This window comes from Magnolia sinica, chromosome 4 (assembly GCF_029962835.1).
Source record: "Magnolia sinica isolate HGM2019 chromosome 4, MsV1, whole genome shotgun sequence".
In the NCBI taxonomy this organism is placed as follows: domain Eukaryota; kingdom Viridiplantae; phylum Streptophyta; class Magnoliopsida; order Magnoliales; family Magnoliaceae; genus Magnolia; species Magnolia sinica.
The window spans coordinates 105,190,216-105,262,304 of NC_080576.1; the positions used below are offsets into that span (position 1 = coordinate 105,190,216).

Below are 72,089 nucleotides of genomic sequence, written 5' to 3' on the forward strand. Positions count from 1 at the left end.
ATTCGAACATCACCTCAGATATATTGTCTACTTCAGGAGTGAAACATCAATGGATTTTAAGACATCATAACTAGAAACTCTGAACCACCCAAACATCACAGGGATGAAGTTGGATCCCTGGTTTGTTAAAATAGTTCTCATACTAAAGGAAACCAGGGATACTGTGAAAAATGCACCCCCATTATTGAACAAATTACATCATAATTTATGTCCCACGTCTTGATCACCTTTTCACTAGACGAGTATGGAATAGCCACTTCAGAATTTTTTAAATGTCTTGTTCCTTGGGTTATGCCCGAATCGGTGTGGTACGTGTTCTTGATTTGGCATGGAGTGGGGCTAGGATGGATCACTTCATTATTATGGAGATTGAATCTTCTAGCTTCCTTGTGGGCTATTTGGGGAGAAAGAAATGGTAGATGCTTCTGAATGAAGCTTCCAAGGTGGAGGAGGTCTTTTTGAAGGCTCATCTTTTTGTGCTAGAATGGGCGTGTTATATTAAATCTATCAATGATTGTAATCTTTCATTTTTTTTCTTTGCTTGTAATCTTTGCACTTTCTCGGTGCTCCTTTAATAAAATTTTATGTCAATCTTTTAAAAAAAAAAGAAAAGAAGAAGGACTAAGATGGTCATCAACCAAATTTTCATTCAAAATACTAAGTATCTTAATTTGGATTCATCTAGATAAGTACCGCTACTTGACTGTCCCAAGAAGAAATATACCAGCAAATGTTCTGAAAGTTCAGTTAAAAGTTTTCAGATTGGACCTCTACTATTTCATAATGTAATCAAACTATTTTCTTAATGACCATAATGAATGCTTATTCTAATTATTCTGCACCTTAATCAATGCATTGGGATGGAAATTGGTCAGATGATGATGATTAAAGATTGTTTGCATCCCGAGAGCCACAAATTATAAACATCCGAATATAATCACCCAAATCTTCAGAAACAAAGTCATATACCAACAGTCACTAATAATCATATGGCTTCTCAAGGAGCTGATCAACAGAGAACAAAAATGAGTGATGCTCTCATCACTCCACAAAAGCTTCACTCTTACAGAGACAAGCAGCCAAACCTAGATATAGGCCTGTTTCAAAGATATAAAATGTTGACCCTGAAACCATTACCCCAAATACAGTAGGAGGTGCCACCCTTAAATTCATTGCCCTCATCCGATCCCGGAAAAAGTCCCCTCTTGAAAGACCGCTGAATTCCTAAAGAACTTTTTTTTATCTGAAGAATCTTGTTATCACATGACTCACATCTTGACAATCATACAGCGATAGTTATGCACTACAAAAATCACATTTCTGTTATCCCAATTGAATTTCCAATCCCTATTACACACCCAATTGTCTACCCAAGTCACTACCTAGCATAGTAGTCCCACGGCTCCAAAACCAAGTATGGCAACAGCATGACACTTTCCCTTTGAGTTTCTAAACATCCTGAATTCCAGCATATGGTGTAAACAAATGAAATTAGGATGTCCCATGTGTTGAGAAGAATATCATATAGGATATAGTGCGCATCATGGAGTTTGATGGATGTCGAAGCTTGCTAGCACTATTCCAAGGCATCACACATGGACATTAAGGTGACAACTTCCTCGTCTTTCACAGGGATGTTGTACGTTTTCCAATATCATAGGTGAAATACTGGAATTTGAAATTTAGAAAATTACCCTCCAACGATTCACACCATATGGGCAGCATTTGATCAGGGATGTATATATTCAATATGTGGGTCTTGGGTCTCAAGGCTTTTGTTGGCTATTGTAGAGTATTTTGTAGGATCATGGGGTGCAAGTGTAGGGTTCTAGAAGTCAGTGATCACTCATCATCCCTTCTTTCTCATTATGTTTTTCTGGAGTGTCTTTTTAACTATTTACAAGTGCAAAAGAAAATTGGCTCCAATTACAAGGACCGGCAACTCACAAAAACAAGGGAGACTGGGTGACTATGCTCCTCCCTCCAAAACTACCCTCAAATGATTCTTAACAACACACTTGGAACATGCTAAATCCATTGGCCCAAGCTACAGCTTTCCACCATGGAAATGAAACACTTCATTTAGCTATGTTGCTTTGTTGCAAAAGATTCTACTATTCTGCTCTTCAAGTGCACCTATAGGCCCTCCATAGAGTTTTCCTTTCCATGTCCCAACCCACACCTCCACCTCCTAAATTTTATTTGCACCAGGCATCACCCAAGCCATCACAAAAAGAAGAAAGAACCACCCCCGCACATATCCTGGCATTGCAAATTTGAAGTATATAGCAGATAGCTAACCAACTCTGCATTCAGACGGTAGAGGATGCAATCCGTTTGATTGTCATCTTCAAGGATCAAGAAAAGAAATTTATCCTCTCCCATGTTGTCAATTCCTATCAACAACGCACAGAGAAATTTACAGGTAATTTCTCTCATCTTCCATCTGTCCAGTCACTCCAAAGGACTCAAGAACTCACCCATTTCGACCTCATTTAGGTCTATCCAAAGAGTCGGCCCTCATATCACTGGGTCTCCACAGACATGGTATCATCAAAAAACCAAGACTCTTCTCCCTCACCACCTTGCACAGAACACCCTCCCATAACCTCATTGTGGATCCATCCCCGAATTTATGTTCCCCTCCTAAATATAACCTTCCAAAGCTCGACTCTCTCATATGTACCATCTTCTTGGATTTGGTACTTACATGTGATGACTCTCTGCCATAGGATACCTTCCTAACTCACAAATTTCCTCTACTTCCTAACAAAGTGGTATTCACAACAAACTTACTAAATGCTTGAATGAGAGTAATACATGGGCTTCTCTCAATCCACCCTGTTGGATTTCAGATGATCTTCAAATAATCATCTAGAAAATCCTATAATGGAGCTGCATGAATGAAAATTTTGAAAATCCTGTATTCGAGCACATGTAAAATACAAAACACTTTTGCTATAAACATCCTAATTGATCAGGTAATGGGGGCTGCACGATTGAGGAGGCTACCTTTCGCACATGCAAAATCATTTGTTTCCAATTTCCAACAATATGTAAATAAAAGGAACAGTAGCATCAACAACCCACGATGCCATCCTCAAAGAAGATGCAATAGGAATGATATTGGAAGGTAAGAGATTTTGATATAAACTTTCAGGTGAAGTTCCTCCAGTGCATTACATGCAATTTATACTATCCTGCTCAGGTGAAGAGATTTTGTGCTCTGTGTTCCAGGCTCGGTTGTGATAATAGAAGAAAACCGAAAAGGAAAGGATCTTCCGACAACAAAGAACATCTCTGTTGTGATAATAGAAGAAAAAAAATATATCCTCTTTAACAAAAAAAATAGAAGAGAGAACATGCTATGAGATCCAACAAAGAAGAAAAAGATCCAACGATTCCCACAATGAGCATGATTCTTGATTTTGATTGGTTTCATATAAAGAAGAAAGATCCAACAATTTCCACAATGAGCATGATTCTTGATTTTGATTGGTTTCATATAAAGAAGAAAGATCCAACAATTTCCACAATGAGCATGATTCTTGATTTTTCTTGTTTTCATATAAAAGATTCAAAGCTATCAAAACCCAATCGAAAAAAAAAAAATCAATATAGATTCAAGAAATAAATAATCAAAGATCATAAGTAAAATAAACAACAATGAAAGAAATGGAAATGCTGGGTTGGACAGAAGAAATACGCCGCGAGAAACATCCTCAGCTGAAACGATGGACACACCGCATGGGTAGCATCTGTAGAATGGCTGCCCAGAAGGGAATGTGAAAAGATGAATAACTTCGTAGTCGTCTGTAAGAGGAGCCTCCATTTCAATTCAACCCAAATGGATTTTGGATTGCTTATTGAAAATACAGAAACTAATGGAAAGGGAGACGAATCTGGAGATGAAAATGGTGGTAAGGTGAAGGTATGGATGAATAGCAGAGGAGGGAGAAAGTAGAAAATGAGAATTGAAGGTTCTTGAATCTTGGAGCTGGAATTTTGGAAGTTTGGGGTTTTTTTTTTTTTAATGGAGGGAAGAATATATAACGGTTAATCAACTTGGTTAGCTTGCTATCTTGTGCCGGTGTCACAAAATCCTGGGTACTGGATCCGCTTCAGTGGATCCTTGACTGTGGGGCCCACCTTGATGCAGACAAAGATGCCTAGGCATGTTTGGAGGACACCTCTATTACGCGAACCATGATGGTGTACAATTGCAAATCTGGATTCTTGAGGATTATGACGAGCGAAAATGGGCCTTGAAGCATAAGACTAAGATTGATTGCTTAGTGGAGAAACATCCTCAAGCCATTTGTTCTTCAGCCCTATACAAGGGCTTTTGCGATCTTTATGAGATTCGTGAGGGTGGCCACTTGCTGTTTTGGCTGCATATGAAGTACCTCAGTGTGTTAGCCGACGACGGAATCAATGCTGAATCTGGTGCAGCCTCTCAACATTCTTATCATAGAGGATTCAGTGTGCTGGCTTTTCATCCGGATCTTGAGGTTGTCTTCCTTGGAATGGGGGACACAGTGCTTTCCTATAATCTCAACAGCATGAAGTTGGAGGAGGAATGGGTTTCAAAACCACAGTACAATGGACTACACTCGGGGAATGTCTACCCTTTTTCACCCACAAAAAGGAGTAGGAATTCTCCACTCTTATTGTGTTTGCTTTTAAGTTTATTTTACTTTTGAAGTTTATGATGTGATCATCGAAACAAAGAGATTGAACTGAACATTTTGGCCTTATTGATTAAGAGGCTTGTTAAGGAGTCTTTCTTTGTCGACTGTATGTCTAATGTGCTTAGAATTTTTATTAATAAAGTGGGCCACAATATTGATGATTTGAAGCCCAAAAATCAAGGGTATCAAACCATCTTAGTTGTTAATTTAGTAGTATAGTAAAGATACCTTGTCATGCCCCAAAATTCGAATACAGAGTGGCCACCCTCAGATCTGAGTTTCGAGTGATGTGGAGTTATTGTTTCAGATACGTATACTTATAGGCCCCTTATAAGTGGACTCTGCCTGACAGGTAGAGTCTCCGAAGCCAAAGAATTCATCGATGATCTTCACCGTGAAAATTGCAGACTCAATGAGATTTGTTTTAGTACACTTATGCATGGATACTGTAAAGAAGGTAGACTAAATGAAGTCTATAATGTCTGTAAGGAGATGGTGGAAAGAGAAGTTGAAATGGATCTAATTTTCTACAGTATACTTATTTATGGAGTTCTAAAACACCATGATAAGATAAAATTACTTTGTATATTGAAAGAGATGCTCAATAGAGGCCTGAGGCCAGATAATGTAATCTATACTACTGTAATCGATAGATATTGCAAACAAGGAAACCTCACAGAGGCATTTGGTTTCTGGAATAAGATGATCACAGAAGGCTGCATCCCTAATGTTGTAACGTACATTGTGCTAATAAATGGATTGTGTGAGGCTCGGTTTGTAGACAAGGCAGAGCTGCTTTGTAAGGAAATGCTGGTTAAAAGCTTCCTACCTAATGAGATGACTTGTGGTTGTTTTCTTGACTGGCTTACCAAGGAAGGAAATATGGACAAGGCTGTGGAGCTGCATAAGCCAATGGTAGGAGGGCTTTTAGCAAACTCTGTGACTTATAATATGTTGATCAATGGTTTCTGTAAATCAGGCAGAATCCAGGATGCGACCGCACTCCTGGGTGAAATGATTAATGATGGTAGGTCGCCAGATTGCATCAGTTATTCGATACTTATTTATGGCAGGGGTGACTTACATGCAGCTTTAAAGCTGTGGAATGAGATGCTAAATATGGGGCTGAAGCCTGATATGCTGGCATATAAATTTTGGATATTAGTGGACCACACAAATGAAAATAGTGAAAAGGAATTGCTTACCATTCAAACTTTTCTAGGCTCCATTGTGATATTTATATGTAATTCAAACTGTTCATAAACTGGCCCAAATGGTCATAAACTCCTTAACATGTTAGGATGATCCAAAGCTTCTGCAGCCCCATGAATGTTTCAACTGTAGGTGTATGATCTCCACTATTTTCGGTTGCGTGGCCCACTCGAGCTTTGGATTTACCTCATTTTTAGATAATGTCATAAAATGATTTGACAAAATATATGAACGGTGTTGATTTCTCACAAACACCATGGTGGGCCCCACAGTGTTTATCCCCTCCGAACCCCTCCCACCTCGGTCGCACGCTGGCACAACGCAAAAGGCTTTCAGGGGTAATTTTGTCCCAACAATTTTTTTAAAAATTTTTGCTAGGTGACTAAGTAGGACATTTGTTTAATCCTTCTAATTTTGGGGCATTTGAGAATACCACGATTTATTTTTTATTTTTGGTTAAAATTCCTATAATCATCTATGGAAGACTCGAGAATTATTAGGAGACTGTTTGAGTTGGACAAAATGCATATTTAATAAAATCATGTAAATAATTGAGCTTTTATACTCTAAGGTGTTGTTTCTACTAGGAATATGCAAATGTTAACTCTTTTCCTTTCAAGCTACACTATATGACTATCCACCTCCGATTTGAAATATTTGGTATTCAAGATGCCACCAAATGTGGGTAGGATTTTTTTAAAAAGAAATATGCAATGTGTATGATTTGTGGGAGAGAGAGAAAAAAGAAAAGGAAAAAAGAAGCATACAATGATGTGATATATGCATGAAGATATTTAGAGGAACTTCCACTTTTACAAGGCTAGGAGAGGAGAATATAGCATCAACATTAGGATGAATTATGAACTCGATTGATCGACAACCTTGCTTGATCGATCAAACCTTCCTGAAATTAGACAAATTGCTCATTTGATAGTTTTGGATCATGCTCAATCGATCGATCGACAATATTAAGAAAAATCCTTATTTACCTTATGGATAGTCTTGGACTAGTTCGATCGTTCGAGCTTTGGTTTGCTCGATCAATCAAAGGGTGCTCGACTAGTGTCGATCGATTGACATTGAGATCGATAATACGTGGAACTACATAAGTACGCGATTTGTTTCCTATTATGATTGTGATAGTAAATATATCGGGTGCAATCGGTTTTAGGGTATAACAGGGGTTTGCTGAGACGTTCCTGAGGGTTTTAGAGAATAAAATATAGAGTTTTGAAAGAATCAAATAGGGTTCTCATTTCTGTAAGTGCATCGTCTCTTGTATTATCGTTTTGTAATAGATTGTTTGTCACTTTATGCCATGGTTTTCCCTATGAGGGTTTTTCCACATAAAATTCGTGTGGTCTCTACATGTATTTGTTTACATTTGATTTCGTCCTATTTGGTTGAATTCGGGTTTGCATATACACAATCCCCAATAAGTAGTATCAGAGCCAACGTCGGAGTTCGACTTCTAATCTAAAACATGTTGAGGAAAGGATCTAACGTGAAGTACGAAGCGGAAAAGTTTATCGATAGAAATAATTTTGAACTATTAAATGTGAAGATGATAAGCATTTTGGTTCAAAAATGATTGCATCACACTCTCCTTAATAAGGCGGAGTGTCCTGCATCTATGAGTGATGAAGAGTGTGATGAACTTGATTAGAAGGCTACAACATTGATCTAATTTTGTCTAGCGGATAATGTTCTCTATAATGTCCTGAATCAAAAGATTACCGCATGGATATTGACGAAACTTGATAGTTTGTATACGAAGAAATCCATAGGTAGTCATTATATATGTTAAAATATAATGGTTAACATACACTCATGATATATGGGGTCCACCGTAATGTAACGCCCTGAAAATTGGGGGTCGTGCATACACTTGACTCCCAAGTTCCCGGGTATCACTTATAAACTATTTTCTTATTAAAGTGTGTTTAATCAGGTTTAGATACGTAGCTTAGAATTTCTTGGAATATGAAGCATAACCACACAAGTCTACTGAAGTGACAGAGTTCAAATACATATACAAGTCCAAAAGAATATAAATGGGTCGCACAAGGCGTTGCCCATCAAAATCACAAAAAGTGTCATGTCCACAAGAATAGGGCCGAGTCTACTACTCGGCGATCCAAATCCCGTTCACTATGCCGATGGAGAACCGCCCATAAACTGAAAGTAGGATAGCTTGTCCTCCTCCTCAAGACTCGCGCCGCCAGGCTCCTCGTACTCTGCAACACCTGCATCTACGGAAGAGTCTGGTTGGTGTTTTAAAACACCATCCCAGAGTGGGAGTGAGTGATCAACTCAGTGGGTGCTATTAGTCTTGAGGTGTAACAAGTATCAGTTATATTACAAATTTAATAAAAAATAATCATTCACAAACACCTGACTAATCTTATTAATACGCATGCATGATGGATGATATGATACATGCCTTCGGTACAACACTCCCTCGAGCGACTCCATCTAACGATCGCGTATGACCAACACTCCCTCAGAGCGACCTCGACTGCCGAGTCGCCACCCTAACTAGTGGGATGCAGTGTGATCGTGTTAGCTAAGTTTTTAGTTAAGTCCATTCATCCAGCAGGTTGGAGAATCTGATTCACCCCACGTATCAATGCCCTCAACTGATTGCGATGCCAAGGCCCCTTAACGTGCGCGGCCAGGGCACCGCAATCCTTGATCCCGTCGGGTTCCCCATCCTTGACTTCAAGCACATTGGGAGTGCTAAGAAAGAGATCGCTCGCGGTCACCACGGGGAGGCGCGTCACCACAACGTAAGCCGACAGCTCGGCCACGGTATCTCATTCCACCATGTCCGGCTCACGAGTCGATGGATTGACTTCAGGTGGTTATCGATGGGCTACAACGGTTGTAGGATGTGCCAGGTTCCATATATGTATGAGCAAACAGGGTTAACAAACAAGGTTGGTCAGCCAATAGACTAGACCGCGTGAGTTTAGGCAAGTACGTGGCGGAACGACATCGGGTACGAGCGACCCATGTAGTCTAATTACTGTCGCTCATACGCACTCGCCCAAATCCATGGGTTTAACCTCAAGACGGTCCTACCAACGAGGCCGCCTTCGCTCTCATCGTATTCCTAACCAATCCAAGGGTTTGGGTGGTGATTCATAATATGCCAACTAACAGGGTTATCAATTAGCATAAACAACATTATGTTCTCAGACTCCTCAACATACAATTCAGAATCTCCTAGCAAGAAAAGCTAACAATATCATGAATAAAGGTGCATATGTGTTGTGTAGGTTGGTGAGGAAGTTAGACACTTCATACATCTCATAGAACCAAATTGCACAAAAATTAATAAGGCATACATGCTATAGGGCAACATCATATGATAAATCAAACAAGACATAAACATGTAATCATCAATTTGTACCAAATCATGTGAGAGGCAAGAACAACATCATATGAAAAAATTAAACAAGGCATACAATTCCACACAATTTCCAAATAAACATCCAAATCCTAAGTTTGCTATAGATTCTCCAAATACATCATTCAAGCAATCAAAATCATTAGCCTCATAGTATAATTGGTGTTAGGCCACCTAAGGATAATAGTCCACACCTACGGGTCGTTGAAGACTTGGAAAACGACCTAGGAACGCCGAACTCAGTGCCGATCGGTCGAAATCTTAAGACAATGTACTTGCATGTTCGAATCCATGTAAATCCACCCTCACACATGAGAGATTTCTAAGAGATGAGGGTTTTACCTACTCAATCGGTGGAGAGAGGCTCTTCCAGTTGTGGGTGAAGGATTTGTTGAGGAAAAGGTGAGGAGTTGCAAGAATCGATCTCCTTTAGGCCCCACTAGAGCTATGACCTACCTTCCCTCTTCTTCACTCTCCCTTCCTCTCTTCTTCCTTTCTTCTTTCTCCTTCTTTCTCTTCTCCATTTTTTTCCTTTCCTCTTGGGGCAAATTCGTATGGGGAGAGGGGTACCCCAAAAAAGCCCCTTTTATAATGCCAGATTTGGTGCAAATGGCCCCAAGTGTTGGGTTTTTACTATACTAACCCTATGGGAGGATTTTTTTAATCTTCTAGGGTCCACTATGGGGTGTACAAATCGATATACACCGTAAGATAGTTAGCCCTAATGATGATCTACGTATGGATATGATCAGTCTGCTATTTGGATGTGCCAATCAACGGATATGATTAGAAGTCTGTTTAACGGTCACCGATGGTCGATCGGGGCCGTGGCTATACGGATATGAGAAAAGAAATATCCTTACTCCATGTGTGAAGTTTGGTCGCAAACCGACGGTCCGAAATCTTCAACTTTGCATAAGAGTGGACGACCCAATTCACTTAAGTTTTAGTTTCTTTTTTTAGAGTATTTGCACTTCTCATGCACTCATCCTTTGGCTCAAGTTGAGTGGTTCTAGACAGTACCTAGGTCCGACTCCCGCGATGGACATCAAGCCCAGTAAGACGGACATTATTCTATAGTTTTGGTACTGGTGGCCCATCAACAAGCGGTCTAGAGCTTATTTGGAAAATCGAGGCATTTATGGAATGAATTAAGTATTGAGATTTCTCAGGAGCAATGATTAGGGTTTGGATTAACTATGTTCATAGTATGACCCATTTATAACTAGTGAAAGTGGAGGTTTGGTCATGATTACTCTAAACCGTCGGTTTTAGGCTAAAAGAGTAACGGGGTTAATTTGGTCTATTAGTCAAGATCTGGGCCTTATTTGACTCAGCTTCGGTTAAATCTTTAATTTAGTTATGATTGTCTTAATCAGTTAGCGATGGGTCGATTAGATTTGAGCCATATGTAAGTAAATCATAGGGCTAAACTTGATGTTCAAAAGATCGGACGGATTCGTTGGCTTCCTACGGTTGATTAAACGGACTTGTGCGGTTCTTTACTAGTCCCACCCGTGTGTAAACTATCATTGAGTGTCAATGGTCAGTAAGTGGTAATATAAGTTAATTACATTAAAAAAATTAAAGATTTTTTGAAAATCCAAAACAGTTAAATCCAGGATGTTACACATAATGTGTATAGTACATCCAATCTATCCATCATTTACTTCCTTTGATGCTCTCATGTGGCCCTAAAAAAATAGCTTGTCCATTATCAAATGGACCACACGAGGATAGGATGGGATGTCAACCATTAAAAACTTTTAGATTACATTTGGGGGCAATTATGATGGGAGGAAGACATCCAATCTGTTTTATATGTGCTTGCTTTATTACTCCCTTAGGACCCTAAGAAAATATAAAGTAATTCTTATTGTGATTTGTTGATTTTGGAAGGTTCATTGTCCAAGATCTATCATATAAATACCTATTTTATTTATTGTAAATACTTTACAGGCTAGCCAAATATACAATCCATTTACTTGTAAACAGATTACCACTTAAAAACCAAACGGAATATCATAGCATGTAGACCGGTTACACCTGGAACTCTTTTTAGGTACAGTATGTTTCCAACAAAAAAAAATTACTGCCATCCAAACTACCCTAGATTTGGATCGGCCTCACGTTTGGGTCGCTGCTAAATTGGCTGAAGATATAGATTAACAGAGTGGGCATAACACAATATATTAAGTTGGGCCCCACAAATATTAGGTTGCAAGCTGTAGGCAATCTACATCAAAGAGTTGAGTGTATCCCAATACCACTGATATCGGCATCGAGATGTATGTGCTTTCTATCCATGATCCGTTCGGCTCCTTTTAGTGCATGAGCCCTAACCAAAGCATATCCAAATTTCAAGTGGACCACACCACAGGGTGGTGATTGAACGCCCACTATTAAAAACTCATTGTGGGTAACCAGATTTTTGGATTAAGCTTATATGGGCGTTTCCCTCTATCCAGGTATGTGCGACCTTAGGAGTAGGTTGGATGGCAAATCAATATCACAGTGGGGCCAAAGAAGATTTTAATGGTAGGCATTCAATCAACAATGCTTTCTGTGATGCTGTCCACCTGATAAAAATGACAGGATAAAACGTATGGACGAGGTGAGTAAAACTACAGTACAATGTATATACCTTTCACCGGATCCTACTCCGGAGAATCCTACCCCACGACCTATCCAGAGATGGATGGTCCTTAGAAGATCTATATAGCCCACCATAATGTATGTGTTTTATCCATGCCGTTCATCCTTTTTTAAAGATCATTTTATAGCATTGGTCAAAACACTGAAGCAGATTAAAGCTTTATGTGGACCACACCACAAAGTGTTCGTGATGTTTATTTGCCATCCAACCTGAGAAGTCTTTAACTTTAGGCGTTCAATTCCCACTGTTTCCTGTGGTGTGGTCCACTTAAGCCTTGTATCTGCATTTTATTTTGCTTATATTCTAAAATAATTTATAGAAATGGATGGACGGCACGGATAAAATACATACATAGCTTTGTGGCGCACAGAGCGACTTACCGTCCGTCTCTAGCTATGTTCCGGTGGAGAGTGGATTAGGCAAGACCCCCGGGGTTTCCGTGGGGCCCACCTTAATGTATGTATTATGTATCCATGCCGTCCATCCGTTTTTGCCGATCATTTTAGGGCATTATACCATCAATGAAGAGGGCGGGGTAAGGGCCGCACTGTCTTCGGTGAGGCCGGGTACGCGGATTTCCTCTCTAAGGATGTTGGGTGGGGCCCACCTAGATGTTTGTGAGAAATCCACCCCGTCCATCCGTTTTAAGAGCTCAGTTTAGGATGTGAGACCGAAAACGAGGTGTATACAACAGTCAATAGGCCCACACAAGAGTAAACAGTGGGCATTCAGTAAGCACCGTTGAAGCATTTTCACGGCGATAAAAGTTTTGTATCAGGCAGTATTTTTTGTGTTTTCACTTCATCCCACTGGGAATGACCTTTTACAAACGGTTTGTATAGTATATAAAATATAAACATCAACGTGGAGCGGAGAAAGGTTTCAACGGTATAAATTTCTTTATGCAAATTTCCCTATCGTGAGACTCATTTGAGTTTTGTATCCACCTCATTTTTTATCTCACGTCCTAAATTGATCTCTTAGAACGGATGGCGGGAATGAATTTCTCAAATGAATTGCAGTGATCCCACCCAGAATCCTTGCGCAGGAAATTCCTGCGAAAATCCGCGTCCCACCTAATCCGGAAACGGACTGGCTACTCCCCCTGCCACCAGCCAATGGCTGGTGGTCGGTACTCCGTGGACCTTACTATGTTGTATGTGTTTCATCCATTCTGTCCATCTATTTTTTCATAGATATGAGACCAAAAATAAGTTATATCTCAGTCTCAAGTGAACCACATTACAGGAAACAGTGTTGAATGAGCGTCAACTATTAAGACTTTTTAGGGGCCATAAAAGTTTTGGATCAAGATGATTTTTGTTCTTTCCCTTCATCTGGGCCTGTATGACCTAATCAACAGATTGGATGTCAAATAAACAGTACAGTGTACCTTAGGAGGATCTTAATGGTGGATATCCAAACACTATTGTTTTCCTGTTTTGTAGTCCACCTGAGACTTATATTCCTCAATTTTCTGGGATCAAGGCCTAAAATGATCTTTAAAAATGGATGAACGGAATGTATGAAACACATACATCATGGTTGGGCTCACGGAGCACCGACCATCAGCCACGGGGCTGGTGGTGCGGGAGTAGCCAATCCGTTTCCACCTAATCCGCTCTCGGTGAGAGAGTACCCAATCCGCGGAAGAAATCCTGCGACAGAACGCGGATTGCGTCCTGCCCCCGTCCGGCCGGTAATGGGACCCACCGTGATGTAAGTGTTTTATCCACGCCGTTCATCGCTTTTCTCAGTTCATTTTAAGATATTGCGGTAAAAATGAGTCAGGTCTACAGATTCCTGGAAACCTACCTAGGGCCACCGTGATGTTTTTTTTATACCATCCAACCTATTAAGAAGGTCACATAGACGTGGATGAAGTGTAAAAACAAATATCAACTTTACCCGAGGCTTCTCCAGCTCCCAACAAGTTTTTAATGGTGGACGTTGAATCCCCACTTTGTGGTCCACTTAAGCCTTGGACCTACCTCATTATTTAGAATATATCTTAAAATGATCTTAGAAAAACGATGAACGGTGTGGATAAAACTCTTACACCACCGTAGACCCCACAGATCCCTGCCCGGACGGGGAAGGACGAATCCGCGTCACAGAGAGAAGAGTCCTACGATGCGGATTTCCTGGAAAGCCTTTGGCAGGAAGTGCCTGCGCAAGGATGCTGGGTGGGGCCCACCGAAATGTTTTTGAGAAATCCACCCCGTTCATCCGTTTTATGAGATCAGTTTAGGGTATGCGACAAAAATGAGGTGTATCCAACACTCACGTGGGCCATACAAGAGGAAAAAGTGGGCATTCAATGAGCACCGTTGAAGCGTTTTTATGGCCATAAAAGTTTTGTATCAGGCTATAATTTTGGTGTTTTCACTTCATCCCACTGGGAATGACCTTGTAAAAGGTCTTGATATCATAAGAACATCAAGGTGGAGCCCAGTAAGGTTTCAACGGTAGAATTTCTTTCCTCAATTTTCCCTCTCGTGTGACCTACTCGAGTGTTGTATCCACCTCATTTTTGGTAGGATGTACTAAAACGAGATCGAAAAACGGATGGACGGAATGGATTTATAACGTACATTGCAGTGGGCCCCAACCAGCATCCTTGTGCAGGAACTTCCTGCGAAAGGCTTTCGCAGGAAATCGGCGTCCAAGAGTCCTGATAGAAGTGATTGGGCGATGCTCGTTTTCTGTCGTGACGAGCTCTTATTTATTTCTTCTTTCGCCGTCAATCGAAAAAAGAACGTTGGTTTGATCAGCATCTCCATAGTCATCTCCATATCATTATTGGAAGCACGAGATTGTATACCATTCAATGGCTCCTTTTACAAAGATTCATAGGCCGTCCGTTGGTGGTAACATCAACATCGCTTACCTGACAGATGATTTGTTGATCAATATCCTTTCTCGATTGCCCTTAAAATCTCTCCTCCGATTCAAGTGCGTCTCCAAAGCATGGCAGCTTTTGATCTCTGACTCTTTTCTTCAAAGAATTTTACCCACACCAATGTCCGGCCTCATTTTCAGCGATCGCTATCGCAATAATTGTCCAGTAGAGAGAGTTCAATACGCATTTATCACTGACAAAACTCACCCAACTTGCAATAATTCTCCGACTGACATTGGCAATCTTAGTTTCTTTCCACGCCATCGTGAATTGTACACCGTCGATTGTTGCAATGGCCTACTGCTTGGCCTCCATCGCCAAGATATTTATAGTACACCTGTTTACTATGTAATAAATCCAGCTACAAAGAAATGGGCAGAACTTCCTGCACCCGCTAAGGAACGTCCCCACACGACCCACAGGCTAGCATTCGATCCTCGTATCTCCCCGCACTACACTCTCATTTGTTCGGGCTCATTTACCGGCGTTGATATTTTCTCATCGAAAACGGGTGTGTGGGTCCAATCTAAGGTGCCACAACCACTAGTCATTCGACACTGGCGGCGATCGGCGGGGCCGATGTCAGTTTTGTTTAATCGTACCCTCCACATGCTATCTGAAGGCGATTCCATTGTGGGATTTGATGTTGATGGAGAGTGTTTCCGGTTGATTCCGTTGCCTGTGCCCATGCCAACCGACTGCCGAGAATGCAGACAAAGATGCCTAGGCGTGTTTGGAGGACACCTCTATTACGCAAACCATGATGGTGTACAATTGCAAATCTGGATTCTTGAGGATTATGACGAGCGAAAATGGGCCTTGAAGCATAAGACTAAGATTGATTGCTTAGTAGAGAAACATCCTCAAGCCATTTGTTCTTCAGCTCTATACAAGGGCTTTTGCGGTCTTTATGAGATTCGTGAGGGCGGCCACTTGCCTTTTTGGTTGGCCGACGACGGAATCATTGTTGAAACTGGTGAAGCCTCTCAACTTTATTATCTTAGAGAATTCAGTGTGCTGGCTTTTCATCCGGATCTTGAGGTTGTCTTCCTTGGAATGGGGGACACAGTGCTTTCCTATAATCTCAACAGCATGAAGTTGGAGGAGGTATGGGTTTCAAAACCACAGTACAATGGACTGCACTCGGGGAATGTCTACCCTTTTTCACCCTGTTTGGTGGATTTCTACAACTGCAAAAAGGAGTAGGAATTCTCCACTCTTGTTGTGTTTGCTTTTAAGTTTATTTTACTTTCGAAGTTTATGATGTGATCATTGAAACAAAGAGATTGAACTGAACATTTTGGCCTTATTGATTAAGAGGCTTGTTAACAAGTCTTTCTTTATCGACTGTATGTCTAATGTGCTTAGAATTTTTAATAAAGTGGGCCACAATGTTGATGATTTGAAGCCCAAAAATCAAGGGTATCAAACCATCTTAGTTGTTAATATAGTAGTCTAGTAAAAGACACCCTGTCACGCCCCAAAATTCGAATACAGAGCGTGCACCCTTAGGTTGAACACCTAAGGTTGCTCTCGGTATCATCCTAGAGTTTCTCCCTGCAATATAGGGTCAGGTTTTAAATGGTGGATTGGCAAAGGTCACCAGACATCAACCTTCCTGTGAGCTGGGCTCTTGGAAATCATGCAGAACCTCGCCCAATACTGACCCCAAACACAACGATTACATATACGCCTGAAGGTCATGCAAATAATTTAGGGTCATAGTGGAACAATTTACAAGCAAACCACTAAGCATGAAAAAAAATCCAACATCCAATTTACAAGCAAGCCACAGATGCATGATTACCAAAATGAATCACATGCACAGTTAGAACAACTATTGTGCACTAAACCAGAAAAAGGGATTTGCAAAATGCTGATGACTTGAGCATTGGACCACCATTGGACCAATAGTGGCAGTACTAAAAAAGCCCACTAAGCATGAATGGCACGTACACACCAACATTGGACCAAAAGTGGAAAGGGGACTTGCAAATAGTGGTTCCAGACGAGCCCACTTAGCATGAACACACACAAATATACCTTAGCACAACTACTGTGCGCCGACCCAGCAAGGCGTTTGCAAACAGTTGATTACTACAGCATGCTCGACAGTGCTTAAGAAGCCTGCAAAGCATGAAATGCAAAAAAGGACTGCCATTGGGAGAGAGAGAGAGAGAGAGAGAGAGAGAGAGAGAGAGAGAGAGAGAGAGAGAGAGAGTTGCCAAAACCGTAGTTCTACTTAGAAAATCATGTTCATGGTTGTTGAATCCATGTCATTGTGTGTTCAAAGTTTAGCTGTTGCCATTGCCCGAACTGGCACTCGTCTGTAGTGGAGGTGCAAATAGTTTATTACTACAGCATGCTCTACAGTTCTTAACAAGCCAGAAAAGCATGAAATGCAAAAACGAACGTCCATTGGACGAGTATGGCTGTCCAATCCAGGTCATTTTGTGTTCAAAGTTTAGCTGTAGCTGTTGCCCGAACCAGCACTCATCTGTAATGGAGGTTTGTTGCCTTTAAACTCCAGACATTCCCTGCTTACAGATAGATCACAGAAAGAAGAAGAAAAGAAAAAATTAAATTAGCAGAAAGCAAGTAAATACTTGGCCTTCTTGGATGGGCATAACACAGAATTGCTCATGCACCAAAAAATCCCACAGATTGGAAGATCATATCAATGGAATACTAGGCCTTTTTTGGTTGAAGGTGGACTTTTCATTCTTCTCTCTTTTGGCCGCATATTGAACAGTTAGAATTTCCATACCTGATCCGTTTTTGGTGCATGTGCCATCCATGGTGGGGCTTTAATATCAATGGTTTGGATCAGTGAACCGTAGCCCAACTTGTACAAACTGAAGACCAAGCATAGTGTAGAAACTCTCAACCTGAGCATTCTATAATATAGCCCCTCAAAACCCAACATCTTATTTTAAAAGATGACCAACCTGATGAGCTGGTACCGGTGGCTGGGTATTGACTGCTCACCTTCATCCATTGACTGCTGACCTTGATCCAGTGTGTTCATCTGATCCTGTAGGAACTACAGATGAGATATACTGCTCTACAGTAACAACAAACCAAGTTAGATGATTGTCAGAGAGAAGGCTTACACATTTCCATCCCTTGAAATCGCTGCAGAATTTGCAGAAGATTTTCTCTCTCTTCTCTGTTGACTGGTTGACGGCGATAGCCTGAGTTCTGATTGTCACGTTCTCGCTGGATGGTGTGTGGACAAGTAATTGTTGTTATGTGGTGATTGATAACCAAGATCTAGGACACTCATTTACAGGGCACACCAGCCTAGTTTTGGATCCATCAATGCCCTGGGTCCCACATGAATGTCTATGGATGCTAGGTTGGCCCATGTGGCTATGTGTAGAGTGCTTATCAATAGACGGAGATTTACAAACAGATCTCTAGCCCTTTTGAAAGCTAACTTCATCGGCTTGCAAACAGGACCAATTTCATTTTATTTAAGCACTAGTTTGATACCCAGAAAGTGGCCCAAAAAGTAAGCAGGAATAAAAAAAAACTGAGGACTGTCTATCTCATCTTGGGTACCTATCAGGACCGTTAATATGGTATTGATCTTCCATCAGATTAATTCGAGCCCTTGCCATGGTCTAGATATGCAATTTGGAGTGTTGGGTGTCTGACAGGACCCTCAGATGAGCCTGATTTGGGCTTGATTTGCAATCTGATGGTTTCTGTGCCAATTGACCAGCAATGGGACCACTTTTATCCCATTAGATGATCAGACTGTCCTGAATCAATTATTCACATCAACGGATAATTTTTGAACGGCAACCATCCATTATCTGAAACAACTGTTGGAATTTTAAGATAGCAACCATGTGTAGTCCCAACATCAAGTTGTATTGAATCATCAGATCTACACTGCCATAGCAGGGTAGTGACATCTTGATAACTCAATCAGGTTGGCCCAAAAATAGACTGGTCAAGTCATCAAGTTTTTCTACTGTCCAATGTTTCCATTCATGTGGGAAACCCGATCAGTTGAAAAAGATTTTCCCACACTCATTTGCAGGGCATACCAGCCTAGTTTTGGATCCATCAGTCCCATGGGTCCATGGCTGCCAGGTTGGCATATGTTGTTGCATGCAGACTGCATTTGGTGTTTTGCAAACTGCAGTAGTAGCTACGGTCACAATGTAGGAAAAGGGGCAATTGAAAACTTAAAGTGAAGATTATCCTTTTGTTCAGATCGAAGATGAGTCATTTAGGTTTCAAACTAACAACATATTTTGGACCACATGTGAGAAATCAAGAGACAGAGATTTAGAACAGATCTCACATATTTTGGACATAGTATACGGTTGCTCCAGGAATTGTCTGCAAAATGCAATGGAAAACAACAACAAGATGCCAGTTTAGCAAGTTCAAATATTCTATTAAATAATCGCAGTCATACGCACTCACTTAGCTTTGTATCTAAAATGAGATTTTTGCTTAGTACAGAAGCAAATGTGTGTGGGATATCCAAGCAGCACATCTGGCGGGCCACACATGTATGTTGACTGTGGACTGTTGACAATTATTTCAAATTGTACTTCTAGCCACCAGATAAATTGCCTTAATCTCCCCCCCCACAAAATTTTTTTTTTTTGAAAAAACTCATCTCTAACTTGCGTTTCATGTTGAATATAATTTATTCTTGCTCCGATTACTTTGAGTGAAATTAGTAGCTCTGAACTTTTGCAATCACTTCTGAATGCATTACTTGGGAAAAAAGCCTACAGATGCAAGCTACAGAAAATAAAATCAAAATGTGCCTATATGTTATACTTACATGTAAATTACATCTTTTTCTTCTTTTTTTCTTTTTTCACTTTTACAACTGTTAAATTCGAGCAAAGGATATTTCCATGTCTATGTGGTTTCTAGCTGGTTTTGGCTTGAAATTCCTATTTAGTAGCTGTACTGATTGTAGAGGAAACTCAGTTATTGACACGTGGTGAGATAGTAACCATGTGTCTGAATCTCATGCAACACATCAAGAAAAATGTGCAATTCAAAATTTGAAAACTGGAGGGAATGACAAACAAGATTGATGTCTATCCAAGGATCATGTGTAATTAAAAGATTTTCCTTTTTCAATGTTTCAAAGTTTCTAAACTATCTTGGAAACTTATCACTATATTCAATATATTCAAACATCTTTAAATCTAGTTAAGATATCTCTATCACAACTCACCTTGAGTTGGAGAGTTTTACACTCAACGTGTTTGGTCTCCCATTTGTCTTTATGGTATCAGAGATTTGATACCAAGGTGACTTTTGAGAGAGATTATACTTTCATCTCTAGTTTATTCTATTTTTCAAGATCTCAATGGCTTCTCCTTCCTCCACAATATCCACTTTGACCTACCCTTACCCATCATCCCTCAATGTAGGCAACTTCATTTCAATCAAATTATCTATTATGGAGAACCCAAGTAATGGGTCTCATCAAAAGGCAAGACGTACGGATTCGTCAAAGGAACGACTCCTGCACCACCTCACTATCTCACCATCACATATGTTGAATCTACAAATGAAAAAAGAGAAATCGATAACCCCAACCACCCAGTGTGGACACTATCCTATAGGTTGCTTCGTGGTTGGATTATGGGAACGTGATATGAGGAAGTACTTGGGCTCATGTTTGGACTTGACATGACTCCAAAGTATGGCAAGCTCTTGAAGATTCGTTCTCACAAGGTACCTGTAGCATTTTTTTTTCTGTTCAGATTTTTAAAAATTATTGTGATGGATGTTGGAGAAGAGGAGAGGAAGAAGAGATTTTTTTGGACTTGGAGTATTGCAAGTAGAATGCTTTTGAATATTTTGAATTATGAAAGTAGATATTACAATGCTTTGAATTGTTGGAAGGGAGGATTTTCCTTCTTGTTTTGTTTTTTGTTGTTGTTCCTCCCATGTACATAAGTCCCTTTTTATAGACTCTTGAGGAATAATCTACACACAAGAGTAAATGCGTCACAACTTTCTACAATAAGCACTAATTATCTAGGAAACTCAAAAGACACTTTCTATACTAGTATAATACACTTTTCGAGATATTTCCTAGACACATTCTAGATACTTTTTAAATACTTTTTAAACACTTTCTAAAAACATTCTAGACATTTCTCAAATATCTTTTATTTTCAAATTATATTTTCAACACTCCCCTTAATTTGAAAATCTTACACTCCCATCATTTTTCTGAATTTGATGAACTTTTCTATAGTCACGGCCTTGGTGAAAATATCTACAAGTTGATCTTCTGACCTGCAAAACTTCAACTCAATTTGTCCTTCTTCAACTAACTCCCTGATTAAGTGATGGCGAAGCTCGATGTGCTTTGATCGACTATGGAAGACTAAATTCCTTGTCATGGCAATTGCCGACATGTTGTCACAGAAAATAGTAGTAGGCGATTTTTGTTCATTTTGTAAATCGCCTAAAATCCTTTAAACCCAAATTGCTTCACATGTTGCTCTAGTAGCTGAAATATACGCAATTGTCTTTTGCCTTCCTTGAATGCCAAGGAAGTATCTCATAAGGCCGAGATCTTCTTTCTTCACATATAAGGATGGTTCACTTGGACTTCTTTTAAAGCCGTCTTGATGAAAGTAATTGTTGATCTTGCTGTTCCATGCTCTTGGTGATTGCTTTAACCCATATAGAGCTTTCTTGAGTCAATATACATTTTCTTCTTTTCCTTTCACCACATATCCTTGTGGTTGCTCAACATATACTTCTTCTTCGATTTCTCCATTGAGAAAAGCCGATTTAACATCAAATTGAAAGACTTGTAGTTTTAATTGAGCCGCAAACGCCAAAACAATCCTTATAGTTTCCATACGAGCGACAGGAGCAAACGTTTTATTAAAGTCTATACCTTGCTGTTGAGAATAACCTTTTGCCACCAATCGAGCTTTGTGCTTCTGGATCGAGCCATCTTCATTATACTTGGTCTCGTAAATCCATTTTAAACCTATAACATCTTTTCCTTTAGGTAGATCAATCAGCTCCCGTGTGCAATTCTTCTCAATAACTGCAATTTCTTCATTCATTGCCTTAATCCAAGCTTCTTGTTTTATTGCTTCTTCAAATATCTGCAGCTCACATGCAAAGTAGGCAACATCACATTTATCATAAATTTCTCAGGTGAATCAAAATCTAATGAAGAGCTGCTTGATGGGCTTGAAGAATTGCGTGAGCTTGAATTTGGTGTAGTGGGTTTTATGAAGAAGAACATGGATCTGTAGTCACCTTTGGTATAATTTCAGATTCTTCAAATGTCTTTGGAACAGGGTTTTGTTTCTCATCCCATTTCCATCCTGTCATTTCATCAATTACCACATCTCTAGAAATCACCAATTTACCGGAAGTGGGATTATAAAGATGGTAGGCTTTATAATCTTCACTGTAACCTATAATTATGCATTTTTCTCCCTTTTCATCGAACTTTTCTTTTTCTTTTTGTGATGGAATGTGAGCATATGCAATGCATCCAAAAACTTTGAAATATTTTACTAATGGCTTTTTTTGATGCCATGCTTCATATGGAGTCATGTTCCTTATTGCTTTTATTGGAGATCTATTGAGGATATAAACTGTTATGTGCACAACTTCCGCCCAGTAATCATTTGGAAGCCCTTTTCTTTTTAGCATGCTCCGAGCCATATCTACAATTGTCTGGTTTTTTCTTTCTGCCACCCCATTTTTCTGAGGAGTGTGTCTGGCCTTCAGCTCTCTTTTGATGCCATTTGACTCGCAGAAATTCCAAAATTCTTTTGATATGAATTCTCCTCCACGATCTGTCCTTAAAACTTTCAAGAATCGACCGCTTTGTTTTTCTGCAAATGCTTTGAATTGAAGAAAAATGGTGAAAGCCTCTAACTTTTGTTTAAGAAAATATATCCATATTATCCTGCTATAATCATCAACGAAAAGTAGAAAATATCTCTTCGTATTAAGAGATGGTGTCTGCGTAGGACCACAAATATCAGCATGTACAAGTTCAAAAGGAGCTTTTGCTCTCCATGACGTACTCATAAATGAAAGCCTCTAAAATTTACCATAAATGCAACCTTCACAAACTTTATATTCTTTGTTAACAAAAGGTAGACCAATCACCATATTCTTCTGCTTTAGCAATTTTAGGCCTCTGAAATTTAAATGCCCGTATCTCAAATGCCATAGCCAAGTTTCATCAACATCTTCTGATTTTAATGAAAAATTTAGTGGCATATTGAGAGGGAAAACCTTGTTTGATGTCATTTTTACTTCTGCCACGATTTTCTTATTCTTCTTATCCAGGATCATGCATTCATCTTTATCAAAAATGACCGAATATCCTTTCTGAATTAATTGTCCAACACTAAGCAAATTTTGAGTCAAGCCAGGAACATAAAGAACATCATGGATAAGTTTAGAATTACCTCCCTTTGTTTTTACGGCTATGACTCCCTTTCCTTCAATATTTTGAAGCTTTTCATCTCCAAGCTTTACTTGAGAACGTACCCCTTCATTCAAATCAACAAAACAACTCCGATTTCCTGTCATATGGTTACTGCAACCACTATCCAAATACCAAATATCATTTAATTCTTCTTGAGTATTCAAACATGAATTAAATAAATCTTCTGATTTTTCTGTCTTTTCAGAAAAATTTGCTTCATTCTGTCTTATACCAACAGTCTTTATCTATGTGGCTCGATTTTTTGCACATGTTGCATTTGTTGTACCAACAATCCTTGTCAATATGATTAGACTTTTTGCAAATAGAGCATTGAGAATCATTTTGCTTGTTACCTCTTGGATTTCTTTGATAATTGAAATCAGACATTCCTCTGCCTCTTCCACGGCCACGGTTAAAGTTTATCCTCTCATAACCTCTTCCAGATTGCCATCTTTGATTTGAATATGCCTCTTAACTTCTCTTGTCTACTTGCATTTTTTTTTTCTGATATATTTATTTTAGACTGAAAGGCTTGTTCAATGATTTGCTCTATGAACCTGCTCATCCTTTATTCATGTGCTTGAAGAGAACCCATCAGCTCATGTAAACTTAACTTAGATAAATCTTTAGATTCTTCTATAGCAGCTACTACATGATCAAATTTTATCGGAAGAGTTCTTAAAATCTTTTCCATGATTTTTTTATATCTTGGATTGTATCTCCATAACTTCTGATTTGATTAATGATGCCAGAAACACGAGAGAAGTAAGTTTGAATTGACTCACCTTCCTTCATTTGTAAAGTATCAAAATCTCTCCAAAGATATTGAAGTTTGACAGTGATCACCTTTTCTGATCCTTGAAATTCTTTCTTCAAAATTTCTCATGCTTCTTTTGAAGTTGTTGCAGGAAGGAGTCTAGGAGAGATGTTTTTTCTCACTCCTTGTTGGATGTAAAGTAGGGCTTTGGCATCATTCTTTTTGTTCTCCTTGAATGCTTGTTGTCTTGCATTCGTCCATGTTGCTAATGCTGCTATATTTTCTGGTACTTCATGGCCATCTTCCACCAACTCCCACAAGTCTTGTGAGATGAAGAGAGTCTTCATTTGAATGCTCCAATAGTCGTAGCTTTCTCCTTCAAATATGGGCACTATATTTTGTGAATAATTGAAGATGGTGTTGCTGGAACTTGCTGTCATATATGTCTCTTGAACCTTGCTTTGATCCCAAATTTGTTGGAGAAGAGGAGAGGAAGAAGAGATTTTTTTTTGGACTTGGAGTATTGCAAGTAGAATGCTTTTGAATATTTTGAATTATGAAAGTAGATATTACAATGTTTTGAATTGTTGGAAGGGAGGATTTTCCTTCTTGTTTTGTTTTTTGTTGTTGTTCCTCCCATGTACATAAGTCCCTTTGTATAGACGCTTGAGGAATAATCTACACACGAGTAAATGCACTACAACTTTCTACAATTAGCATTAATTACCTAGGAAACTCAAAAGACACTTTCTAGACTAATCTAGTACACTTTCTAGATATTTCCTAGACACATTCTAGATACTTTTTAGACATTTTCTAGAAACATTCTAGACATTTCTCAAATATCTTTTATTTTCAAATTATATTTCAACAATGGATTGGCGGCCATAGGAAAACTTGTCAATGATCGTAGCAAGGTCTTTGCTCTTCTCAAAGGGCTTGGACCTGGTTATGAGTCGTTTTTGACTACATACTTGAGGTCACGGATCTTATCATTTTGTGAGGTTGTTCCCCTTTTGCAAAGTCACAAACAATTAGAAGTATGCATGCCTCTAAAAACCATGACAACATGAATCACAATGCAACTTTCATACGCCAAGGACAAGGTGGCAATTAGGGAAGAAGGGAAAAACAATGGCAATTTCACCTCCAAAGGAAGAGGCTTTACACAGGTTGGATATCAAGGTAATTGGATAAGTTTTTAAGTGAATGGCAATCCTCAAACTGGGCCAGCTGAGAAAACAACTTAGGCCACCAATCGACCATAACATTTTGATCAAGAGAAAGAAAAGGAAGCCATTTGTCAAATCTGTGGGAAGGCTAGTGCTGGCACATCTTCAATCAAACTTACCAGCCTGAGGACGTCCTTCAAGCTCGTTGCAATGACTCTTGCTAAACACTCAGGAGACTGCTCAGTATCCAAACACGGGTGCTTCGGCCCATACGACGTATGGTCCTGATAAGCTTCAAACCATCTCCAAATATTTTGGACTAGAAAAAATAATTGTTGGAAATGATGAAGCATTGGATATCACTCACATTGGTTCTACATAACTCAATGTTAGTAATCAATATCTACATTTAAATAAGTCCTAAGCCTGAGCTACATACAAGCCAAATTCGGGCAAAATGCAAGCCGAATTCGGGTTAAATGCAAGACAAATTCAACCCAAATTTAGGCCCAAAATTTAAGCCCATGCCCCGCAGGACCTATTTCTAGTCCAAGCCAGGAACCTCAGAGGCATCCACAAAACCCACTAAAGCTCCCCATGAAATTTGGGGTCAATCCACGTTCCGGGTGACACATGTGTTGCCTGCCATGTGGATGATTCCACAATTCGAGGTGTGCTTTAGGTGTGAAATTTGGGAGCAATTAATGAGGTGGGTGGCACATCATGAGCTGCCTGCCACATGGATGATTTCGCAATTTAAGGTGCGGTCTACATGAGGAGAGTTTTTTACCCCCACATCGATTATACCGCTCAAGCATGAAATACCATTTTACTCTTGGCTTTTCACCTTTTTTGCACCCCATACCAAGCCCTTTAGCCAATGAGAAGTTGCCACATGGCACCCCCATTCCCTCAACCAATCGCAACCCTCCAAGCCTCCATTTGCCCCCAAATCACCACTATACCACTACGTCCACCTATAAATACCCCTCAACCCTTTCATTTCAACACACCAACACACCAAGAGGAGAGGAGGGAGAGGGGTCTCACCTACAACTTAGCCACCTCTCTCCAAGCTTAACCATGCCCAACCCATTCTTCCCAACCAACCTAGCCCATCTTGCTCATCGTACCCACCCAACCTAACCCATTTTACCCAACTAACCTAGCCTATTTAGCTCATCCAAACCATCCAAACCCGAATTTAGTCAATCCAAACCCTAGCCCATATAAAGCCAATCCAAGCTGTTTAAAGCAATCATCCAATCCATAGAACCCATCTCAACGGTTTAGATCTTGCATAGTAGAGTCGGGGTTGAAGATATTCGATCATCTCTTTTACGATGAGTGTCAAGTCTCTTCTTCCCTCTTCCACATCTTCGTTTGGCTGGTCACCTCACATGGTACAGTTACTACTTTTACTTTGCTCATAATTAGTCACAACCCTCATTCCCACCTCAACCCCCCTGCTTCTCTAATCTATCCGAGTGTATGCTTTGCAGCTTGCAGGTTTACCTAGATCCTGCCACATCAAAAACTCGGACTGACCAGAATATTTTTCCTTTTCTTTACCATCCCTCTCTAGTAAACGAGTTTGGCAGGTCGCTTGTGTTTCAATCCCTCGTTCCCACCCCTGAGTTGGACATTGCACTCCCTCATTCTCATCATTCTTGCATTGCAAGCATCTGCAATATCATATCTCTTCTCGACGCCCATGCTGCTCTAGTCGATTCGAGTGTACGATTTATGGCCCACTGATTCCTCAAATCTTGTCATATCAAAAATTTGGACTAATCGAAGTCCTCTATTTCTTTACCGTCCCTCTCAGGTCCCTCACTTCCACTCCTTAGTTGAACATTGCACAATTGCATTACATACCATTCATTGCTCCAAATGAGTTTATTTCTTCTCAAATAATTAACAACTGGCATATGAGGGTGGCCATGTTGTTGATGCCACACGTCGTTAGTGCCTACACAAAATCTATTTGAGAAAATCACCTCATTCTTTGGTCGCAAAGCGTAGTAAAGGTCACTACATCTACTACCCATTGCTATCATTGCTCTTGACTTCATGTTCTTTATCAGAAATACATTCGACGAGAAGTTAAATGTGAAAGGGTAGTCAATAGTCATCATGCTTATGAATAATAAAATTTTCTTATTATTTGGTGCCACGTACACTGGACATGAATGTAGTCGTTTGTAAATGGGTCTACAAGGTTAAAGTTCAAGCGGATGGTTTCCATGAGTTCTTGAAACCTTTCCTTGTCGCCGAAGGTTTTTATCAAGTCCTAGGAATTGATTTTGTAGAGACTTTCTTACCCGTAAAATCAAATCTGGTACAATACGCACAATGCTCTTAGTTACTTTGACTCATAATTGGTCCGTTCGCCAGCTAGGCATAAATAACACATTCCTTCATGCATGGAACAACCACCTAGATTTAAAGACCCTGCATGGCCCACTCATGTTTGCAGGCTTCGTCAGGCTCTCTATGGTTGGCATCAAGCTCCACGGGGTTGGTTTGATTGGTTTAGCACATTCATTCTCTCACTGGAGTTCTTCTGTAGCACTGCAAGGGCACAATCCTATTGCTACTCTATGTTGATGATATAAGCTTGACAGTTGATAACCCATCCTTCCTTAATTGGTTCATTGCTCGATTAGGCAAGGAATTTGAAAGATCTTGGCGATCTCCATTATTTCATTGGTGTGGAGATGCACCATTTCTTTGGCACTCCCTTCCTTAATCAAGTGAAGTATGCCTTATATCTCATTACACGGCCCAAATGAAAGACTGCAAGCCCATCTCAACTCCTTTACCTACTAAAAACAACCCACAATGGGCTGTTTCAGTGCCGAAGCAGAAAACCAGGTTCTTACATCAACTACTGTCGAGCTCACTTACTTACCATTTATTCTATGTGATATTGGTGTGCACCTCGATCAGTCCCCAATGTTGTTCTGTGATAACATCCGGTTCTTCATCTCACCACCAATCTGGTTTTTCACTCGAGGACCAAGCATATTGAAATTGATTAGCACCTTGTTCATGAAAAAGTTTCTCTTGGCTCTTTAGTGGCTCGGTTTGTCTCCTCTGAGAATCAAGTTGTAGATATCTTCCCTAAGGCATTTCTGCAACAATATTTTGAGTCCCTTCAACCCAAACTGAGCCTTTGGCATACTCCTAAGCCCAAATTTTTATTTGGATCAGGGAAACTCAGTTATTGACACACGGTGATGGGGATAGTCGCCACGTGTCTGAATTTCAGGCAACATCTCCAGAGCAACACGCAATTCAAATTTTGAAAACTGGAAGGAATGACCAGCAAGATCGATGTCTGTCGGTGGATCATGTTTAGTGTAAAAGATATTCTTTTTTCAAAGTTTGAAAGTTTCCCAACTATTTTACAAACTTATCACTGTATGGTTGTAACAACATATTCAAACATATTTAAATAGTTGGAGAGTTTTACACCCAATGTTTTTGGTCTCTATTTATCGTTAGTCATAAGTCAGAATAAATGAACTTTGTGCATTGTTAGTAGTTCTACATTTGACAGATCTCTCTTTGTCACTCCCCCCAAGAAAAAAATAAAAGCAAACAGAATAAGACGAAGAAGAAACACGGGACAACTTCTTTAAGTCTGCATTAGAGTAAAAACAGTAGCAAAACTTGAAACATTCAACTTATTGGAAATTATCAAAATTATGGAGTGCTTATCCACAGTAGTAATTGGTAGGTCCCTATATTCTACTTTAGGCATTGATTCAAACAAGATTCATAGGAGCGGCTATTAAAATCTTCACTATGTTTAGATAGAGTGAGAATAATCAGTTTTCAAGGAATCATATCATGCAATTTCTATTAAGCTCAAGCCGATTCTGTTCTCATTCTTTTGCCCATTAATCTTTACTGAAAGCATGTGCTATTAGACACCATTGAAAACCTTAGAAACATTATCCTAAGACTAAAAAGAAGAGACCCGTCTGAGCAACAAGGAAAATCTCAGTGTTGTTGAGAAAATTGTGGAAAATCATGATTTTGAGGAAGCCAAATTGAAAATTTACAGATATTTGAGGTACCATTTAAACCTTCTCTCAATAATAACACCAAGACACCAAAAAAAAAAAAAAAAGGAAAGAGAAGGAAAAAAAAGGCAAATCCCAACTGCTGTTCAATAATGGAAGACAATCAAGATTTCTTGGAACACAACAATCATATGGTATAATTTGAAGGAAGGGACATAGGTGAGGAATCAAATAGAATCAAAGCAGAGGGTTAACAGAGAGAAAACCTCAAGAAAAATTTGCAACATTTGTTCAGATAAAGTTGATAAGTTAAAATGAAGCATTACTTGTTTCCTCTCAAAAAACAAGCCACTTTTTTAATTTTCCTGAAGGATAAGAACAAGACACTTCAATCTGCTCAATGTCAGTTAGGCCTCCTCAATAGTTATTCGAAAACTAGAAACTCTGAATTACCCAAACATCACAGGGATGAAGTTGGATCCCTGGTTTGTTAAAATAGTTCTCATACTAAAGGAAACCAGGGATACCGTGAAAGATGCACCCCATTATTGAACAAATTACATCATAATTTATGTCCCAAGTCTTGATCACCTTTTCATCCATTGCTCTTTCACTAGAGAAGTATGGAATAGCCACTTCATAATTTTTTAAATGTCTTGTCCCTTGGGTTATGCCCGAATCGTTGGGGTACATGTTCTTGATTTGGCATGGAGTGGGGCTAGGATGGATCACTTCATTATTATGGACTATGGAGATTGAATCTTCTAGCTTCCCTGTGGGCTATATTTGGGGAGAGAGAAATGGGAGATGCTTCTGAAATGAAGCTTCCAAGGTGGAGGACGTCTTTTTGTGCTAGAATGGGCCTGTTGTATTAAATCTATTGATGATTGTAATCTTTGCACTTTCTCGGTGCTCCTTTAATAAAATTTTGTGTCAATCTTTATAAAATTTTTTTTTAAAAAAAAAGAGACTAAGATGGTCATCAACCAAATTTTCATTCAAAATACTAAGTATCTTAATTTGGATTCATCTAGAGAAGTCCTGCTACTTAAAACCGTCCCAAGAAAAAAAAATTATTCCAACAAATGTTCTGGAAGTTCAGTTAAAAGTTTTCAGATTGGACCATAGTGAATGCTTATTCTAATTATTCTGCACCTTAATCAATGCATTGGGATGGAAATTGGTCAGATAATGATGATTAAAGATTGTTTGCATCCCGTGAGCCACGAATTATAAACATCTGGATAGAATCACCCAAATCTTCAGAAACAAGGTCATATACCAACAGTCACTAATAATCACATGGCTTCTCAAGGAGCTAATCAACAGAGAACAAAAATGAGTGATGCGCTCAGCACTCCACAAAAAGCCATCTCAAGGCCAGCTACACTCTTACAGAGACAAGCAGCCAAACCTAGAATAGGCCTGTTTCAAAGATAAAAAATGTTGACCCTGAAACCATGACCCCAAATACATTAGGAGGTGCCACCCTTAAATTCATTGCCCTCATCCGATCCCAAAAAAAGTCCCCTCTTGAAAGACTGCCGAATTCCTAAAGAACTTTTTTGTATCTGAAGAATCTTGTTATCACATGACTCACATCTTGACAATCATACAGCAACAGTTATGCACTACAAAAATCACATATTATGCTATCCAATTGAATTGCCAATCCCTATTACACACCCAATTGTCTGCCCAGGTCACTACCAAGCATAGTAGTCCCACAGCTCCAAAACCAAGTATGGCAACAGCATGACACTTTCCCTTTGGGTTTCTAAACATCCTGAATTCCAGCATATAATGTAAAAAATTGAAATTAGGATGTCCCATGTGTTGAGAAGAATATCATATGGTATATGGTGTGCATCATGGAGTTTGATGGATGTTGAAGCTTGCTAGTGCTATTCCAAGGCATCACGCATGGACATTGAGGTGACAACTTCCTCATCTTTCACAGTGATGCTGTACGTTTTCCAATATCATAGGTGAAATACTGGAATTTGAAATTTACAAAATTACCATCAAACGATTCATGCCATATATTCAGCATTTGATCAGGGATGTATATATTCAATATGTGGGTCTTGGGTCTCAAGGCTTTTGTTGGCTATCGCAGAGTATTTTGTAGGATCGTGGGGTGCAAGTGTAGGCTTCTAGAAGTCAGTGATCACTCATCATCCCTTCTTTCTCATTTTGTTTTTCTGGAGTGTTTTTTAACTATTTACAAGTGCAAAAGAAAATTGGCTCCAATTTCAAGGACTGGCAACTCACAAAAACAAGGGAGACTGGGTGACTATGCTCCTCTCTCCAAAAAATAAAAAATCAATAAAGATTCAAGAAATAAATAATCAAAGATCTAAAATAAACAACATTAAAAGAAATGGAAACACTGGGTTGGACTGAGGAAATACCCCGCGAGAAACCTCCTCCGCCGAAACGATAGGCAAACCGCATGGGTTGCAGCTGTAGAATGGCTGCCCAGTAGGGAATGCGAAAAAAGGAAAAACTTCGTAGTTGTCTGTAAGAGGAGCCTCCATTTCAATTCAACCCAAATGGATTTTGGATTGCTTATTGCAAATACAGAAACTAATGGAAAGGGAGACGAATCTGGAGATGAAAATGGTAGTAAGGTAAAGGTATGGATGAATAGCAGAGGAGGGAGAAAGCAGAAAATGAGAATCGAAGGTTCTTGAATCTTGAGCTGGATTTTTGGAAGTTAGGTTTTTAAAAAAAAAATGGAGGGAAGAATATATAACTGTTAACCAACTCGGTTGGATTGCTATCTTGCGCCCGGTACGGTTGTATTTGGTGTCACAAAATCCTGGGTTCTGGATCGGCTTCGGTGGATCCCTGACTGTGGGGCCCAACTTGATGCATGTCACTTACATCCACGCTGTCCATCCTTTTTGAAAGATCATTTTAGGCCATGATACAAAAATTAAAGAAGATCCATTTCTTAGATGTACCACACCACTTGAAACATAAATGATTGAATACTCACCATTAAAAACTTTTTGGGGGCCACTGTAATTTTTATTTTCCATCCAACCTGTTAATAAGGTCACAAAGATCTGGATGAAGGGATCACAGAAATATCAGATTGATCTAAAACTTTTGTGGCCCACAGGAAACCTTTAATGGTCAATCACCACTGTCTCCTGTGGTGTGGTCCACCTGAGATTTGGATCTTCTTTATTTTTGGAATCACACCCTAAAATAAGCTGTTAAATGGATGGACGGCGTGGATTTAGGTAAAATACATCAAAGTGGGCCCCCACAATCAGGGATCCACCTACCTCCTTGGATCCGGGGTCCACCGAAGCCGCGCTCTCGGGTACGGTGCCGTTTAGGCTTGGGTGATACTCGGCCTCACCAAGATGGTGCGGCCCTTACCGTGGGGCCCGCCTTGATGTACGTATTCTGTATCCACACTGTCCATCCATCTTTCCAGATCATTTTAAGGACATGATGCCAAAAATGAAGAAGATCCAAATCTCAGGTGGACCATACTTTAAGGAAACAGTGGTGATTGAATATCTTACCATTAAAAACTTCTTAGGGCCTGGATGAAGGTCAAAAACTAATATCAGCTTGATCCAAAACTTTTGTGGCCCATTAATGGTAAATGATCACTGTTTCCTATGTTATGGTCCACCTGATAATTGGATCTCCTTTATTTTTGGGGATGGACGGTGTGGATACAGAATACATACGTCAAGGTGGGCCCCACGATAAGGGCCTCACCGTCTTGTATGAGGCCGGGGCCTCCCCTAATCCGCTCCAACTGAACATTGGTCTGGATTACCGAACAGCGGGTCCCACTCTTAGAACAGAAAACCCGCGTAACGCGCGCAAAGCCTCGGGTCGCGGATCCGATAATTCCTCCCGCCATTAAATTACCATATCCGAGCTCTACAGCTTCTCCTTTGCTTTCGTCTCTCCACTTCAAATGAAGCTTCTCCTCCGTCACCCTTCCCGCTCTCTGCCAAACCCTAACCCTAATCTCTCCACAAAACGCAGATCCCTCTGCAATTCTTCCAAACCCGCCGCCCCATCTGATCTCTCCGCCGACCGTGACGAAGGCTTTGTCGCCATCCTGCGGCAGATTGTCCGATCCAAGCCGTACACGTGGAAATCCTCCCTTGACGCTGCCTTCATCTCGTGCCGGCTCCAGCCTCGACACGTTGAAAAGGTCCTCCTCCAAACACTCGATGATCCCAAATTGGCCTTGAGATTCTTCAATTTCTTAGGCTTGCATCATAATTTCGATCACTCAACGCTCTCTTTCTGCATCTTGATCCATGCTTTGGTCCGATCTGATCATAAATGGGCTGCATCCTCGCTTGTACAGACCCTAATTTTCACCCGATCGAATCCTAACGAAATCTTTGAATGCTTGGTTTCTGCTCGTGACGAATGCCGGGTGTTGTCATGCCTGGGCTTCGACTTTTTTATCCAATCGTACGTTCAGAATAAGTGCATTTTGGATGCGGTTACTATTGTTAGGATGATGATTGGTCAGGGGCTGGCTCCGGAGGTTAGGAGCATAAGCAGTGTATTGAATGCATTGGTGAAGATCCGGCACTTAGAATTGGCATCGGATGTGTTTGATGAGATTGTCAGATGTGGGGCCTGCCCTGACATTTATGTGTACACTGCAATGGTGCGTTGTTTTTGTGAAAGAAGAGATTTTGCGAAAGCGAAGGAGATGGTTTTTGAGATGGAGAAGAATGGGTGCGGTTCGAGTGTTGTGCCTTACAATGTGTTGATTCATGGCTTGTGCAAGAATCGGAGAGCTTTCGAGGCAGTCGAAGTTAAGAACAGGCTGTGGGGGAGAGGACCGAGAGCAGATGTTGTTACCTACTGTACATTGGTGTTAGGCTTGTGTAAGGTGGAAGAGGTGGAAATGGCAGCTCGTTTTATGGATGAGATGGTTGGATTGGGGTTTGTTCCAAGCGAAGCTGCCTCCTCATCTATGGTGGAGGCATTGAGGCGGAATGGGAAGGTTGAGGAGGCTTTTGATTTGGTGGGTAGATTGTGGAAGATTGGTATAATACCAAACTTGTTTGCTTACAATGCATTGATTAATGCATTATGCAAAGTTGGGAAGTTGGACGAGGCGGACTTGCTTTTTAGGAAGATGGGTGACAAGGGTCTTTTCCCAAATGATGTTACCTTTTCAATTCTGATTGATGCATATTGCAAGAATGGGAAGCTGAATGATGGGCTTATTCTGTTTGGTAAAATGACAGAGGCAGGGATAAGGGGTAGTGTTTATCCATACAATGCTCTGATCAATGGGCACTGCAAAATGGGGAAATTGAGTGATGCGGAGTTATTGTTTCAGGATATGGTCCAAAGGGGAACGGTACCAAATGTTGTAACTTACACATCGATGATAAGTGGATTTTGCAAGGAAGGGGACTTGGGTAAGGCATTTGAGTACCATCACGAGATGGTGAGGAAAGGCATATCTCCGAATACGTACACATTTACTGCTCTCATTGATGGTCTTTGTCGTGCAAATATGATGGTGGAAGCAAGAAAACTGTTTGATGAAATGGTAGAACAGAATGTAGTGCCCAATGAAGTGACTTATAATGTCATGATTGATGGGTATTGCAGGGGAGGGAACACAGTACGAGCATTTGAATTATATGACGAGATGATTGCAAAAGGTCTTATGCCAGATACATATACTTATAGGCCCCTTATAAGTGGACTCTGCATGACAGGTAGAGTCTCCGAAGCCAAAGAATTCATGGATGATCTTCACCGTGAAAATTGCAGACTCAATGAGATTTGTTTTAGTGCACTTATGCATGGATACTGTAAAGAAGGTAGACTAAATGAAGTCTATAATGTTTGCAAGGAGATGGTGGAAAGAGGAGTTGACATGGATCTAATTTGCTATGGTATACTTATTTATGGAGTTCTAAAGCACCATGATAAGATAAAATTACTTTGTATATTGAAGGAGATGCTCAATAGAGGCCTGAGGCCTGATAATGTAATCTATACTACTGTAATTGATAGATATTGCAAACAAGGAAACCTCACAGAGGCATTTGGCTTCTGGAATAAGATGATCACAGAAGGCTGCATCCCTAATGTTGTAACGTACACTGTGCTAATAAATGGATTGTGTAAGGCTGGGTTTGTAGACAAGGCAGAGCTGCTTTGTAAGGAAATGCTGGTTAAAAGCTTCCTACCTAATGAGATGACTTATGGTTGTTTTCTTGACCGGCTTACCAAGGATGGAAATATGGAGAAAGCTGTGGAGCTGCATAAGGCAATGGTAGGAGGGCTTTTAGCAAACTCTGTGACTTACAATATGTTGATCAATGGTTTCTGTAAATCAGGCAGAATCCAGGATGCAACTGCACTCCTGGGTGAAATGATTAATGATGGCAGGTCGCCTGATTGCATCAGTTATTCGATACTTATTTATGAGTACTGCAGAAGGGGTGACTTACATGCAGCTTTAAAGCTGTGGAATGAGATGCTAAATATGGGGCTGAAGCCTGATACGCTGGCATATAATTTTTTGATATATGGATGCTGTATTAGTGGAGCACTAACAAAGGCTTTTCAATTGCACGATGATATGATAGCAAGTGGCTCAAAACCAAACTGGGTTACGTATAATGCTCCTCCATGGAACTTGTTTGATGGGTAGTATGGAAAGATCTGTCTTGTCTACTGGATGGAAATCATGAAAAGCGCGCTTATAGCAGTTACAAATACTTTCTCGACACTCTCAACATAAATTAGGGTTGTCTGGAATGCCTCGCAATGCGGTGGGCAGATTGCATACCACAAATTTGAATGAGACTGCGATGATAATATGCCCAACCCATTACAGTGGCATTCTCATCATGGGGCGGATTTTGCAGATGGGCGAATTTAGTGTATTTTGTCTTCTGCTATTTTTGGGATGGCCGGATATAGCTCTGCTTCTGCAAAATGGGGCTGGGTGTCATTCTCAGTCTGGTGTATATCCAACCAGGTCTTTACCAGGTTGGAATGCAAAGTGGAACTAAAAGATGAGGTGAAGTGCATCCATGCAGAGAACATGGAATCATTACTGCTGGATATAGGATGAAGATCGTCCTCTCAGTGCTAATTGCAGTTGTTGTGTGTTTGAGAAGGGGCTAAGCTTCTCTGACAAGCATGGTCACTTCATTTAGGACCTTTTAGTGCAAGAAGTGATGGCAAATGTGAGATTGCGAAAAGAGCAGCATGCTTTCTGAGAACATGATGCCACAAAACAATACCAGGTGTGGTGCATGAAAAACTGTGAAATTTCTTTAAGATTGCCGATCTTTTGTCATTGCACATTTTCTTTGTTCTTAGGGATTATTTTTATCCGCCTATAAATCTATTTCAACTCCTAAAGCAAACAACAAGGGAATTTTCTGACATGTAGTATTAAATTTAGGGCAATTACAAAGAAAAAGAGCAAAGAAGTTTCTCCAACTGCACTTCCTATTTTTTGTTCTCATTGAAAATAATCAATAAACCTGCAGGAGTTCTAGTTACTGATTAATTGCTTCGAAATGGGATGTAATATGAGGGTTATTTGTGTGGTAACTACTGAGGATCTCATTTACTCGGTGATCCTTTAATTTGCCAAGGGTTTCAATTTATTGCACTCTTCTTCCTCGACACGTCTTCACTTCCTTAAGATAGGAAGGAACAACAATTAAAGAGAGAAGAAAACCACTGAGGAAAAACTGAAGGGCAGTGTCGTTGGATTTTGACCACCACTCCAAATTGCTGAGGCGAGGAGTGAGGCGTAAAGAGCCCGACTCTGCAGTTTTTAGAATCTCTCTCTCTCTCTCTCTCTCTCTCTCTCTCTCTCTCTCTCTCTCTCTCTCTCTCTCTCTCTCTCTCTCTCTCTCTCTCTCTCATTTCTTCTGGAGAATTATCAACTGTGTTCATGCCTCTCTTCAACCTACCTTCAACCATCTATTTCTCGAAATAGGTGAATGTGATTGAGAATAGGAGGTTCAGTGTAGTTTAGTAGTTTCTAGTGGATATGTTTGTTCTATATTATTGTAACCATTCTTTATGCATCTACAATTTATTTTTTATTTTTTCAAATAATTTCAAACTCAAAGTTTTCTGCTTGTTTCAATTTGTTTTAATGTGCTCATTTCACTTAACATATCGCATAAAACCTTCTTCCCCTGCATGCTTCCCTTATAGTTGCAATTCACTATACAAATTCTCTCTGAATATGCTGCTCTCCATAGCATCTTGCACAGTCGATATGCAACAGTTTCAATGATTCAATTCAATTATGTTCATGCATCTTCAATATTTTTCCCGTAATTGATTATTGATATTTCCCTTTCCATATCATTGATTTGGTTGTATAATTTGTGCCATTAGATTTTAATCTTATCAGGTCAATGTTCCAGCAAATCATTCTTTTTTATTTTAGGGAAAAGGACCAAACTCCCCTTGACCTGTGGTTTTGAGACTAGTCGCCCCCTCTTCTTGTTTTCATTCTGACTCACCCCCCAAGTTTAATAAATATCCTCATATACCCCCGCGAAAAAGCAGTGTTAGTTTCAATCTGTTTACAGTTTTACCTTTATGTTCCTGAAAACGCTTGCGTAACTAGGCGTAGTTAGATGAGGGCGTAAATCCCCCAACTATTTGTTGACATGGATGGAAGAGTTCATGTGGATGAGATCCACCCTGTCCATCAGGTGTGCTACACCATTTTAGGCCTTGATCCTGAACATCACACTGATGTGAAAATCAAGTGCGCCTCACCATAGAAATATTATAAAATCTGCCTAAACCTCTAAATTCACGTGGTGTTCCACCTGAGTTTTGGAATAGTTTGGTTTTTGGAGAGTACCTTCATCTTGGTGAGAAGAGTCATATGAATGGATTAGATAGCATATATAAACCACAATGGGCCCCATACACACCTAATGGTGGTGTCCCATCTCAACTCTTCCTTATTGCGTGGCCTACCTGAGTTTTGGAGTGACCCATTTTTTGGTTTCTGAGGCGAACATGAGGCAGCAGCACACCTGGGGACAGCATGGATTTCATGCATGTGCACCCCACATGGTCTCGTTAAGCTCTAGTTACACTCCAGTTTCACTTGCCTGGTTCTTTTATTCCCAACGGGCTTAAGAGGGAAGCTTGAGTTTGATGTTCCACAGGAGAGTGGATACCTACCTATAAACAGTCATATATACCAAGATGGAATATGTTATTAAATCTGAGCTTTCCATTTGGTGGGCTACACAGCTTAGATCTTCTAGCCTAAAACATCAGACCATTTCATACATCATTCGGGCCACAAAACACCAAAATAAATAAATGGACTCCTATACAATTTGTATTAGCGGTAAGTTTAATCTGTACATGATGCCCCCCCTGAGACATTAAAATGCCTAATTTTTAGTTAGAAGATCCAAGCGTTATTTCCAACTAGATGAAAGGTTCAGATCTTGCACACGTCCCATATAGACACATATGCTTGCTTGTGTACGAATGAATCTGCACATGCATGTGAAATAAGCAAACATCACATCTTGCTTTGCTTTGCTTTGTTTTACCTTGGGAATACAACCTTTGAATTCTTGGTTCATAATTCAAACGATCCATCAAGTGCCTCGCCACATCTTCACCATGGATAGTAAACATCAGCCCAACCCAATACTTAGGTGGGCAAATCATAGGAAATGGTGTAAAACTGTGCCTAATGTCTCTTAAGTTCACCTGGTGTGGCCCACGTGAGTCTTGGAATGTCCTGATTTTCAGGGTGTCTCTTCATCCTTGAGGGGCATGTTAGATGAATAGATTGGACGGCATATCTGCACCTCGGTGGATCCCACACAATTTGGACTATTTTAATGGTGGGTGTCTCCAACTCAACTGTTCCACATGTAGTCCACCTGAGTTTTGAATCGGCCTGATTTTTGGGCCCTGGTCCAAACCCAGGGTGGTGCACCTGATGGACAGGGTAGATCTCATCCACATCTAGTCATTTGATCCACGTCAGCAAAAGTCATGCGTTTTGTATGCCTACGCAAGTCACACTAGTGTTTTTAATGAAAAGGTAGTAACGCCGTTTTGCCCCTTCCTTTAAGGTAGGAGCTAGATGAGGTTACTTATTAAACATGGGGATTAGATTGGAACATAAATGAAAGGCTTGGGGGTTGGTCCGAGAAGTATAATTGAGAGGAGGTATTTGGTCATTATCCCTTATTTTAATTACATATTGTTTTCTGGATTCGCATCATTGTTCCGGCATTATCTTATCCCAGATCGGCAAGTTCTTAACAGAATTGTCTTTAAATCTCTTCCATTATACTGGTTTAATTGATTTAATATGATTCAGTTTGAACCATCATTTGCATATTGATGTTATAATGCTGAAATATCAGGTTAATATCAGTTTTGAGGCACCCTTGGTACAATATGGGCATGCTATATTGGGCCTGCAAAATATCGGCCATTATGGTTGATATTGGCCGAGATTTGGATGTAGGCTCTAGAGTTAACAGGCTTAAAATTAGCAGATCTGTGACAGTATTTGAAATGCAACTTTAGGAGAGACTTCAGTTAAAATCAATGGGCGAGAGGTTCCTCAAAACCATGCATTTTGTTACCTTCACTCTATCATTAAAAATTTTAGGGAGATTGCCAAGATACCAATGGAATTAAAGCTGGGTGGATGAAATGGAAATATGCCTCTGCAGTCTTGCATGACTGTCACATGCCTATGAAACTTAAGGGAAAATTTTTTAAGGCAAATATTTGACTGGATATGGGGGCAAGATGGATGGGTGGTTGCAAAGGCAAACATGACAAAAGATTGAGAGTTGCAGACTGCAGAGATAAAGAGTGTTGAGATGGATGTTTGGGAAGGTTGGGAACGATATAATTAAGAATGAGATCATCAAAGCAACTTATGAGCAGTTGTAATAAGATATAAATTGATGGAGAGCTTATTAAGATGATTTGATCATGTGCAATGAAGACTGGAGAGCTCTGGAGGGGACATTGATTAGAGTTGAAGGGGCCTGAAAAGTGGATGAGAGGAAGGCCTAATGGGACTTGGATTGTGGCAGGGAGAGGGAATATGAACGCTTGTTTACTTATCTGGAATGGGCCATAGACAGGATTGATTGGTGAAATAGTTTTCACAAAGCGAGCCTGATGCATCCCGATTGTTGATTGATCATATGTGTTAAAAGGGGACCAAGAATGGACCCTACTTTGATTGTGTGTGCTGGATGTAAAACAGCCCGTATGCAGGACATTTGGACATTTTAGAGAATCTTTTATGGGATTTAGAACCCATTAGCTAGTTTTTGTAGGAGACCATCCTGTGTCAAATCTTTTAGCGATTTTATTATGTCATAGGTTAGTCCAAAAATAATTTTAAAAAATCTAGATTTGAAAGGTGCCTTTAGATCTTTATCTTTTGTTAGCTCTGTATAAAGATCTCTAAATTCATATGTATAGGAGAGTTGGTTAGACACAGGAAAAAAAGTGTGAGTTGAGAGAGAACATCCTCTCAGTGAGGGAGAACCCTAAAAATTCAGTCTTTGAATTGTGTGAGCTGTGCAAAAATCTGTTCTCTTGTTTTCTTCTTTCTTTTCAGGGTTGTTGATGGGTACCTAGACCCACGGTTACCCAATAGACCAGACCTTATTTTAGTGGGTCTGGGTCCCATCTTTTGGACCCATTAAGAATTTGGGTTGGGTTCAAGTCTCACATCTTTGGATCCGGTTTTGGGTCAGGTCCATCACATGGACCCAGTTAAAGTTGGGTTGGGTCCTGTTGCTTTTTTATGGTACAATTGTGTGTGTGTGTGTGTGTGTGTGTGTGTGTTGATGATTTTAGCAACAAAACAAGGTTTCCTAAGCCACACACATGTAAGAGAGCCCATTTACACACCGTACAAGTGTCAAGGTGGCACATTTGTGCACCATCTAATCCATCCATCAGGTGGGCCCAACAATGTTGATGAGGCGTACCAAATGGTGCAGAAAGTGCAGGAGCACAACAAAAATACAACGGCTTAACACAGTACTTCCGAAGTCGGGGCAAGCACCTTCCTGTCCCACTGCAAGTAGCTTCACCTCTCAAAATAATCCAATGCCTGTGGAGTCCCAAGGTCCAAGAACGAACATAGATAGTGATAGCCACAAGGCCGTGCATGCTAGTGGCCTAAGGTAATTTGTGAAACAGGAGAAGCATCCAAGAATACCATGGAGTATTTGTTGCTATAAATGTGGGTGTAGAGGACATGTCACAGAAGTGTCCTACTAAAAGTCCCACCTTCTGTGATGGTCCTCTTAAAGAAGACAAGTCAGAGGATGATGAGCCGACATATTAAGTTCACCAACACAGATGGAGGAGAAAATGTCAGAGGCAAAGAATTTTTATCTTTTGCACATAACTAAACAGATTGTGACAGTACGTGAGGAGGAGATGAAGGGGAACTGGTTGTGGGCCAGTGTTTTGCAGGCACGGGGTATATGGGAAGGAAAGTTTATCAAAATCATCATAGAAAATGACAACAATTTGAATATTGCTTTGTAGAGAGTAGTTGATCAGTTACAACTGCAAGTGGAGAAGTTTCAATAGCCCGAAGAACATGCGTTGAGACTATATGGGTGACCCATCAATGTCTCGTGACTTTTGTTCATTGGGGCAATGTCACACTGAGTCAATGTTGTGTGATGTGGTCTCAATGAGAGCTTGTCACCTCTTGGTTGTCCATATGAATGTATGGTTGTAGTGTGCAGCATTGTGGGTTTGCTAACGCCTACAATTTCATGCACAGAGGGAAGGGATGGAGACTGTTTACATGACAATCAAGGACATTGCAAGCAGTGACAAGATGGGGTGGATCGTCTCATAAAGCTTAGAGGACCCTCTCTATTGTGCAATTTGAGGAAGAGTTCTTTTGATGACAGGGAATTGATGCAAGCAAATATCTAGCCCCATGTGTGACCCCACTTGAGCAAACATGTGGTCACACATGTTGACTAGGGCACACGGAAGGGTAGTGCTAGTTACCTTTTTTTTAAAGATTGCAAGGCAGTTTAGTCATTTCCGGTTTCAAAGGGTGTTGCTTTTGTTTATAGGATATAAATAAGCCTACCTAGCATGCGCTGTTGCTTTTGTTTATAGGATATAAATAAGCGTACCTAGCATGCGCTGTTGCTTTTGTTTATAGGATATAAATAAGCCTACCTAGCATCCATTGACTTAGATCTAAGCATGTGTTGCTAGATATTTCCCTTCATCCCCCTGTTTTCTTTGCATTGAACCATTGAAAGCTACCATCATATCTGAAAATTTTGAGACTTTGATTCGAAAAAGTTTTGGTCTTCCAACTGGTGGAATCGAGTTTTGAAACTTCCAAAATTTTTAAGCATTCCGATGCATCTGGTTGCATCAGATAGAGAAGGGTTTCAGAACCGAATTTAGTTCCAGATAATGCTCTTCTTCATGGAACTTGTTTGATGGGTTGAACAGAAGGATGTGTTTCATTTAGGGGACAACAATCATGAGATGACGAACCGCGTAAGTTAAAGGTAGTTTGGGATGTCTGTTTGGTGTGGACAGGAGTGTGCATCCACCCCATCAAATGAAAATGTGATGGTGTTCCAGATAATGCTCTTCTTCATGGAACTTGTTTGATGGGTTGAACAGAAGGATGTGTTTCATTTAGGGGACAACAATCATGAGATGACGAACCGCGTAAGTTAAAGGTAGTTTGGGATGTCTGTTTGGTGTGGACAGGAGTGTGCATCCACCCCATCAAATGAAAATGTGATGGTAATGAGTCTGACCAGTTACGCCGCTTTCTCGTTCTGGGGTGTACTGCCTATGGTCGCAGTTAATGGATAGTGGCCTCTGCATTTTGCAAGATGTGCCAAAGAGATCTGCTTCCACAAATTGGCCAGGCTGCTGGGATGCACCAAACAGGCCCTCAGTGGGTTAGGACTTCAGTAGGGCTAGAAGATGAGAAAGTGTATCCCTATTGATAAAACGGGTCATCCTCAAATGGCTAACCTAATCAACTTAGAAACCAATGATCCGGGAGAGGGAATAGACTGTTGGACCTATTGAAATAGCCCTAGGTCTTACCACACGTCATGTTTTCCTGCATGTGGCTCGTCCGTGATAACTTCTTCAGATTTGCATGAATTCGTTGAGATTAGATCACCAACCAGAGAGTCGTAGAAAGCCCCAAACCCCTGGCTGGGGAACCAACCACCTTCAAGCCACTGAAGCTGTTCTGCTCGGGCCTTTTTTAGGAGAGTCCCTTCTCTCCACTAGTTGATAGATTTTGGGTGAGGGCTCTCTGAGCATCAATCAATGGCTGTTGTCTACCAAGAAGTCGTAGAATTTATTTGATAATCATTATCACTTCATCTGGAGACCTTGTGCTAGAGTTGACAAAAGATGTGATGTATTGAACTTGAGAAGCACATGCCTTCCGCATACTGTGACAAATATTGCCAAGATTTTGAAAATCAATCTCAGCGATATTATTTTCATGGAAGATCCATCAAATGATGGTAATGCAATATTTTCAAAATCTTGCCAGTTTTTAATTTTTCATGATATTAAGTAAAAAAGTATTTAAAATTTTAAATTCATTGATTTTTACCCATATTTTAACATTTTAAAAATTATTTATTAATTTATGATAAATATTTTTTACTCTTTTATTTCAGATTGATTTTCCTGATAATATCGCGAGGAAATGTAAAAATCTGAAAATCCCAGGAGTTGTGTGTGGATTGTAGTCTGGTGACTTGGTCTACTCAGTAGGCCTTTGTGCAAGATTTGATGGAAATCTGAAATAAGGAATAACTTGAGAGATGTATGGTATCACGTCCCAAACTCGGAAACCAAGCTCACAGAATTCTCAATCGCCGAATTCGGTACCGACAGCCTCCATAGTACCCCATTCCCAGCTCCTAGCATCTATACACCAGATTCCGATCTTGGGATCCTACAATGAGGATTTTTTTACAACTTACATTTATGTTGTAAGAAGCATAGCCACAAGTTTACCCAAATCACAAAGGCAACATCATTATCACATATCCACTAATATAAATAGTTGAATACAATGCTGAAAGGGAAACACAAGGTAAATATCAAAGGCTCCAGAAGTTCTGCCGCACGCTCCTGCCTCAGCTCGATCACGTCCTATCGTCACCTGCACGCATCTATCGTGCATAAGCTTATGAAAAGCTTAGAGGGTGGTGTACATGTGTGTGCAAGATAAGTTTTAAGCACACAAATATCAGCGTAAGAGGAATACTAGCAAGGCTATAAGTCATTCAATATCAGAGTAATGCGAAAACATGCCGGTAAGTCCATAAGTACTATCAGCTTTATCCAGGCTATGCGATGCAAAAGCATAATAAGCCAATATCATATACCGAGCAAGCAATGTAAATCAGCTATGCAATGCAGAGACGTAGTAGGCCAAATATCATATACTGAGGATGCAATACAATATGCAAATCCTGACGAGTCCACGAATACTACCAGTCTCATCTAGGCCATATAAATGCAGAAACATAATAACCCAAATGTCATATACCACGGATGTAATGCAATATGCAGATCCTGGCGAGTCCATAATACCATCAACCTCGTTCAAAATATGCAATACATGAGCATAGTAAACCAATTGCTATGTGCTAAGAATGCAATGCAATATGCAGTGCGAATAAAATGACCAAGCTAGAGTGTGAAATCGGGATGATAGTATGTAGTATCGCAAGTTGCGGGGTCCATCACAAGGGACTTCTATCCAAATCAGTCTCATACCTAAATTTGGATAGCTAGACTCAATATGGTAAACTCCTGATCTCAGGTTAATCGCGCGCCTAACCGAAATCCTGGCCATTACGAAGGTACACATCAAATTAATTGCGCACCACTAGCCCGAGTGAATAGTGAATAAATGAATGAATGAGTAAAATACTGAGTATGCAACTCCTACTTAATAAGTCCACAAATCAGTATCGTACATCACAGGGATCATCACAGGGGTCTAGTACACTCTACGCCACCTGTCGTCCCATCAAGCACACAACTGGGTAAGTGGAAGAGACCTCACTATCCGTCTGCCATTATCGGGCCCGACTCATTGATAGCAGACCCATTTATGAGCTAGTCAGACTCAACCTAACATTGCCTAGTCCCTCAAGTGGATAAGGCCACACCCCCTACCAACCAACCACGATACGGTGGGAGACGCGGCCTACTGGTATACGGCCCTCATACGCTCATATATATCCACTCAGTCTAGACGTTGGAGCGTCTTCTGGTACCAAGAGGGTTTAGGGACTTTCACCCATGAACATCTATAACACCTCATGTAAAAAGATTTTCAGTGTTCATCTAGTCATCCACGATATGCCTGTGGAGGCTACGGCCCTAATGTCGCTAGGGCGTACGGTGGTCATATCACAAAATACTAGATGTATGAGTCATACCATTCAGTCATGCATCAAATCTATGCGTACAATGTGCTTATGTGGGGCAACTCCGCCTATCAGGGAGTCCCATAAACAACCTGCCTAATAGTATATGCAATGGTCAACCGCATCTTTTATTAAACATGCAGATGATGCGTATGGGCATGTAACATGATGCTATGCATGATTATTGAACATAATAATGATTGATCTCATACAATCACAATGTGCCTCTTACATCGCAATGGGCCTCATCCAAACACAATGGGTCTCATACAATCACAACACAATGATCCTCACACTTCGCAATGGGCCTCATACATTCACAATAGGCCTCATACCATCATAATGGGTGTAAGCCCCGTATCCTAGACCGTACCGTTCCATAGACTTCCGCGGGAGCTGCTGGGGGCGAGGACAGTCACATTTTGTATACCTGACTTGCTGCAGTTCCAGTTCATTGCTGAACCCAGAAGAGAGCCGTTGTCTTGTTTGATGTCAGGTGCCATGGAGGAGCCCATAGCGGTGAGCATCGACCAGTTGCCTGTGGTTTGCGATTTTTCCGATGTGTTCCAGGAGATTCCGGGATTACCGCCTCACCGACTCACCGAGTTTCAGATTGATCTCGTGCCCGGTACCGCGCCTGTTTCGAAGGCCCCATATCGTATGGCACCGTTAGAGTTGCGGGAACTGCAGAAGCAGTTGGACGAGTTGCGCGAGTTGGGCTTTATCCGTTCGAGCAGTTCGCCGTGGGGAGCGTCGGTACTCTTCGTGAAGAAGGATGACACGTTGAGGCTCTGCGTAGATTACCGCGAGCTCAACAAGGTCACGATCAAGAGCAAGTAACCGCTCCCGAAGATTGATGATTTGTTCGATTAGCTGCAGGGTGCACAGTTCTTTTCGAAGATTGACTTGCGTTCCGGTTATCATCAGATTCGAATTCGAGAGGAGGACATTCCGAAGACAGCATTCAGGACGCGTTATGATCATTTCGAGTTTCAGGTCATGTCCTTCGGACTGACCAATGCGCCAGCAGTGTTTATGCAGTTGATGAATGAGGTCTTCCGTTCGTATCTTGATCAGTTTGTTGTAATCTTCATTGACGACATTCTGATCTATTCGAGGACTCATGAGGAGCACGAGCAGCATTTGGAGGTTACGTTGCAGACCCTCCGCGCATACCAGCTGTATGCGAAGCTGAAAAAGTGCAAGTTTTGGCAGGAGGAGGTTAAGTTCCTCGGTCACGTGGTGACGAGGAGGGTGTCGCAGTGGATCCCTCGAAGGTTGAGGCAGTGCGTCAGTGGGGTCAGCCCACGACTGCGTCCGAGGTCCGCAGTTTCCTTGGTTTAGCGGGCTATTACCGGCGTTTCATTGAGGGCTTCTCTCGTATTGCAGCCCCGTTGACCAGGTTGACCCGGAAGGGCGCAGAGTTTATTTGGAGCGATGCCTGCGAGCGAGCATTTATGGAGTTGAAGGACCGCCTCACGTCCGCTCATGTCCTCACTCTTCCTTCTGGGTGTGATGGATTTATTATATTCATCGATGCCTCACATATTGGTTTGGTTATTGTCCTGATGCAGCACGGGAGACCAGTGGCCTTCGCGTCTCGTCAGCTCAAGGTCCATGAGCTGAACTACCCCACGCATGATTTAGAGTTGGCTGCAGTTGTCTTCGCACTGAAGGTGTGAAGACACTATCTCTATGGGGTTAGGTTCGAGCTCTTTTCTACCCACAAGAGCTTGAAGTACCTCTTCTCGCAGTTTGAGTTGAACATGAGGCAGAGGCGCTGGATGGAGCTCATGAAGGACTATGATTTCGATCTCCAGTACCACCCGGGTAAGGCGAACGTGGCGGCGGATGCCCTCAGCCGTCAGCCACGAGGCCTGGTGGCACATATGATGATTTATGAGTGGCGGATGCTCGAGGATATAGCAAAGTACGACTTTGAGTTTGGCTTGCAGTCTTCTATTGTGCAATTATCGAGCCTGTCGATTCAACCCTCTCTTGTCGCAAGGGTGATCGAGGCTCAGCAGGCAGACGAGTCGTTACAGGATTACCAAGCAGAGGCAGCATCTGAGAGTCAGGCAAATTGGTAAATTGGTTCAGATGGTAGACTTCGCTTCAGAGGCCGATTATGTGTCCCAGATATTCCTGAGCTACGCAGAGATCTTATGACCGAGGCACATCGATCGCGGTTTTCTATCCACCCTGGCTCGACGAAGATGTACCGCGACATGAGGCGACAGTATTTTTGGGCGGGGATGAAGCGCCAGATCGCCAGTTTTGTGGTCGAGTGTGACACATGCCAGCGTGTCAAGGCCGATCATCAAAGACCCCCTGGTCTATTGCAGCCGTTAAGTGTCCCGATGTGGAAGTGGGAGCACGTGTCGACAGATTTCATTATGGGCTTGTCGAGGACTCAGCGCGGTCATGACGCCATCTGGGTTGTTGTAGATCGTCTGACAAAGTCGGCACACTTTATTGCAATTTGTGCGACTTGGCCTTTGGACCGGCTTGCAAGATTATTCATCGAGGATATTGTGAGACTGCATGGCGTTTTAGTCTCGATCGTTTCTGACCGAGACCCGAGGTTCACGTTTCAGTTTTGGGGGAGCTTCCAGAGAGCGATGGGTACTAATTTACAGCTCAGCACCGCGTACCATCTGCAGACAGATGGCCAGACCGAGAGGGTCAACCAGATCCTTGAGGATATGCTTCGGGCCTGCGCGATTGATTTCGGAGGTAGTTAGGATAAGCATCTGCGATTGGCTGAGTTTGCATATAATAACAGCTATCAGGCGACCATCGGCATGGCTCCTTTTGAGGCACTATATGGCAGACCATGCAGGTCACCGAGTTGTTGGACTGAGGTTGGAGAGTGTCATCTCCTAGGTCCCGAGCTTGTGCAGGACACGTCAAGGCTATTGATATCATCAGGTAGAGGATGCGCACAGCTCAGAGCCGGCAGAAGAGTTTTGCTGATTGTCGACGTCGTCCCTTGGAGTTTGATGTAGGGGACCATGTGTATCTTAAGGTCTCACCCATGAAGGGCGTAGTTCGATTTGGAGCGAAGGGCAAGCTTGCCCCGAGATTCATAGGACCTTTTGAGATTACTAGGCGCGTTGGCGCCGTGGCCTATCGGTTTGCCTTGCCATCTCAGTTGTCTGGCGTCCACAACATTTTTCATGTCTCCATGTTGAGGAAGTGCGGGTCAGACATCGTTCTTGTTATCGATTGGCAGCCGTTAGAGGTTCGTGAGGACGCTTCTTACATCGAGCAACCAATCCGTATCCTTGATCGGAAGGAGCAGGTCCTCCGGACTAAGGTCATTCCGTTGGTGAAGGTTCAGTGGGGTCACCATTCTATTGAGGAGACTTCTTGGGAGCGCGAGGCTGAGATTCGAGAGCGTTATCCCCATCTTTTTTATGATTAATTGTATTGTATGTTGTATGTTATCTCTGATTTTATATAGTGATAATATGTTTCTTCTTCCTTGTGAGTTATACTTTAGTTGCGATGATTGTGTAAATTTCGAGGACGAAATTTCTATTAGGAGGGGAGAGCTATAAGCCCCGTATCCTAGACCGTACCGTTCCATAGACTTCCGAGGTCTTTCCGGTCGAATTCCGGCAACTTTCGACCCTTAACCGGTATTTGCGGGCGACCCTGATTCTCATGCCGTCAACCCGAGTCGACTCAACCCAGGACTTGTACCTTAACGACCGCGTCGTCGCCGCGGTTCCAATGCCGCGACTCGTGCATCGAGGCGATACCCTGGTCGGGAGATGTGGGCCAGTGTTCAGTGCGAGGAAAATGCCACGCGTTGCAAAACCCGAGAGAATCTTTACGACTTGTCACATCAATCAATCCCATCATGTCAAGTACACATCACCTTTCACCCTTTCCCAAGCAAGCCCCAAAAGTCAAAAAGTTCTTACAAAACCCATACTTTTCTTACAACTTTTGCCACAAAAGTCAAAAAGGGCTCTTACACCCATCACTCACCACATCAACACATCTATCACCCATCCCTCTCTCTTTACAAGTCTCTCTCTCTCATTTTCAAAGTCATTCCTAAGCAACTAAGAGCCTCACGTCCAAGCCCTCCCATGGTGAGAAAAATGCATGTGTGAGGCCCACCTTCCCATCCCTAGATCTCTCATCCTAGTCATTCATTTCTCATCTTCCTCCATCAAAAAGAAGCACAAGGAGCTAAGGAAGCCAAGGGAGCAAGAAGATCAAGCGGTGGATGCTTTGATGGAGTAGTTTTAATGTTTTTTTTAAATGGGCCAAGTGAGGCCAACCAATCAATGGTTTAGATCTCACTTTGGACCCTAAGATGTGGTCGATGGCCCACTTGGATCATCATGATCATTCCATGATGGGGCCATTCTCCATGGACCCCATCATGATGTTTATTTTCCTTGCATACTTAGGGTCATCTAGACCGTCTATTTTAGCGGAGAAGGGATCTCCACCATTGGATTTCGATTTAATGAGCCCACATGTAATGGGACCCACTTGATTTATATTGTAGATTATTGAAGAGAGGGCCCATAGTGCCGGGGTCCCTCCATCACGCGTGTCCCACTCTCTATCTCTCTCTCTCCCTCTCTTTTTCATTTCTTTTTTTTAAGACCATGATGTGGTTGTGTGGCCCACTTGAATGGACCCCACCATGAGGCATGTATTCTACCCAACCATCTATAAGTGGGACCTACTTTGGGTGTGTTGTATCCACACCATACTCCATGAGGTGGCCCACCTAAGCAGGGCCCACTTCAAATGCATATGTGAGGCTAAATCGTCCAGCGTCCCTGTACGCTGGACAAAAAAAAGGGAAAACACAAATATCAGCTTGTTTCCAAGCTTATGAGTTGCCCACTCATGTAGGCCCCACCTTGATGCAGGTGTTCAATCCATGCCGTCTATCCTATATACCAACTCATTTTAGGCATTGAGCCAAAAAATGAGGTTGATCGGATCATCTGGTGGGCCATACCTTAGCAAACAGTGATCTCCACCGTTTAAAGTCCCCCAGATTTTTCCTTACATTGAAAAATGCCCAATATTGGACTTAATGGATGTGTTATGGGCTGTAGAAATCAGTGGGCATGGTGGATTCTTCCTATGTGGGCCCCATGTACAAAAAACCTTGGAAAAATCAAGATTTCAAAAAATAAAAAATAAAAAAATAATAACAGTAGCAGCAGGTGTTGCTGCTGTGTCAGAAGGCAGCAGGCGCTGCTTACGCACCAGCAGTCGGGCGGAAAGCAGGAACCCACGGCCCCTGCCGTGGGCCCCACCATGATGTATATTTTATATCCACCCATTCATCGTGTAGGCCACTTCCTGAAGTGGGCCTACTCCAAAAATCAGCCTGATCTAGAGCTCAGGTGGCCCACACTGCAGGAAACAGTGAGATTAAACGTCTGCCCCTTGAAATCCTTTTTGGGTCCACAAAAGTTTTGGATCAGGGTGAAATTTGTTTTTACCCTTCATCTAGGTCTACGTGACCTTATCAATGGGTTGGATGGCGTATCAACATTATGGTGGGCCCCACGTGGAGCCCACAGTGATATATGTGTTTTATTGCCACCGTCCAGGCAGACGGTGGAGCCCACTGTGAATATGTGTTATATCCCCACCGTCCAGGGACGGTGGGTGTGTATGTGTACGTGTGCGTGTGTGTGGGTGTGTGTGTGTGTGTGTGTATAATATTATATTATATATATAATATTGTATAAGATATATATAAAATATATATTATATTATGTAAAATATGTGATGGTTGACCTTCATGTGGACCCCCACCAGGTGCTGCATCCAATCTGTCCATCCTTTTAAAATAAAAAGCTTATTTTATGGCATGGGCATAAACAATGAGCCAGATCCATAGTCCAAGTGGACCCCACCTTGGCATGTTGTGAGGCCCATTTGATGTATTAGGGGCCCATGGTTTAAGGCCCATTAAGATGTATTGGGGCGTATGGGTTGAGGCCCATTTGATGTACATTTGGGGTCCCATTGGTGTGGCCCATTTGTTACACATAAGACCCATGAGATTAGGCCCATTTGATGTATTCAAGACCCAAGGGGTTATGGCCCATTGCAATGTACAAAGGGCCCATTGATGTGGCCCACTTGATGAATATAAAGCCCATATGATATGGCTCATTTAATGTATTTAAGGCCCAATGGGATATACCTAAGGTCCATTGCAATGTGTGATCCCAACATAATTTATGTAATGATGTTTATGACAGTCGTGCCTTGGGAGCAATGTTGGTTTGACGTCCACATTGCAAGTATAGTGTTGGTTAAATGTCCACATTATGCCTTTCCCTAGGGCCCATTGTTAGGCTCGTACGTATAATGTGTAGGCTGTCTAGGCCCATCTTTGTTATGAACATCATCCACCCCATATAACATGTTTAGTTCCATGATTCATGATCATATGCATCATACGTATGCTTGATATAAGAAATGACTGATCATAGCATATGCCTTCGGGCAGATTGTTTAGGGGCTCCCGGATAGGGGGTGTTGCCCTACATGAGTGCACGATACACGCAGGATTGCTGTATGACTGGATAGTGTGATTCATGCATTCGCATTGTGTGATATAGTTACTATACGCCCTAGCGACATCAAGGCTGTAGCCTCCACTGACGTATCGTGGTTGATAGGATTGGATACCGAAAATATTGTTCTACATAGGGTGCTATAGACATCCTTAGGTGAAAGTCCCTAAACCCTTATGGTACCAAGAGGTTGCTCCAACATCTAGACCGAGTGGGTGCATGAGCGCCGAGTGCCGATTACCAGACGGTTGCGCTTTCCACTGTGTCGTGGTCGGTTGGAAGGGGGTGCGGCCTTACCCGCCTGAAAGTAGGAGGCAATGCTGGGCTGAGTCTGACCAGCTTGAGGAATGGGTCCGCCATTGACGAGCCGAGCCCGGTATTGGCAGGCGGATAGTGAGGTTTTTTTCACTCACCTTATTGCGCGCAATGGGGCGACAATCTGGCTTGAAGTGTACTAGACCCCGGTGATATTCCAGATTTTGAGCTGTATCGATATGTAGACTTAGATGAGGATTTGTATGCTTGAGTTGCATTTCGCATTACATGGTTTAGGTATGGCCGACATTATTCATGTTTTGCACCGCATGGCCTTGGTACGGCTAATGGTATTCTTGGCTTTTCATCAACATGTTCCGCATTACTCTGATACTGCATAACTGCATTACCACCTTGAGCACACACTTTCACCACCCTCTAAGTTTTCTATAAGCTTATTGCCGACCGTTGCGTGCAGGTGACGTTGGATCGCAGCAGCGCTGAGGCTTGGGCACATGGCAGATCATTTTGGAGTTTTTGTTCATCATCATTATATTTCCCTTTATGCTCATTGTACTTGTAAAGTTTTTGATCATAGTGGAAATGTGATGGAGTTTTTGGTTGTTATTGTGGGTTATGTCTTTGGTTATGCTTATTACAAATCAAACTGATGTTAAAAATCATCCTCGTAGCATCCCAGGATCGGAACCTGGCGAATGGGCGCTGAGAGCCGAGAATGAGGTTCTACGGAGGCTATCGGCACCGAATTCGGCGATCGAAAATTTTGTGAGCCCGGTTTTCGAGTTTGGGGCGTGATAATGGGCCTTACATGGTCACGATGGGATTCATACAATCACAATGGGCCTCACATGGTTACAATGGGCCTCAGGTAATCACATTGGGCCTCTCATGGTCATGATGGGCCTCATATAATCACAATGTTATGCTAACACATACTCAGTGCGTATACCAACCTAGTCGTAATCAACAATCGGCCTATATATATGGCGGGGTCCATAAAAGGACAGCAAATCTAATCCATAATATGAGGATCGATCCTTGACAGTGAATATACCAAATCAGATAACACGGATCCCTCCGCCTAGGGTGATGTTGTAGTCTCCTCATATCAAGGTTGGACCTAAGTGGCTTACCTATATTCCTAAGGATCCGGAGCGGACTTCTTTCGCCATACTATCATATGGTCCACTAGATGCCGTAGGGGACCCAATTAAGTCCTAGATGGACTCCAAGATTAAAAGGAAATAATCCTACGAGCAACCAATGGGGGTTCAACGTTATGAGTTAACCCAATATGAATAGGTGGGTCATGCAAACATCAATGGGGCCTAATGATTAGGGTCAACCCACTTAGAGAATAATGAGAATAGGACTAACAAAGGCCTAAGATAAGGTCATAATGTGTACATTTAGCCATCATTGCCTATGAATGTGGACATTTAACTAACATTGCTCCCAAGGAGTGGCCCACATGATGTCTAACATATAATGGGTTCATGGCCTCACATAAGGGCCTAATACACATCCTAATGGGCCTCATATAAGGACTTCATATGCATCGCATTGGACCACACTCATGGGCCTCATATACGTCGCATTGGGCCACATCCCATGGGCCTCGAATACATCACCTGGGCCTCATTACACGGGCCGTATTATAATGGGCCGCATATACATCACAATGGGCTTCAAATACGGGTCACATATACATTACATTGGGCCTCAAATACTGGCCGCATATACATCGCATTGGGCCACATTCCATGGGCCTCAAATATATCACAATGGGCCTCATATTTGGGCCTCAAATACATCATATTGAGCCCCATCATATGGGCCGCAAATACTTCATGTTGGGCCTTAACGAATGGGCTACAAATAAGTCACATAGGGCCTCTCGAATGGGCCACGAATACATCAAGGTGGGCCTCATTACATGGGTCGCACCATTGGGCCTCATGTACATCAAATGGGCTGCAACAATGGGGCGCACCATTTGCACCATTGATCTATTTTAGAGATCTATTTAGGGCATTACCCAAAAATGAATCACATCGGAAGATCATCTGGACCATACCACAAATAATAGTGGAGATAATGATTTCCACTCTTAAAATTATCAGGGCCCACCATAGCATTTATTTTGCCATCCAATCTATTCATACAATCACGAAGACCTGAATCAAGAAGAAAAACAAATATCATATTGATCCAGAACTTCTGTGATCGCTAAAGAATTTCAATGGTAGGCGTTCAATTCTCCACTGTTTTCTACAGTGTGGTCCACCTAGTAGATCTGCCTCATTTTTATTTTTATTTTTGTCTCAGGCCTTATGACGAGCTCACCATTTGGATGGACGGTTTGGATGTAACTCATACACCAAGGTGGCCTCACACCACCCGTCCAGATGGACGGTGTGGATGTAGAGTATATACATCAAGGTGGGTCCCACCATCCAGCAAACTGGATGGTGTGGATGAATCCCACGGAACTTGGGATGTCAATACAACAACTATATAGCTGGTGTGAGACTCACCAGCCAATCCGTTTCCAAGAAGGTGGGTCCCACGTGGGGCCCACCATATATACATAAGATATATATATATATATTTATATATAATGAAAACCTCCAGCATCCAGATAGATGGATGGCTGGATAAAATACATACATTAATGTGGCCCACCGTCCAAGTAATGGACGGTGAGGATCCACACGTACATCAAAGCGGGGTCCACCGTCTGCCCAGGATGGACAGTGTAGGATATAAAATATACATCATGGTTAGACCCTCATCCTGCTGATGTCCTTACAATGGATGGTTGGATATAACACATACATCATGTGGGGTCTACAGGACTTGCTTACGTCAGTCCAGCAGCTATCTGCTACTGGATGGACGGTTTTGATAAAACACAAATAACATGTGGGTCCCATACCACGTGTGAGGCTGGACGGTCTGGATCACCACCGTCCCACCCACTAGACTGTGGGATAAAACACATACATTATAATGGAGTCACACCGTCCAGACAGTGGATAGTGCAGACGGTGTAGATCAATGCATACATCGTGGTAGGTCCATGTGGGTGGCCCACCGACCACGGACCAAGCTGATATTTGTGATTTTCCCCTGTCCAGGCCGGCCCGAAAACGGGCAGCAGGGTGGGCCGATTGGACGAGGCAGCGATGTGAGCCCTAATTTGGGCGGCAAGGTGCGTCCCGCAATTGGGGCAGTGGGGTAAAACATATACATCATCAAGGTGGGCCATCAATAGGGAAAATGAGAGAGCGAAAGAGAGAGACGGCGGTGATGGAGGGACCCCGCCACTATGGGCCCTCCTAGGATCACAGTACATACATCAAAATGGGTCCCAAATAAGATCCATACCATCAATCGGTAGGCCCCGCTTGGCCCATCATCAAAACATAAATCTAAGCCTATAAAATACCCACCGATTGGCCTTCTTCTTGGTCCCTTGGCTTCCTTAGCTCCTATGCTCAACTTTTGATTGTGGATGATGAAGGTTGAATGGTGGAGATGAGAGTTTTTGGGGTAGGGAAGTGAGCCACACCTAGCTTTCTCTCCTTAGAATTTTTCTTTCATAGAGGCTTGAGGTTTGGTGGAGAATGGGATGGAATGGAGTGATGTATGGGAGAGAGGGATGGTGTTGTAAGAAAGAGATGGGTGGAGAGAGAGAGAGAGAGAGAGAGAGAGAGAGAGAGAGAGAGAGAGAGAGGTGACTTTAGGAATGGGAGAGAGATGGGTAGGGTATGGGTGTTGTAAAGGGAGTGACGGGATGTGTACTTGACTTGAGGTGATTGATTGATGTGATGGGTTATAGATATTCTCTTGGAATTCGCAACACGCGACGTTTTCCTCAAAATAAATGCGGGCCTACAACTCCTGGCTAGGGTATCGCATCGGTGCGTGAGACGCGATGTTGGAACCACGGCAACGACACAGTCGCTAAGGTACAAGTTTCAAGTCGAGCCGACTCAGATTTACAAGATGCGATTTAGGATCGCGCGCAAATGTTGTCTACAGATCGCAAGTTGTCAGAATTTGACCGGGAAGACTGCAGAAGCATATGGAATGGTACGGTCTAGGATACAAACCTTACAAATAGATACTTGGAAGCTTCGTATAAAATGCCACCACTAATCAATGGCCGGAATGCGGGTTGATTTGGTTTTGGAAGATGGCTTACATGTTCCATGATGAGAAAGAAGAGAAGGGAATTGCAGGTTTTTGGGAATATGATTTGGGGGAGCACTGGATGGACATAATCTTTGTCCGTAAGATGGGAATTGGAACGAGCACTTCATCATTATATTCTTTCCTCCCAACTATTACCCGAGGCATTATGTTCTAGCTGCTTCGATGGGTGGATTTTTTGTATTTATTTATTTATTTTAATTGGCAGCAGTCGACAGATTTGGGCTCAGCAAAAACTCATGGAGTTTTGATCGAAATGTGTGTTTGACGGCTAAATGGTGTTTTGATCCAAATGTCAGTTGATGTTATGTGTTTGGATGCACTTTGCAAAACCCCCCAAACTCAAATCTCCCACTCCAGAAAATAGGTGCTAATTTGCTGAGTTGACTGAAAAAAACAGGTTTTAAACCACCCCCCACCCTCGTGTCAAGTTGACTGAGTTGGTAAGCCAACTCAACGAGTCAAGCGGGAACAATGTCTCTTTCAACAGCAAGTTTCTCAGTTACTCGGCCGAGATTTGAGTCGAGAACTGTGTTTCCTAAAGCCATGCAGCCTAGCACCCGAAGCGGATTACAAGGTCCTGTGGGCCCCACCATGATGTATGTGCTATATCCACACCGTCCATACATTTTGCGATATCCTTTTACGGCATAAGCACAAAATTGAGGCAGATCCAAACCTCAAGTGGCCCGCACAGGTGACAATGATGCCCATAGTTGAAACCTTCCTAGGGCCCACCATCCGTTTAACCAGCCCATTTTATGGCACGGGCCCAAAATCGAAGCATTTCCGAAGCTCAAGTGGACCCCACCAAAGGAGGAAGTGGGGATAATGACATCCACCGTTGAAACCTTCCTAGGGCGCACGGTTATTTTTATTTGTCATCCAATCTGTATATATAAGGTCACATAGGCATTGGTGAAGGATTAAAAAATTTTAAAATAAAAAATACAATAATATCATCTTGGAAGCGGATTGTAAACTGAGGAAACCGTGGGGCATAGGCCATAGGAAACAGCGTGAATTGAACACCTACCGTTGAAAACTACTTTTGGCCACAGAAAATTTTGAATCAACCTCGCATTTGTGTTTTACCTTTATCCATATCTGTATTGGATGAAAATAAACATTAATGTGGGCCCTAGTAAGGTTTCAACGGTGATGTCATTATTACCATTTTTTTCCCCTGTTGCTGGCCCACTTAGCTTTGGATATGCTTCAATTTTGTGCTAATGCCTGCCGATAAAACGGATACTAAGTACTCAATCCGCTTCTATCAGCTTGATCCAAAAACGGCTCAAAACGGATGGACAGCATGGAAAAGATGGAAACGGATTGGCTACTCCCCCTGACACCAGCCCCGGAGCTGGTGGTCGGTGCTCTGTGGGCCCCACCATGATGTATGTGTTTCATCTATTCCGTTCATCCATTTTTAAATATCATTTTACGTCTTTATCCCAAAAATGAGAGGAATATATATCTGAAGTGGATCACACCATAGGAAAACAATAGTGATTGGATATCCATCATTTAAATCCTCCTAAGGCCCGCTGTACTGTTTATTTGACATCCAATCTGTTGATTAGGTCATAAAGACCCAGATGAAGGGAGAAAACAAAGATCAACTTGATCCAATACTTTTATGGCCCCAAAAAGTTTTTAACGTTCGAAGTTCATTCAACACTGTTTCCTGTAATGTGGTCCACTTGAGACTGGGATATACCTCATTTTTTGTGTATTACCATAAATTGATCTAGAAAAATAGATGGACGGAATGGATGAAACACATACATCATGGTGGGCCCACAGAGCACCGACCACCAGCTCCGGGGCTGGTGTCAGGGGGAGTAGCCAATCCGTTTCCGGAAAAGACATACATCCATGTTGGGCCCCACAGATTTTATAGGGTACCGAGTAACGCCTGCTAAATACGCAATCCGCTTCTTATCAGCTTGATCCAAAAAAAAAATGCTTCAATTATGGGCTCATGCCTCAAAATGAGCTGGAAGAATGTATGGACGGCGTGGATAATTCACATACATCAGCGGGCCCCACAGTTTACTCAGTACGCTATAGCCTAGTGTGCTGAGTAACTCAGTATGTAATCCGCATCCGTATCCAACATCAAGGCCCTCTCATGCTGTGCACAAGATTTCCAACATACAAAAGGATTATGGTCCAACCTGATGGATGGATTAGATCTTGCACCTAGGTGCCATGCTGGCACGAGTCACATATACATTAGCTCTATTGCACACAAGGCCATCTGGGTTGTAGACCTGTCACTGGGTTTTGCCTATGTCTATCCGAGCGTAGCCCCAGCAAAGTAAAACTAGACCTGAGCCCAGCCCGGCTCTGTAACGTGCTGAAAGCGTATGGGCCAAAAAGCAGTCGGATGTTCTAGAACATATATGGGTGGGGCTTCACCAAGGTATTCTTCAAAAGAGATTTGCTCAAGCACATGCCCACAAGTCGCAATTTTACACATCCGACTTTTGCCTTTTGAATCTGGGTCATCGATGGTCCAAACTGGTTATATGAGGAGACTGTATGGTGGAAAACCAAAAATTAGAAGCTTTCAATTGGATTATTTCAGCCCTTGATAATTTGGCATTTTTGCTTTGCACAAAAGCAGTCACCATAACCTTTGTATAATCTGAGGGTCGAGATATTCGATCCAACGGTTTGGTGCATCGGGTCGCAATATAAACGGTTTAGATCATCGAAGGAAGAAAAAAATCCAACGGCCAGTGCCAACTTATCTTATTGCATACCTGAGGATGTACTGGGGTGACTTTAAAATAGGAGGATCTCCTGCACCAGTGACAACTTGAGCCATGACCTTTAGCCACCGTTCTTATTTTTTTCAAACTGAAGTTCCACAGAATCATCATATTTATTTGATTGAATGGATGATAAAATTTTAAAATCTATGATATCATTACCAATAATATCCCTCCAAATCCTTAAATGGGGTGGCTCACGTCATGCCAATTGACTTTAATACAGCCCCAACCCAGCCTATTACTAAATAGGGCTGAAAGTTGGGCGGGTTCAACCCGACCGACCGGTGACCGACCGACATTGGGTTGGGCTTGGGCAGAATGTATCGGGTTTGGTCTTGGGCTTGGGCCATACAAAAACCAACCCGATAAAACTTGAGTTGGGCTCGTGTTGAGGTCTTGGATTGCCTGATCCAACCCGAACCCGATCAATATATAAGTTCCTTATAAATTAAATATAATTGAGTGCGGATCATCTATGTTGAAGGCACATGAAATTCTAATGCTATCGAGTTTCATTGGTCCACATCATTTTCGATTACCCAAGCTAACAAGATACACCGGATTTCTCTCTCCCAAATAGATTGCTTGATACACAATACGACTTTTAAAGGAGGAATTGTGCTATATATTAGATTGTTTGTTTAGAAAAAATCAACTTTTTTACAATAAATAAACTACATATATAATCGATAAAATTATAGGTACAAAAATAAGATGTGTATTAAAAATATAATAGACTAATGTAATAATGAAAATATTAGCCAACCCGGCCAACCCGACTGAGCCCGCTTGGGTTGGGGCTTGGGTTGAGAATTCCCAACCCGGGGTTGGGTTAGGTTGGGTTAGGGTTGAGGTATAGGAACCTTGGGTTGGGTTGGGTTAGGGTTGAGCACCAACCCGACCCAACGTGCCCGACTTTTAGCCCTATTACTAAATATGCTTGAGTTTAGGCCAGGCCCACCCTCGGCCTAATATGACAGCCCTAGACTGGGCCAGGTCCGGAGGTCGAAACGACCAGTGAGCCATCCTGGTCCAATAACACCTCTACAATGCTCACAATTCTTTATCAGAGATTTTGCCTGGATAATTCACTTTCTGTTGTTTCACTTTTTTTTCTTTGAAAGGTCTACTTTCAATTGTTTGTCAACCCCACTGTGGGAAACACCATTCCTCGCTTAGTTGGAAAATAAATTATTTTCCTATTTCTATACCTAAGAATTGCATTTTTCCATAATAAAAGGAAAATAGGTTTCTCAAGAGTTAAAAACCCAAATATGCCACCATCCATCTTCCATTCTCTCACATATGCCGCCATGAGTTAATGTCCTATCTTCAGTTACACACCACCATGCCACGTGCCACCAGCCATCTTCTCCTGTGCCCCACAAGAGTTAATGTGCCACCATCAATCTCCCTTGTGCCCCACATGTGCTAATGTGCCACATGTACCACAGTTTATCTTCTCTTGCCCGTTACATGTGCAAAGCACCTCACATGCACCAATGAGTCTGTGCCATTCTCCATCTATGCCAAATGTGCTACTGTGACAATGTTCACAAGTGCTCCATCTAGCTTCAAGTGCCCGCATGTATCAAATGTGTCATATGCCACCATACTTCTTCGAGCACTTCACATGCGCCACAATTCAGCTTTAAACACTTAACCATCATGTGTGTGCCACTTGTGGTGCTGTCCATCTTCAAGCATCCTGCATGTGCCAGTGACTGCCTAGAACTTTTTTCTAAGCAATGTTTTATTTTGCCTAACAGCAAATTTGAAATAGATCTTAAATTTCTAGTTAAATCTTGCTGAAAAAACAAGGAAACAATGTTTCCTTTCCCATAATTTCCTAGAAATAAGGTTTCCCAAGAAACACTATTTCCTTCCCTAAGTTTTCCATGAATCCAAACTTTCCTTCTCTATGCTTTCCATGAATCCAAACAAGCACTGAAATTCTTGAAGCGCCCCAAAAGAGAGAGGCAATAGCATACCCTTCCACTCGGTTGCATGTTGTTTAGGGAATAATCTGATCTGACGTGACTCTTACCATCAAGATATCCTTAACTCGTACCTCAGATCTTCTAGCAATAGGAACCTTCATTTCAGAATATTTTCTGCTTCAACCTATGAAACCTTCTCTAAAAAAGAAGCCTGAAAGCAGAGGCCTTTTCTCCTCCCATACAGGAGGGGTAACATATCGGCTTCCCTATATACATTCACCATATGACACTTAGATTGGATTTATGGATCAAAGTGTCGTGTCGCTTTAGCATTTAGCCCAAGTGATGGGTCACACATGACATCAGCATTCAAATGATAGATTTGGACAGTTCAAGATCAATGAAATGACTTGTAAGTAAGCTACAAACTAACATAGTTGTGTACAATTAAATGGGGGACTGGAGTATAGTATCACTTCTTATTAAAAGAAATGTAATCTGCTATGGTTTCTCTCTCCCAAGAGAGCAGCATAAATACTGAAAACAACCATGGAATCCATCGATGGGAAGGATTCCACCACCAATTGCTCTATAAAAGAAATGTCTTGGTACCCTCTCCTCTCACAATCTCAAGAGCAAGGAAAACCTTAAAGAGCAAGGAAAACCTTACAGATCGAAGATTATGAAGATTATAAAGGTGTGAAGGTGCGGAAGATCATGTAGTGATACTGTTCATCTTTCGCACAAAACTCAGTTATGGTATAAATGACAAATCTTGTAAGTACAACTTTCCGACTTCTTTTTTCTTCATGGATTCGACGCATATAATCGTGGAACTGCAGTGATTGTTTTAACAAATTATTCAATAATCGATCATAGATTCAACTACTTCATACTAACCCTTCAACTAATTGATGAGGCAGTCAACTAGATTATTCAGGATGATGGGCCTAAATGACAAACCTATCATAAAACCTAGTACATTATCACAATCCTTTCCTTGGGGCGAGATTGCAATAATCGCGAGTGGTTCTTATGTCATGAGGTTGGTTGAATTCCAACAACACAAGCCCTAATGACCCAACACCTTTCTAACAAGATAGAGGTTGGTTGAATTCCAACAACACAAGCCCTAATGACCCAACACCTTTCTAACAAGATAGACTTGCTCATCTTATATTGTTCACAACATCCACCTCATCTTGTTTGGCTCCAACCAGAAGCAAACTCCTTTGGGTCAAACATCACTCTTCGAATGCAATGACCAATGAGCATTCTTGGTCATCACCACTTTCGTAGAACATGCAACTAAGTCTATGCTTAAACCTTAAAAACAAGCATCATACCGGAATCCATTTGCCCCTAATGGATGCACCCAATGTCCTCAGGCAGATAGGAATGACCAGGTCAACTGTCACTACACGTCAACTATCTAGCTACTACATCAAGCTATGCACCCTTGTAGATTCTGGATGGATATCAGGCCCATAATTTATCCAGAGAAATCGGCTAGGGTGAGTTATTTAGGTTCATCTGACCAATACAATGAATTAATCCACTCCCAATAGTCACGATTAGCATACAAGCTACGCTGTCCCTTTAACCAAACCACTTATATTAATCATATATAGAAATATAATTTGTAAATGCAATTACCATTTACAATGGATTTCTCTGAATTGCAATTACCTCAATTAAACTTCAACACACAATGGAAATGTGCCCAAAGTTTAAGCCCAAGGCCGAGAACTATAGTTTGAGCAACGTAGAACTCTTAGGCCGTGTTTGGACGGGTGGCCTGCGCAGGAGTAGGTTGTATTAGGTGGGATAGACTTCTCGAATCCACCCTCGTCCGTATAACTGTCTGTTTAGGCGGCGGTGGATTGAAGACGGATGGGATTCGACGCTGGATTCGGCTGGATTTCTCGCTGGATTCGAGAGTTTTTCACTGGTACTTGCGAAATCCCGCGGATCCAACACTAAATTGGGATCCCTTCTCGCTACCATTCTCACGCCTATCCGCAGTCCATCGTACGGAGACAGCGGGATGGGTTTACAGAGGGTTGCGATTTAGCGGTTTGGCGGGAGAGATGGTAGCGGGAGTGTGATTTTTTTGGCGCGAAATGGGGTTATAAGAACCACCATCAGGTCACGATGTCCATCTTCAGTCGACCGGGCATTGCCATCGCGAACTGGCGGTGTTCTCAGGCTGAGGTAGGTCCTCTTCCTCGCCCACTGAGCTTTGATAGACCTGTTTTGTCTTGCATGTTCCAGTAAGGCCTAATTTCTGTTGCGCCTGAGAGGGACATGAAGGTTTTGCATACAATCCCATGTCATAACCCTTCGTCACCGGCAAGACAGGCCCTCCGAGATGGAGTTGGCCTATGTGGCTAGCGGCGATGGCTTCATTTGGAGTTCTAATATATACGGGGGTGGATTTCTGGTTGATATGTCATGTATAATGTTTTTTTAGGATCTATTGTTGTTGCCTTTCTCACCAAAATCCGTTGTATTTCACTCTTATTGCTGGATTTTCTGTTGCTTGTATATCTCAGATGGATTTGTTGTTGTTGGTATATCTCAGATGAATTTTCTGGTGTATCCCAGGTGGATTTTCTGTTGTTGGTATATATATTGCTGGATTTTCTGTTGTTGGTATATCTGAGATGGATTTTCTATTGTTGGTATATCTGAGATGGATTTTCTGGTATATCTCAGGTGGATTTTCTGTGTGTATATATCTCAGATGGATTTTACACATGTTGGTATTTCTCAGATGGATTTTCTGGTATATCTCAGATGGTTTTTCTGTTGTTGGCATATCTATTGCTGGATTTTCGGTTTTTGGTATATCTCAAATGGATTTTACACATGTTGGTATATCTCACATAGATTTTCTGGTATATCTCACATAGATTTTCTGGTATATCTCACATTGTTTTCTGTTGTTGGTATATCTATTGCTGGATTTTCTGTTATTGGTATATCTCAGATGGATTTTCTATTTTTGGTATATCTCAGATGGATTTTCTGTTGGATCTCAGATGGATTTTCAAGGAATACATCAGAATCCTGTTATCAAAAATCATGTTTTCCACATCTGGAGCCTTTTTGTTTTGTTATATTGTTTCTCAGTATGTTTTTTATATGGATTGCATCAGAATCCTGTAATCAAAACTCCAGTTTTCCACATCTGAAACCTTTTTTTAGGGCTGTAGTGTTTCTCAGCATGTTTTTTAATATGGATTCTTACTATGATATTCTATGGAATTTTTGGGATCACATTGAGTTTGACAAATCTGAATAGCTTTGAACTTGTATCATTTAGGTTTTCTTTGAGTTAAATAAAGTGGAGATTTGTAAACTATTCATCTAAGAATGATTTATTTGCAAATTAAAGTAGAGATTTGTAGACTGTTCCTCTGAAAATAGACTGTTCTTCTGAAAAGGTACGTACTTACAACCTATTTTCTTTTAAGATTAGTAAGTTTATTTGTACTTTTTGATTTTTTCGGTAGGACAATACTGCATGTAAACTTCGTTCGCGATTCTATTCCAAAATACGAATCTTGTGCCAATTATGTACATGTCATTGCAGATGGGTAAGGAGAAGTACTATGTCATCTTGGTGAGACGTCGGCTAGGTATATATCTAACATGGGATGACGCTCGGTTGGAGGTGGAGGGCTTTAGCGGAGCGAGACACCGCGCTTTCAAGAACTGGAAGGAAGCTGTTGCATGCTAGAACGATCACTTCAGTAAGACCTGTGCACCGTCGAGTCCTCGCACAGAATCTCATGCGGTTCAGGTTGCCACATTTTTTGGTGAGTTGGAAATCCGTCATTCTTCGTCTTTGTCTATCCGACAGATGATGCAGACAACCCAGGCCATGGTTTCTAGGGCCACGTCGACTTATGATCTTCCCCCATCAGATGGAGAGAAATTCGATGCAGTTCTGGTTGGCGTCGTTGTTCTTTTTCTTGCATTGATTGTTATTTTTAAATTCTAGCCCAACACGAATTATTGTAACTTTCAATATGTCACTTTTTCTTTTTCCTCTCTTTTTCGTGTATGACTTTCTATATGTCACTGGTTCCTTTCTATATGTCACTTGTTACATTTTCGACGGGCGGATTACATGGGATTGGATTGTATTAGGGTGGATGGCAGCGTTTTCAAGGTCATAATGGCTGCATCAGTGGATTGCATGCAATCCCATGGGATTTCTATATCCAGTGGTCCAGATAGTAGCATATTTGGACGGGCAGACGGAACTTGGGACTGCAACCCTTGGCATGTTTGGCCGGGCATGGGATTGCATGCAATCCCATGGAATTGAAGTCTTGCAGCCTGAATTTTTGGAAAAGTCAATTATAACCATTTCTGGCCAGAAAACGGATTGCCTACTCCCCCTGCCCAATGTATGTGTTTAAAACGTGGCGTTCATCCATTTTGACATATCATTTTAGAGTGTGATCCCAAAAATTAGAGGGATATAAATCTTAGGTGGACCACACCACATTCCAGAAGAACAGTCTATTCTCAGAAGAACAATCTACAAATCTCCACTTTAATTTGCAAATAAATCATTCTCAAAAGAACAGTCTACAAATATCCACTTTATGCAACTCAAGGAAAACTCAAATGATACAAGTTCAAAGATATTCAGATTTGTCAAACTCAATGTGATCCCAAAAATTCCACATAATATCATAGTAAGAATCCATATTAAAAAACATGCAAAGAAACACTACAGCCCTAAAAAAAGGCTCCAGATGTGGAAAACAAGAGTTTTGATAACAGGATTCTAATACAATCCATATAAAAAACATACTGAAAAACAATACAGCAAAACAAAAAGGCTCCAGATGTGGAAAACATGATTTTTGATAACGGGATTCTGATGTATTCCTTGAAAATCCTCTAAGATCCAACAGAAAATCCATCTAAGATATACCAACAACAGAAAATCCAGCAATAGATATACCAACAACAGAAAATCATCTGAGATATACCAGAAAATCTATGTGAGATATACCAACATGTGTAAAATCCATCTGAGATATACCAACAACAGAAAATTCAGCAATAGATATACCGATAACAGAAAAACCATCTGAGATATACCAAAAAATTCATCTGAGATATACCAACATGTGTAAAATCTATCTGAGATATATACACACAGAAAATCCAGCAATAGATATACCAACAAAAGAAAATCCACCTGAGATATACCAGAAAATCCATCTTAGATATACCAACAACAGAAAATCCATCTCAGATATACCAACAACAGAAAATCCAATAATAGATACACCAATAACAGAAAATCCACCTAAGATACACCAGAAAATCCATCTGAGATATACCAACAACAGAAAATCCATCTGATATATACCAACAACATACCAACAACAGAAAATCCAGCAATAAGAGTGAAAAACAACAGATTTTGGTAAGAAAGGCAACAGCAATAGATTCCAAAAACACATTATATATGACATATCAACCAGAAATCCACCCCCGTATATATCAGAACTCCAAACGAAGCCATCGCCGCTAGCCACACAGGCCAACTCCATCTCAGAGGGCCTGTCTCGCCGGTGACGAAGGGTTATGACATGGGATTGCATGCAAAACCTTCATGTCCCTCTCAGGCACAATAGAAATCAAACCTTACTGGAACATGCAAGATAAATCAGGTCTATCAAAGCTCAGTGGGCAAGTAAGAGGACCTACCTCAACCCGAGAATACCGTCAGTTCGCGATGGCAGCACCCGATCGACTGAAGACGGCCATCGCGACCTGATGGTGGTTCTTATAACCTCATTTCGCGTCAAAAAAAAATACACTCCCGCTACCATCTCTCCGCCAAACCGCCAAATCGCAACCCTCTGTAAACTCATCCCGTTGTCTCTGTACGATGGACTGCGGTGCGGATAGGCGTGAGAATGGCAGCGATAAGGGATCCCAATCCAGCGTTGGATCCGCGGGATTTCACAAGTACCAGCGAAAAACTCCCGAATCCAACGAGAAATCCAGCCGAATCCAGCGTCGAATCCCATCCGTCTTCAATCCATCGCCGCCCAAACAGACAGCTATACGAATGGGGGTGGATTCGAGAAGTCTATCCCACCTAATACAACCTACTCCAGCACAGACCACCCATCCAAACACGACCTTACTCTCATGATGAAATGGTTTAAAGACCTCGTGCGCATAAATATCCACACCGCCGTATGACTGTACCGTTGAGTTCTAAATAAAATTGTGATGAATCTAATCGACATATAGCACATACTACTGAATAATAGCCTGTGCCATTTACAACTCGAGCATTAACGACCATGGGGCTATGTCGGTCATACCTTAGAAAAGATTACATGATCTTTTATCTTAAGGTGATGTGATTGAGCAACATCAATGCCCCTATACCAGCATGATTTGGCAAATGAACCTGATAAAAAGGTTGATTGTTATTCATGGTCGTTGGATGTTGGTGATTCATTATCATCAGTCCATCGACTGTGTGGGGAAAGTGTCCTCACATATTTCGTTGCCACGTGCTTGGTCCATGGCCCACTTATTTGTCTAGAAATGAACTCACCCAGGAAAGAGGATGCAAGCTCGAATTCTCAGCCCAACAGCGACTTCTCCCTCAACTCCTCTCATAACTCAAACAGTAGGTGCATGCTTTGCAATGACACCAGCAATTGCCACGTCTAAGGCATCTGCCCTAAACAGCCAAGATATGAAGGTTTAGACCTCCAGCGGATGGCCAAAAGTTTTGAAGGTTTTGACTTCCAGCGGATGGCCAAGGTTGAAGGATTGGAATTCCAGCTTATGGGCAAGAACAGACACTGTTCACACTACCCCGCCATTATCAATGACGATTTTTATATATATATTATTTATGCGAGAGTTTTCTGCCATAGATTCCAACACACATGCTGGCAACAAGATTCAATGGTAGATGCCTCACGTCCAACAGTGGTCAGAAAAGGATTTTGCATAAATCTGTCTACAAGCACACCCGCCATGGCAGTCGAAACTCATACTGCAAGTTTTCAAAACCCTTGATCAACGACAATCCCATCATATATCCTTCTTTGATTCAGATACATATAACTATAAAATCATATGAAAACTAAGTATTGCGATTCCACAGCCGAATGCATCAAATCCATGAAGAAAGATAAGTCTAAAAGTCTACTTGTATGATCTACCACTAACGTTGGCAACCAAGCCCCATGAAAAAGATGAACAATAATGCGATCCGATCTTCCGCTTCCTCTCACCCTTATAAGCGTCAATTGATATAGCTTTCCATTTTGCTCATGATTGTGAGAGAGAAGAGACCGAGACTTCTCTTTTATAAAACTGATTGGCAGTGAAATCCTACCCATTGTCAGATTTCATGGTTATGTTCCATCTCCATGCCTCTCCCCCTTAAGAGAAAGAAGCCCTAGCCAATTATACCTTTTGTGACAAGAGGTGGATAGTACTCCAGACCCATATTTAACTATGTACAACCACGCCAGTATGGGCCCCACTTAGAAACTCATCTAGTTGATTCAAACTATCCAAACCACCATCTAAATACAGACACATGTGACCCATCACTTGACTCAAACGGTAACATGTCGAACCTAAAGGTTCTGATGCAATTCACACAACCTTGATGTTGAGGTTTCTAGAATGTTATGTTCAACACACAGAGAAAAGTAAAAATTGTTTCTAATGAGAGAATTCATCTTCATGCGGGCATTGCATCCAACTATAGTTTTATTTTAAGTTTATCTTCAGTAATCTCAATGCACCAAGCAATCACTCTTAAGTAGCACTGATGATACAAGAGGAAGTCACGCCTAACAAAATGAACTACAAAGAATACACCCTCTCAAGTCTCTCACACCAAGACTTGGCTATCGCAATTCAAGAAAGATCATTCACACAAACTATATTGCTTATAATGACAACTTGACACTATGTGGAGACTTAGAAAGCAAGGTCATAATGGCTCAAAGGAATATTATGATTGTGGATTATGGGTGGTGGATAATTTTCCTAAAGTTGATAATTCAGCAGCATTTGTTTCTTTGGGGACATCTTAATCTGGATCTGTTTTGACATGATCTATCATCAAGATATCCATAATTCTAATCTCACATCTTTTAGCAGTTGAAAACTCATGCAGAGTTATCAGCAGAGAGCATAGCTACAGACATCATTGAAGCCCTTTGGCTTCTGCCACTAATGTCTAAGATGACATACATCATGGCCCGTTGTCTCAATCATAGGCTACCTATGATTTTCTTCAGAAGAAGATTTTTCCTGGGTATTCTAGCTTCCAATTCATAAGAAGCTTCACTTCTGAAGATTTTAGACAAGCTATAAAAGTCTGCTTCAGTTTCCGAAGACTTCTCTGAGAAAGACTCCAGCACGTTGGCCTTTTCTCCATCCATACGGGCTTGACAGTATTGCTCTCCCCATGGTACATTCACCATGTCTAACCCATATGTTTCTCATTCGCATGGTCAACATATCCCTGATGTTAACGTAAAGTGTAGAAATACAATGAAACAAACTCCCCCCTACTGAAAAAACCTATCTAGGCTGCTGGAGGAACTTCATCTGTTAACTTAGTGTCTTTTAGCAGTTAATAAGATGATAATACCTTTACAGACTAGGGGTTTTAATCCTGCTTGCTATGCATCAAATGCCAGTAAGGGAGACCATTTTTAACATGCACTTCCATCTTTTTTTAATCGAATGCACAGATTCTTAGATTTCATCTTGATTAGGATGGATTGAAGTATCTTCATGTACCTCAATGTGATCAACCTTGACAATCAATGCTCTTCTGATTTGAGATTAGGAAACCCTTTTCGAGTGTTCTATCTTTAGATGCAAATTGTGTATCAAAAAATTGCATAAAGATATATCCCTCTATCGGTAGTCCCAAAAGAGATGCAATTGAAATCATGAGGAGAATTCACCTTCCACCTTTGTTCTCTTCAATTATCCTTTCGATATGAACCATGGAAACCACCAAGAAATTCAATCACCCAAAACTTGATTAAAAATGGTTTTCTCCCAAAAATTTCAAGTACACTCATTCTATACACATGTAATGCACTGCAAAGAGTCATTGGAAGACAACTGCAAGTCCTAGTACAATAAGCACAAGAACATCATCAAAATCCAACTTCATAGGGCAGAAAAAAACCATATCATCTATAAGGGGAGAGCTCACAAAGGAAAGCTGACTAACTGGACCATGCTATGATACCAAGACCAAGAATGGATATCAAAGGAAATATTTCTTTTGTGAGCTCTTCAAGAAAGCTGAGGTGAAGATCAAAAGTCTATAAATGATGTAGAAGGCAAAGGCACCATAACACCAATTGGCTTCCTCATTAGGAGCACAGATCTCAACAATTTAGTTATCAGCACCAGCATCAATATCAACAAACTAGCCAACAGCAAGCTCAAAGTCTCAACAATCTAGCTTAGGCACAAATCTCAACGAAGTGTTCCTTCAGCTATAGTTCGGTAAAAAAATCTCTTGGTAAATTTTGGTATGGTATACGTTGGCACATTAAAAGTAAATCCAACTTTGCCCTTGATTAAACCCTTTATCCATTAGAGTTCAAATCCCCACGCTCTCCCAAACATCCCTCTGCTTATCAGAAAGATATTCCCACTCATCAAAAGAAAAAGAAAAATTATTTATTCCACTCATTAAAAATTGTCCCACTTCTGACATAAGTCACCTCCATCCTCTTCTTTTCAGCCCTCCATCGCATCCTCTTTTACACACTCCATCATGCTTACTTTTGAAAAAGCATGCATCCACATCATCACCCAACATCAAAATATTCTTTGAAGCCATCGATGGCGCTATTTACCTAGTTAACATATTTGTGCCATTTCTCCATCCCATCTTACAAATAGGTGCATATGCCGCTATTTTTAAGGTTCACATGCTGCTACTATAGCAAGTAAAATTTGATCAAATAGTCCTCTTATGTTCTAGTAACCAAGTCTTGTGTAAGAAATAACTGAGGGTGTGTTCTTTATATTATGAGTTTGTGACCACGATTTCTTCTCATATTCATCATGGAACTGGAAGAGTGATAACCATAGTTTGCAAACCAAAAATTGGTCAGTCACGGGGCCAACTTTTTATTATGTTATACTTCTTCCTCCTCTTCTTCAAATCTAGATTTTTGGGCATCCATCAATGCCGTCATTGCCGTCACCACCACTATCAAAGCCATCTTCCTATTCTTCTAAAAAATACAAATAAAAAAATAAATCCAACTTGGTTGACTCATTGAAACCAAGCTTATTATCTGGGTTCTGAGTCGACCTGGAAACCTAGGTTCGAGGCAACTGCCACCTAGTTTTTCCAACCCAATGACCATTCAATTGAATCCCAGGTTGACCTAGAAAACTAGGTTCAAGC

General features: G+C 41.4%; 4 protein-coding genes across 4 annotated transcripts; 3 read left to right on the plus strand and 1 right to left on the minus strand.

Moving 5' to 3' along the window:
• The first annotated feature begins 4,175 nt into the window (after positions 1–4,175).
• Positions 4,176–6,293, plus strand: LOC131244254 (putative pentatricopeptide repeat-containing protein At5g59900). The gene is made up of 3 exons (XM_058243890.1): positions 4,176–4,674; positions 4,999–5,834; positions 6,282–6,293. The coding sequence occupies exons 1-3, from the start codon at positions 4,176–4,178 to the stop codon at positions 6,291–6,293; spliced, it is 1,347 nt and encodes a 448-aa protein (XP_058099873.1).
• Positions 6,294–14,479: 8,186 nt separating this feature from the next.
• LOC131243627 (F-box protein At5g07610-like) lies at positions 14,480–16,216 on the plus strand. The gene has a single exon (XM_058243118.1). The coding sequence runs from the start codon at positions 14,802–14,804 to the stop codon at positions 16,077–16,079; it is 1,278 nt and encodes a 425-aa protein (XP_058099101.1). The 5' UTR covers positions 14,480–14,801; the 3' UTR covers positions 16,080–16,216.
• A 1,081-nt stretch (positions 16,217–17,297) lies between these two features.
• Positions 17,298–32,150, minus strand: LOC131243629 (uncharacterized). Its single transcript, XM_058243121.1, has 5 exons — positions 31,724–32,150; positions 19,192–19,229; positions 17,987–18,092; positions 17,822–17,907; positions 17,298–17,410 (listed from the first exon to the last, which is right to left on the minus strand). The coding sequence occupies exons 1-5, from the start codon at positions 31,847–31,849 to the stop codon at positions 17,338–17,340; spliced, it is 429 nt and encodes a 142-aa protein (XP_058099104.1). The 5' UTR covers positions 31,850–32,150; the 3' UTR covers positions 17,298–17,337.
• Positions 32,151–32,861: 711 nt separating this feature from the next.
• Positions 32,862–37,107, plus strand: LOC131243628 (putative pentatricopeptide repeat-containing protein At5g59900). The gene has a single exon (XM_058243120.1). The coding sequence runs from the start codon at positions 33,262–33,264 to the stop codon at positions 35,989–35,991; it is 2,730 nt and encodes a 909-aa protein (XP_058099103.1). The 5' UTR covers positions 32,862–33,261; the 3' UTR covers positions 35,992–37,107.
• The last annotated feature ends 34,982 nt before the right edge of the window (positions 37,108–72,089 follow it).

Coding starts and splice junctions, on each gene's coding strand:
- LOC131244254 (XM_058243890.1), top strand. CDS start 4,176: ATGTTTGGAGGACACCTCTATTACGCGAACCATGATGGTGTACAATTG. Junction 4,675..4,998: donor GAATTCTCCACTCTTATTGT/GTTTGCTTTTAA, acceptor TTATTGTTTCAG/ATACGTATACTTATAGGCCC.
- LOC131243627 (XM_058243118.1), top strand. CDS start 14,802: ATGGCTCCTTTTACAAAGATTCATAGGCCGTCCGTTGGTGGTAACATC.
- LOC131243629 (XM_058243121.1), bottom strand. CDS start 31,849: ATGGAGGCTCCTCTTACAGACAACTACGAAGTTTTTCCTTTTTTCGCA. Junction 19,230..31,723: donor CGGAGGAGGTTTCTCGCGGG/GTATTTCCTCAG, acceptor TGCATTTTGCAG/ACAATTCCTGGAGCAACCGT. Junction 17,908..17,986: donor ATTTCAAGGGATGGAAATGT/GTAAGCCTTCTC, acceptor TAGTTCCTACAG/GATCAGATGAACACACTGGA.
- LOC131243628 (XM_058243120.1), top strand. CDS start 33,262: ATGAAGCTTCTCCTCCGTCACCCTTCCCGCTCTCTGCCAAACCCTAAC.